The sequence below is a fragment of the Anastrepha ludens genome, chromosome 4 (genome assembly GCF_028408465.1).
Source record: "Anastrepha ludens isolate Willacy chromosome 4, idAnaLude1.1, whole genome shotgun sequence".
Taxonomy (NCBI): domain Eukaryota; kingdom Metazoa; phylum Arthropoda; class Insecta; order Diptera; family Tephritidae; genus Anastrepha; species Anastrepha ludens.
In genome coordinates, this window is record NC_071500.1 from 22,506,292 (window position 1) to 22,578,380 (window position 72,089).

Genomic DNA, 72,089 nt, shown 5'->3' on the forward strand with positions numbered 1-72,089 from the left:
GCTTGACGGTGCTTTTTGCCTTGCCATGTTGAGATCTTTTATTTTCATTTTGGTAAGATGTTTTTTCAAACTTCAGACCGAACTCCATTCCCATGTCGTTCAGATGCTTAAGCGAGAACACAGTTTTACTTAACATGCCTTGTGTGAGTTTGTGTGGGAGCCTGTTGCAATTGTATTTACCTATAAATGGTTTTCCAGATATATTTCATGTGTAGCTCTAAAGGATAAATGTGGCTATCTTCCAAATTAGTTTCTAGTGTTATTACATAATTCGGAGTGAACTCGGGGATTTGAGGATTCTTTTAATGAAGTTACGTTGAAGTTTCTTTACTTCATCGAATAAGACATACCCCCAAACTTGTGCTGCGTAGGTTTGTATCGCTCTGCATACCGCTTGGAATAGCGTCCATTTTCATTTTATATGTAAAGGGTGGTTAAGTTTCAAGGGGCGGTGTTGATTTTGAATAAAATACAATTTTTTTAAGAAACTATTGTCATTTATTTTTATTATGATAATATTGGTATGGTTCAATTGCGTATGGAACAAAATATCGGCCAAATGACCGCCGCGGTCTCGGTGACACACCTCCATCCGATGGTCCAAATTTTCGCTGACGCTGAGGCATAGTTGCGGTTCTATGCGGGATGATGTGCCAAATAATCTCATCCTTTAGATCTTGAATTATTTCTTGCTTATCGACGTACACCTTTTCTTTCAAATAACCCCAAAGAAAGAAGTCCAACGGTGTCAAATCAGATGATCTTGGCTGCCAATGAACATCGTCGCGACGTGATATTATTCGGCCATCGAATTTTTCACGCAAAAGAGCCATTGTTTTGTTAGCTGTGTGATAAGTGGCACCGTCCTGTTGAAACCACATATCGTCCACATCCATATCTTCCAGTTCGGGCCATAAAAAGTTCGTTATCATCTCACGATAGCGAACACTATTCACAGTAACTGCCTGACCGGCCTCATTTTGGAAAAAATACGGCCCAATGATGCCGCCGGCCCATAAACCGCACTAAGTCACTCTTTCTGGGTCCATTGATTTTTCGGAAATCACTCTTGGATTATCATGCCTCATCACTGAAGATGATTTTCTTCGAAAATTGGTCATTCACTGTTGCCATTTCCTGCCACCATTCTGGCCATTGACGACGCTTGAAATGGTCAAGAGGCTTTAGTTCTTGTGTCAAGTGCACCTTGTAAGCGTGTAAATGCAAGACTTTATGCATAATGTTCATCAACGACGAGCGTGAGAGGTGCAATTGTTGGGCACGAGGACGAGTTGAGGTGAACGGCTCTTCAACCACACTATCGCGAACAGGAGCAATATTTTCTGCAGTACGAGGTGTACGAGCATGCACTGGTGTTTTCACATCTCCTACAGACCCGGTTTGCTCAAAATTTTTCACAATTTTTCCGCCTGTACGCACATTTGGACAATTAAATTGACCGAAAAAATCACGAAGTGCGCGATATGCATTTTGATTTGAACGCCCGTTTTCATAATATACCTGAATAACTTTAACGCATTGCTCGATTATATATCTTTCCATGGTTCAAATCGAATTAGTCTGAGATTGAAAAATATCAAATGAAATGCAGAAAAATCCTTGACGTTTAGGTGTGGTTTATATTCAACATCGGCCCTTGAAATATAACCTCCCTTTATATTAAATTCACGCCCAAAGTCCCAAAAGACCCGGGAGTCCAAAATACACTGATTCGAGGGAAAATTCTTTCCAAGGTAAAATGATTTTTTCAATTTCAATAAAATTCAGTTGTATTCAAACGAATAAAAATGAAAAAAATTATTAAGTACGCGCCTACTAGTGCGGAATGCGACATCAGCAGAGAGTGCCTAAGCAAATAGTGGCGCCTCTATGTAATCAGTGGCGGCCAGCAAATTAGTAAAATATGTCCCTCATGCATAGAAAATTAATTATAAAATTAATTGAAAACAAATAAATTGCAATTAAAAAGGTAAATTAAATTACAAACTCAATACAACTGCAAATCAATCAAAAATGTGCAATTTATTTATTGATTTTATGTGCCATGTTATCTTCTTTAATTTCTCAATATATGTTTTCAGTTGCTGTTTTTATTATTTTTTGTTATGTAGTTGTGTTCATTTCATTTATGTGTGTATGTATCTTTACGTGAAGATGTTCGCTGTTAATATCAACAAAATGAAACCACTCCTAGCATACAGCAAAGGCGGCCAACACATACACACAGCAGAAATAGAAATCAGCGAGCACACAAAACATGCAACAATTAAAAACATTTTGAAAACACACAAAAAAATCTAAGCAAAATTGAAAATCGAACGAGTGAAACTTTAAAAATAATATAATAAAACAAAAACAAAAAAAAACATAGGTAATACAAAATGGCACAAGAGGCAAAAAAAAAATAAAAGTTTATTTAAACATGCAAAGGTAGCCAAAGGCCCATACATAAGCGGAAATCCCCCTCGTCCAATCCCCTGTGACCAACATTTACTATTCTGCTATTTACTCGTACACCATAGCCACCTTTGCTGCTGAGTTGCAGATTTTTATGGCTTCGTGCCCCTCAATTTCGGCGGCTGCCCCCAGCTTATGGAGTGAGCAATGGCGGGGCTTTGGTGTATGGTTGACACTGCGCTCGCCATAAAATGCAATTTCCAGTGGCAACGCTGCAGCATAAATCAGCAAACGAACACCATACGACATGGGCGCTTGCGTGGATGAGGTACGGAGGGATGTGGGTGCAATTTTGGTCAGACGCTGGACGGCCATAAGCAGTTGACCAACAGCAATAACATTGTGAACCTAGGCTGAGGCAATGACGGAATGCAATGCTGCATTTCAAGCGCTTCCACACACACACACACACACACACACAACACACTCAACGTTAGCAGTACTCGCTGTTAGCCAGCTACTCGTTAGTGTTGTGCGCTCGATCTGGTGGGCGTTACCATTCGCATGTTCTTTGCTCTGCAATAGAGAGCGCGATGAAGTTGTTGCGCTCTTGCTGCCACACTCGGGTGGCCATATCAACCTCACCACCACCGGAAAATACAAGCGGCTGCTGTTGTTATTGCACATACACTTTGACTGCTGTACTGATTGAAATGCGTGTGTGAAGGTAGGCTATATGGAGAAGGAAAGTATAGATATTTCTTTCGCTCTCTAGCTGGCGCAGCTTATATGTTGTGTTGGCATTCGGTTGTGCTAAAAATAAGAAAAAAAACAACTCATGTCGCATACGTAGTTGTTGTCGTTTATGCGACTGTGTGTGACAGTTGGGCTTGTGAAAATGCGGTATGAACCGTTGAATGCGTGCGACTAGTTTGTGTTCGAACGCGAATTAGTGCGCGTCGAAAAATTTCGTTTGGTTGAATTAGGAATTTGTAGTGAAAAATTTCGAAATGAAGGGGAGTGATAAAAAACTGAGAAATGCGTATGAAAAAAATTGAATTGATTACGCACGAAAAGTGCCAAAAACTAATGGGTAACAAACTAAAGTAATAAAAGGGTGGTAAAAATAATAAGAAGGCGAGATAAGAGGAAAACTTGACAATCAAGAACAAGTTGTGAAACTGGTTTTAATAAATTTGTTTGTTAAAAAGAAAAGGTGGCTTAATACTACACAGCATAATTATTAGAAAAATTAAAAAAATAAACGCGCAAAAAAAAACGTTGATCTTAGATAAGAGGCGTAGTACTTAAAAAGAAAACAAAAAACTAAATCAACTACGCAAATTTGCTTGAAAATGGCCGAATATGCGAAAACATCGCTTAATCAACCGGCGTCAAAAATGTTTAAATCCCAATAAAATCCAAATTCTTTAAAAAAAATTTGGAATATATAAATTAATTCGAGTTTTTAAAGAAATATGTATAATGCAGTGGCCAATGGAAAAAACTGAGTTTGTCGCATGCAAAAAATAACTGAGCACAGCTATTGACGGTGTAAAAGGGGCAAAACATTTTGGGTCATTCTAAGGGAGCTTTTAGAGTAAAAGGACTTGAGAAATATATGTGTACATATGTATGTATAAAAACACATCTTACATATGCGTTACGTACAACACGTACAAAGAAATAGTAAATGAAAGCAAAATAAAAATCCAATGCAACAAAAAAAGTGTCCCATGAAATGTGAATGAAAAAAAATTCATAATTTTTCGTAATTAATAAAGTTCAACAAAAAAATTTACATACTCACAAATGCTCGTTTTCGTCCGGCAGAGAATCCTTTTACATTGTAAAGTTTTGATAACATTACAAGAACAACAATAACGGGAAACATTTTAGTCAGTGTAAAACAAGTCGAAGGTAAATTTACATAAATCGCAGCTAAGCATTTGTTACGCGCATAAAACGTTTATTACCGCTTGTTTTACATTTATGCGACAGCTAAAACAAACTTCACCACAAACAACAAAGGAAAGCTTGGAATGCGCGAGTGCAGCCAACAACGAACAAACGCCAAGTAAATAATGCAGAAAGCAAAACAAAACCGGTAAACAAATAATCATAAAAATGCCAAAAAGGATGTGCAACAACAACACTGAAAACAAACGAATATAACAACAGCAAAAGCAAGAGCGGTGCGCTTATGGCAATAAAGACAACGGCACTGCAAACAAATCCCTTAAAATCTCCCGTCACCCCACCCTAACTTCGAGCCACATCGTACACCCACAATGCGTGTGAACAAAAAATAAAATATGTGGAACAACAACATGAAAAAAGCGACTACAGCGGAAAAGGAAACAAGCAAAGCAGAACAAACACAAAAAATATAAGAAAAGCAAACAAAAAAAAAACTCGCAACGAAAAAAATGCCAAAGAGTGGAGCTTAAAACACTTCCCGCTGACATTAACACAAACGCTTGACAATTTGTTTTACCAATTTCCAACCGCAGCAACAATACAGCAGATCCATACTTGTAAGGCAACAACAACAACAAAAACAATCAGCAATACGAGTTGAAAACCAAATCCTGCGTCGCACAAAAAAGTGCACAGTGCCACAGCAAAGCAGAGACGCCGACGTTACGTACGTGCGAACGCGCGGGCGGGCAAGTGAGTGGGTGGCCGTGGTGTGCTCTTCTAGGCAGCAGCATCCCATAGAAGCGTCTCTGCTCTTGCTACAGCCCATCCTGTCGTTTGTAACCGCGTCTATTCATCTGTTCGAGCGCTTTTGTGTGTGCGTGTGTGTGTGTTCGCCCTGAATGTCCTGTGGCCAGTTGATATTTTGTACTTGGCGTGCGCACATTCGCACTCACTGTTAACGCAGCCAATTGTCACTGCTGTTAATAACAGTCGGAAAAAGTGCCCAATAACTCTCACATCGCCCCAGTTAACAGTGTGCGAAATAAGGAACGTATAAAATCGGTCGTTTATATTAGCAGTGAAAACCACAATAACCGCGTAGCTGCGTGTAGAAGTAAGAAATGGCAGCCTACGCGCAGTTTGGTTACAATTATCCGTCGGCAAATCAGGTGAGCGAAACTTGTAATTGAACGAGAATTCATTTAGATAAATAAGGCGTATATTTCTAAGCGCTTTGAGCTGTCGTATTACGCGAGTATGCACAGAAAATTACAGTCTTGAGCTTAGTCCTTATAACTTTGATGAAAAAGTAGATCTTTTTACTAGTTATTCGTATAGGTTTATACGTATATACATCTGCAAATATATTTGTGTGCATATGTATGGACTTATATGCACTTATATACTTTGCCTTTTACATGTACAAGGTGGCGCAAAATTAATCACCCTATCGGAAGATTTCTAATTTTTGCAAATGGCCTCATGCGTCAATCACATTTGACACTTGCGAACTAGACAGCTGCAATATACAAATGGACAAGCAATGGAATGGTTAAAGGTCAAAATAAATATTAAAATTATTTTTTTAAAGGCCAAAATAAATATTAAAACTATTTTTTTTAAGGTCAAAATGAAGATTAAAATTATTTTTTTAAGGCCAAAATAAAGATTAAAATTATTATTTATTAGTAAAAAAGTTATTGAAAAACGAAATTGGATGATTAATTTTGCGCCACCGTGCGGCATGATATTTCGAAGCTATATAATTAATATGACTAGTAAAATTAACCTTTAAGTGAAAAAAAACTTTTTAGTACAAAATTTCACTTCTCGATTTCAGACGACAATGAGAGATTAAGTAAAATAAAAAAGGGGGAAAAAAACTCATGTCGAAAGTAATGTGGTAATATTTCGAAATATTGTATTTAAAAACGGTTCATTACTCTTTTCATAGCATTTCTAATAAAGGGTTTTCTAATAAGAGGTGTTATTTTGATATTCAAAGAAAAATGTTTTTTTTTTAATATAAATGATCGGATGTTTATTTTATTATAAAAAGGAAGGAAACCGTTAATAGTGGAAAATAACATCAGGCAAATGACCACCACGACACCGTTTCCTTCTCATGAAATTTTCCATAACTGAATTGCAAAGTGGCTGCCCTATGTCCTCGATAGCCTCACGAGTTCCATCTTTGAGGTCTTGAATCGACCCCGGGCTGTTGGCGTAGACCTTCTCTTTCACATGGCCCCAAAGAAAAAAGTCACAAGTTGTTAAATCACAAGATCTCAGTGGCCAATTGTGATCACCTTTTCGAGAAATAACACGATCCGGAAACTTTTCCCGTAAAAGATAAATGGTTTCGTTGCTTGTGTGGCACGTAGCGCCGTCTTGCTGAAAATAAACGTTGTACAGATCAATGCCATCCAATTCCGGCCATAAAAAATCATTAATCATCTCTCGATACCGATAGATAACGCATCTTATTGGAAAACCTTTTATTGTGCGGTATAATTAAGATTTCAACATAAAAACTGACAGAGATTTGATTACCCAAATTAGTACTAAGAAGGAGTGCAGCAAATATCATAACTTACTTTTCTCAGAACAGGAAAAAATTAAGTCTATTTCCATATGTCTCAAAATTTGTTGTACTTTTTTTTATTCCTTCTTAAATTATACATTCATATGACATTCTCAATTAAAAATTAACAAACAATGTGAGAAAAAACATGGTAATGCATATTATATCGCTCCTAGTCGGACTCCAATGATTTCTGTCAACCGTTATGTGCCTGATTTGCTTCCAGGTGGTGGTTGAATGACTTTCGTGGGAGATTGGGCGACTTCCTTGCGGATTCCATTGAAAACTACCTGTTTTACTACCCTTTTAAAACATTCGGATTCCCGGGAATATTTTCCATAAGAAATTTTAGTCAAATGCCACAAATCAAAGTGTATTTATTATCATTATAACTTTCTCTACCAAAATTTGTCTTATTAAAAATAGTTTGGGGTCTCGACGAATACGATTCAGTTGAGAGACTTCTGCTTTTCTTTCTTAACGAAGTAATTTTTTTGTCGTCAAATACTCCGAATTATATGATTCACTGCGAAACAAATTTGCTCTCGCCATATCTTCATACACTCTGAGTACAGCTTGAGGATTTTTACTCTGCCAAGTCATAGGCTTCCGCGCATCACTGCTGAGGATACTGTACGCCTCGGCGCTCATTGGAAGAATATCTCGCTAATATTAAATATGTAGGCGCTTAATGATCTTACTTCTGAATCCTTGTCTTCGTTCATACTATTCTTCGTTTATACTTTTCTGGACTCTGCTTTTAAATTAGAATCACACGATTTGAATGCTAACTTACCACTTAGAGAAATTAAATATTTCAGTGATGATTTTTCTGCCTACGCTATTAGTTTAATTTTTCGCACAAGAGGAAGTCTCCTGCCGAAAACATCCAAGACGTCATAGACGACCTGCCTAAATTATAAAAATTTTCGGTTAGAGCGTTTTTTAAATATTTGTCCTGCTGTCGCTAATTTAGGGAAATCAATCCCATCAATGACAATATAGAAAAGTATGTAAGAAAGATTTTTCCTGTACCAAGCAGAATCCAGTATAATAACCACATAAACGCCAATGTGTATCAGAAAAACGGTTTTAAGAAAGCAATATTTATAGTAAAGGATTTTCTTGTACTAATATAATCGATTCTACATCGATTCTATGTGTAAGAAAGTTTTGATTGCGTAAGTGACTTGGGTATAATTTTTTTATTTGTTTCGGAAAAGTTTTTTCTGACAAAGCTGTGTTGGCAGTTCGCTATGGTAAGCAATAGCCGAGTGAAAGGAAGTCACTGCCTCATTGAAGAAAAAATTCAAATTATTAAAAAATTTAAGTCTGGCGCGAAAAGGAAAGACTTGCTTTGTACCTGTAATATCGTGGAAATCGTCCTTTCAAATATAATATTGTAAAGAGCTCGAATGAATTACTAGAGCAGAAATATTCGACTATGGAAGCAGAAGCGCTACAAGCTGGTTGCACTCGGCGACAAATCAAATTCTTAGCTTTAAATAAATCGAATTTAACTTGTTTATTGATGCCGTTTGTTCCCCCTAGGAACTACGGGAATATATGTATATATATACAATATATTTGTAACAGTACATAGTTCACTTGCAGACTATTGAAAATTCGGTGCTTAAACTATGAGAATTAAAGTAACGCTAAAATCATTCTTCCATAAATGAGAAGCGGAAGTAATTTTACTGAGTAAATCTTAATCTGATTCAAATTAGTTGTAAAATGCGTTCAAGAATATTCTAAAATATAAGCCGATCAATGGCGAAATGGTTTGCTCAAATGATGTAAAAGGTGGCTGTGGTGGACTTTTAAAATTTGTTTCTCTCACTAAAATGGAAAAGAGTTGCATATTTTGTTGCCGGGACATTTTATTAAAATATGGAGGGGTATAAAAGAAAGAATGGGTAGGAAAAGTGTTGTATTATCGGCTTTCTTATATGCAATACGTACTGTACATACATATGAGTATAATTCAGGAACAAAAAATCAAATTCCTTTTGGATTGCATTGTAACTATTTAATGGGAATATTTTGAACTCATGGAGTTCGCAATAAAGTTGACTATTTCTTCTAGAGGATCGATTTTAAAACTATTTTTAAAAATTTAGATAAAACAAGTTAAATTTAAACTTATACTAGGAGCAGTAAGGTAGCGGCAGGCTAATCACCTACCCTGCCAGAAAGCTAAATAGATTAACGAAACCAACGCAAGGCTGAGCCTTGTCGAGGCTCTATGCTCCCGAGTGGAGTGAACAAGGAAAAAAGGCACGAATGTCATACTATACCTGTTAACAATAGATTTGAAACTATGACTAACAGCAGCAAATACCGCCATCAGAATAAAAGAGGGTCGTTGTTGGAATGCTAGGATGTTTGGTCATTGCACAATTTTTGGTAGCTGAAGGCTAAACGGCAATCCCTATGACTACATTACCGCTACCCTAGACTTCAGACTAGAATTTAAGGTAATGTTTCTCACGCGAAAGGAATGGGAGGTAAATTCAGTAATAAAGAAAGATACCTCTGCGCTTTACACCGATGAATCCAAGATGGATAGCGACGTCGGCGTGGGTGTATATTCGAAAAACCTCAAAACTTCCAAGATCTTTCACCTGGCGAATTGCAATAGCATCTTTCAAGCATAAGTTCTCGTGATAAGGGACGCTTGCAGGATAATCAGAAGTCGTCCATAACAACTATCAGAAGCCCGTATTTTTTCAGATAATCAAGCAGCTATCTTAGCTATAAAGCCACTAACAACCAATTCAAAAATCGTCAGCCAATGCAAAGAAGAATGAAATTCCTCAGCACGGACGACAAACATCACTTCTATCTGGGTACCTGGTCATAGGAACATAAAAGGTTAGGTTAGGTTAGGTGGGTATGGTTGCCCAGGGAGTGGGCACACTTGGACGAAGAAAGATTCGTCCTTTGTGATACCATTATGAAGGAGGTGAGGGGAAAGGGAAAGCGCGATGGGATGCAGGGAGAGGGCGGGGAGAGGTGGTGAAGGGATGGTTAGGAGCGTGCGGATTACGAACGATGACTATGTTTGCGTCAACCGCTTTGTGCTGCTGATGAAATTCATCAGATTTTTAATGTCAGCGCCAGCTATATCAGCAGGCGTGGCAAAGTAGTAAGAGCCAAGATGCCTGGATCTTAGCCCCGCCAGGGCAGGGCAGCTAAGGAGAAGGTGTTGAGATGATTCCACCTCATCCTCCATACATCCAGCGCAAAAAGGACTCGAGGCGATTCCAAGTCTCACAGCATGCACTCCTCGCGCATTGTGTCCTGTGAGAGAACCCACTAGATTAGAGAGCTGATATTTTGTCAGCCTCAGAAGCTCGCCCGAGCGCCTCCGGCCCACATGTGGCCAGAAGGATTTCGCGACCTTACACGTTTGTGTACTTGCCCAACAATCGCTGAGTTGGTGCGTTGCCCATCTTTAAAGGAGCAAACCGCAGGTAGTCAGGGGGATCCCAATTCTCTCCCTTCGCGGGGAAATCCCCTCACAGGTCCCTTGTCTGGCCAGCTCTTCCGCCTCACAGTTTCCCGCAATGTCGTTGTGACCAGGAACCAACATAAAAGGAAATGAGAAAGCTGATGAGCTAGCAAGACAGGGACTTCTTCTAAAGTTTCCAAACTCGTAGCAGTGAGCTGCCCCGGTAGTGTATACAAAAGGGAGCATTTCTTGCAATTCCAGAAGCAGGCTATTGACAGATGGGCCAGCACCGATATCTGCAAAATAGCGAAGGAAACGTGGCTAGATTACAACAGCTTCAGAACTGATGAGCTCTTACTCTTAAGAGCTCTCTAGCCAAGAACAGACATCTTCAGAGTTACGTCAACAATACCCCGGCCTAGATTTCTCAGTTTCCAAGAACGAATTTTCTGTACTATTGAATTCTATCTTTTCGTTAGGTAGATGAAAGATTGAAATTCTTTATTATTCTCTAGTTTTATCATTACTCTTTAGTTTTAGTAGGCAGTCCGAAATTATATTTTCTTGACTTCTGGAAATAAATAATTAAGAAAATATTTGTGTGCACGCCTTTGCGAGAAGAAATATGTGCGTAATTTGCCAGTAAAGAAAGTCAGTCTGCGTCACATGGCACATTCCAATCTGCTTCCATTTTCATCATATCGCATCACACTCATCCCATTGCATACTCTTTCAAAGGTTCCCAATAAAATTATTTCATACTAAAAACATGTTGAAACCCATAATTAGCTTAATGTTCTAAGCTGACAAGCCCACAACTTAACTTCTTCGTGCATATTCAACTCCTCTTTCTCCACTCTGTTTTGCTCGACTCTTTTATATGTGTATGTGTGTGTGTATGTGCGCACAGATTAAACGCTTCAACCTAACAGCATTCATGAAACGTGATTAAATTTTAAATCAACGCTAATTTTAGTTGCCGCAAACATTAAAAGTTATTTTATTGTAATTTTAAAATGGCTCGATAATTAGAGCAAAAGCTTATGAAATGGATAGCATAAGAAAATCCCGAATATTTTATGCAAAAGGTAGAGCATTTTGTAGAAAAAGTGGAAGTGGAAATCACAAAATTGCCACGGGCATGAATATTCAAATGAAGAAAACTGCCAGTAGAAGTAGAAGGGTAGTGTAGTAGATCAGACGGAGCAGTCCGCTGCCAGTGGTAGCGTTGGAACTATTGGTCGCAGTCTGGTTGAGCTGACTGGGCTGCCGGTTGGCAGGCACTGGTCGCGCGTTAATGCAGCAAATTATGCAAGGAAATGTTTTCAACAATTTAGGACATCGCCACAACAATAACAACAAGACCCCCACCAGCTCTCATAACGAGTGCGAAAGGGGCGCAAGGAAAGGGGGGGCGCATACTTACGCTAGTAACTTACACAGCGGTAATTATGCCGTGGATGCATAAATGTACGACTATGTGACGCAAATGTTTGTATGTATGGTTGGACATATGTACATATATATCAATAAACATATATTTATAGTTATATGTGTCCATAATGTATATGTAGGCATAGATGTGCGTTGAAGCAGCCATAAATATTTAGGCACCTTACCAGTTGCACGGTAAAGCTCTTTTACGGGGGCACGACAGACTCACTAATGTCTATGTAGCAGGTATATCAAATTAGTGGAACGCTAGTTTATTGCTCTCACTCCTTGAATCGCTGCTGCTTTCTTGGAGATAATTTACACTGCACTCAAAGTGCGACCGCATGTGTATGTGTGTGTGTGTGTGTGCGTACACGTGTTTGCTTAGGCGTATGCGAGTTTGTTTGCAAATATTCTGCCGTGGCAGGGCCTCAGCGATTTGTGCACTTTACATCCTCACGTGTTCCGCTATGTATATTCATAATAAATTAAACGGAATGGCTTCCCATTTATTATAATACGAAAACTTGTCTTAAATTATTATAATTTAAGTAATGAATGTTGAAGATTATCGACAATTATAATTACTGAACGTTGAAGCTAATAAAGCAAATTTAAACTTAACCCATATGTCTTTGTGTGTACATACAAAGTGGCGCAAAATTAATCACCCTTTCGGAAGATTTATAATTTTTGCAAATGACGTCGTACGGCAGTCATATTTGACGTTTGTGAGCGTGTAAGGGGGCCTCTTATCAGTCGGCTTCAAAAAATCGATTTTTTTTTTACTTCAATCGATAGATATATTATATGTATATATTATATGAATAAAAATTTTATAGCGGAACTCAAAGTGATTTCTGAGTTACAGGCCTGTGTACCGTCCCACGTGTGAGTATACTGTCTACCTTCTGAAAACCTTGAAACATGTTTTCTTAAAACCATGTTTTTGAAAATTGACCGATAATCTATATGAAGGTAATTAAAATGCGCAACTAATTTACTAACAAAATACAAAAAAAAAAAATCATTTTTTAATGCTATTTAACACCTTTTTTGAAAAAAAAAATAGCAAAACAAAAAACACTTTTTTTAATAATTAATTGTGTGTTCATTTTTTCATATATTTATACAAGAGATAGTCTATTATATGCGGGAGAGCCTTCTGAATAGGACAATATTTTTCTTTTGTATTTCAGGCGAAAACTACGACCGCAATCTTACACGCCGTTTTACTAGCGCGCAACGAGAAGCTGTGCGAGATCCCTCATATGTCCGCCATTTTGGTTTTTTATTTATGTTAAAAAATTGTTTATTACTCTTCTATCAAGCCTTCAAATAAATGCAAAAGATTATTCCTGTGTGTCGCTTTTTTCGCCACGAAAAAAAAATTGAGAAAAAACACCTTTTTTTGAAGCCACTGATAAGAGGGCCTCCTTAAAGGCCAAAATAAAATCTATTTTTTATTTAGTAAAAAGTGTATTTAAAAACAAAATTAGATGATTAATTTTGCGCCACTTGGTATGTACATGCTTGCTTTATTGAATCTGTAGCAGTCACAAATGAATAATTTCGAGTATCTAGAACTTCTAGTCAAAAAACTCATTACCTTTTTTCATGCTAATTTCGATGAGGAGCGGAATTTCCAGCCTCGCAAAGCAGGAGTTCATGCTTATAAAGTAAGAAAAAAGTGTTTTTAGCAGCGAAAAACATATTTGTTTTAAAATAGCTTGACTGCAGCCTTGACCTCTGCCCAATATGGAATGTATTGGAAATAGTTTCTCAGTCCGCTTTTAACAATGAAAGAGAGTTTGATAGCGCTAAGGGCCTTAGAGGTGCGATATATATGAATAATTATAAACTAATTTCATTTGTTTTTATACGCCATTTTTTCAACCAGGCAGACATTATCGAGGCTTCCTTGTAAAGGGTTTTCCAATAGGAGGTCTCTTCCCGTAAAACATCAATGGTTTCGTTGCTTGTGTGACACGTAGCGCCGTCTTGTTGAAAATAAACCTTGTCCAGATCACTACCATCCAATTCCGGCCATAAAAAATCGTTAATCATTTCTCGATAGCGCAATCCATTCACCGTAACTGTTGCTTTCGAAAAATTAAAGTCCAATGTCTCCGACGGACGATAAACCGCACCAAACAGTCACACCTTTAGGGTAAAGAGGATTTTCAACAATAACTCTTGGATTTTCTGAACCCCAGATCCGAAAATTTTGCTTGTTGATGAAGCCACCGAGGTAGAAATGGGCCTCATCACTCAAGATGATTTTTCGATGGAATTCCGGATCATTTACATGCATTTCATCGACCCAATCAGCAAAGACACGACGTTGTTGAGGATCGCCGGGTTTGAGTTCTTGTGTTAACTGGACTTTATAAGCCTTAAGACCCAAATCTTTATGCAAAATACGGTGTAATGACGTTTGTGAAATGCCTAATTCGAGAGAACGACGAGGAATGGACAAATCTGGGTTTTCTTCAACATTTTCGGCTACAACAGCAATATTTTCGGCTGTCCTTGAGCGACTTGAGCGATTTGCAAGCGTTTTTCGTTTTTAAGGCGATTCATGGTTAAATTATAGACCAAACTGAAGATGTTTGACAGTGAAGCCAAACACGAAATGTGCGCCAGCTGTTTAAACCAACTGTTTAAAAAGATAATAGCTAAAAAAAATCACCCGTTATATAGTAACTATGTGGCAGGCTCGTTTGAAGCTTATATTATAGGCTTTTATGCCAGACCATATCAAAAGCCTGCGTGATACCCAGAAAAACTGCAACTCAATATTCCTTCTTCTCGAGTGCTTCTCATGAATTTAAGCTCGAATTATTGTTTGTTTGTTGATTAATTATTATTTCATCTTCTTCTTCTTACGACCTTTTCTCTTATAATTGGAATAATTGTTTATAAATCTTTGCCACAATCACGATAAAGTTTGCAAAAAAATATATATATACATATATATTAACTTTATAATAAGAATAAGACGAAACGTTGTGAGTCACGTTTTTAATTTTTTTATTTCGATAGGGGCATAATTAACATTTATTTGTTTCAATAAAAAAAAAATTGTGAAACAAATTTAAAATGTGAAGAGTTCAGTTCGGACAGAATTTCGTATACCCGCGCATATTTTAGTAAAATTGATTTAGGGCTGGCTGTTAGTTTTATAATCAAACCAACTCATAAACAATCAGAAAAAATCACAGTTTGATTAATACTGAGAAGTTCATCCTGTGCAAATAACAATTCGCTTCGATGAAATTTATTTTGAGTGCACAAATCTTCTATTAGATCTACCTAAACGTGATATTAAATTAAATGAAAAGTGTGGATGTGACATGAGTATAGTAGATATCATTTGTTGCTGTTAAATAGAAACTGCTGATGTCTGAAAATGGGCTAGCCCCTGTTAGGCTTCAGACAATCCGATTTTCTACTGGATATTTATATAAATGTTTGTATTTGTAGAGTATATTTTCTCAAATATGAACTCACATATGTATATGAACTCATATTTATAGGCATTCGTACGTGCCCGTGTATCATTGCATATGAATTTTTATGAGGTGTCCCTATTATTCGCAACGATGCCGAAGACAATGCGTTGCAAAAATGCACATTGATTGCATGAATGAATGAGCGAATTGGAGTGTGGCGAGCAAAAAACAAAGCAGACATGAACAGAAATAAAATGAAAAAAAAAACAACAGCAGAGAGGCTACATGGCAGCAAAAAGGACAGTCTATGTATGTATTTTTAGTATATAGAGGCTGGCAGGTAGCAGAAAGTATGGCAGAAATTTTTCAGTTCCACATTCCATAATTGATTTATGAATTTTTAATGTGCGTATGCGCGTTGAAAACACAATAGCAACAACAAAAACAACAACAACAACCACAAAAAGCGCGCGCACACACACACTCACTCAAAGATGCTGAGTTGCGTTTGGAACAATGCAAAAACTTTTGTTAAGAAGAGAACGACAACAGCAACAGCAGCAAACAATAAAAACAATTATTGTCATTCAGCAGCAGTCGCCAGTGAGCGAAATCATTGTTGCTACCACTTTTGTGAGGTTTTTGCTTCTTAGCCAGTTCACCAAATTGTGTGAATATTTAAGTGAGAGAAGCTGTGTGTTGGCGAACTTCCAGTTGCAGGACTACTCGCCCCGTAATACGAGCAGCAACAGTAGTAGCCAAAACAGCGCCACTTGGTATTTTTTCCATGCACCCAAATGTGTGGATGTGTATGTATGTATCATACATTCAAGTATGTACGCATGCGAGTGGTAGTTTTTGTTGCTGCACGCTGCTGAAATGAGGTTTTCCGTAGTGCACTAAGAAAAAATCGGATTACCTTCGTATTTTGACCGCAGCTACTGTTGTGCGTTTTGTTCTTATGCCTTATAAATATTTTTGCTTTTGTTTGGCTTAAAAAACCACCACAATAATAAATTCATGAAACTTAGAGAAAGCAACAACTACAACAAAACTACTGCTAGTATTGCCTTAAACTTTATCATATTTTTGAGGCAGCGTTTGCTTATTTTTTCCTCTTCTTCTTCTTAATTTACTGCCAGTATTTGAGGCTTTAGCGCTTGTCCACTCTTTGTAGTTCTGGCGTTGGCGTTGACCAATAAATTTATATGCAATAAAAATTCGCTCAGCGATTTCGCAAGCGCATCGGTATATAAGCACATAAATCATAAAATTATAAACCGTAAATTGACAGCCGCTACTGCAAAAGTGGAGAGCACAAGTTGTTTTTTTTAGCAACATTTGGTGTTTAAAGGTGCTCAAACCATGCCTAAGAATGGAGGCAAACTAAACAAAAAAATGAAAATTATGAAAATAAATTGAAGAAAATAATATGTAAGGGCAGTTCACAATCAAGGGAAAATGAACTGGCACCATGGCTGTTGTAAATTATTATGGCAAATGTATGAATTTAGTTGTTATTTTGCCATGATAACTCTTAAGATTCCATGATACCAGGTTATTTGGACTTAATTGTGAGTTGCTCTATGATAACAAAAAAACAAAAACAACAAATATTTAATGAGCACAAGCAACGCATGGGCTGAAAAGTCCCAGGCCTAACATACAGTCTGTGCCAGAAAAAAGGAACAGCGATTATTCATATAGATATATTATTCAGATATATATTTAAAATTGTTTTTACATGAATATATGTACAAAACTACGAGTCGCAATTACTCAATAATCTATAGAGTCTCCAAAGTTGTCGAATATAGCCTGACATCTGCTCGGCGTGCTTTGAACCAGCTCTTCTGCGTCGCTCTTCGACAAACAGGACTAGATTTTGCATACTTGACGCACGGTTTGCTTTAAATCATGGACTGGCTTTCCGGCAAGATGCGTTTTCATAATTCCCCACACATTTTCAATGGGGTTGTCGTCTGGGGACTGGAGGGCCCGTCCAATACTGTGACGCCATTTTCTTGTTTTGTTGTTTCTCAATGTGTTTTTCTGAGAGTAAGCGTTTTGACGATGTGGGACGGTAGAATATGTTCGCCTGCTTCAGTCGACGTTCGATGGTGTTGATACTCACATCTATTCCCTTTTTAGCAAGAATTGTGTGTACTTGGCATAGTCACAAAGAGGGGTCCCGCTTAAAAAGTTGGACGCTCAGTTTATCTTGCTTGTTTGTCGTCACTCGTTTCAAGCCGCGCTCGGAAAAGTCATCAACATTTTTGTAAACCTTATACCGCTGATTCTACATCACAATAAACTTTTTTGATTTTTTAATCACTTTTTCAGTCGCGGCGTAGGATAATTTCGGCCCTTTCGAATGCGGGCATAAAAGTACCGCCTCGAAAAGTTTCGGGTACTTCTCCACCCAGTTTTGTTTGGTTACGTTTACGGGAAAGTTTCGAACGCCACTAATCTGAGTTAGCACTGCCGTTGTAGCCCTTGAGTGGGACTGTTATGTAGCAGAAAGCAGAGAGATATATCAAAGATACATATATTGAAGTGACAAGAAAAAAGCCGGTTATTTTCTCCTGACACAGACTGTATATGTAGATGGCACGAGGTTTATTGGTTTCACCTCTTTTCGGTTAGTACTAACCTTAAAACCTCCGATGTCGTGAGAATGAGTAATATTCGTTCTAAAACTGGACGATACTTACAGATTTGCCAAAGAATCTGAAAAATTCTCACAGAACTAACTACTTTTATCTCTGTCTCTATTCTTTCCTATCTCTTTCTCTGACACTTTTCTTCTTCCCTCCTTGATTATCTACCCTCTTTCAACAGCTTTAAATATGTACAATGGGCTTTTCAGCCTGAGTGTTTTAGGAGCCACCAAATTTCTTGGTGCTCCTTGGCTCGACCTTTTCAAATTTCCATTTTCAACCTTTAAAAGACATCTGTTAAAATTTCATGATATTGTATTCATTAGTTCGTGAGTTATTGACCGAAGAGCGACGCTACTTTTGTTATTTTCAAAACAATGGATCAAAAAAAAATTTCGTATTTTAATTTTACACTGTTTCTTGATGGGAAAATACCATTTAAGCAAAGCAATGACTTGAAAAGTGTTACTCCGCTCCATCAGAAACAAAAATAAAACGATGATTGCTGACTTCAAACCTAGTCGTAGATGATGCACATCGCAGTGAACGTCCAAATGAGGTGACAACAGAAAACATCAAAAAAACCCACAAAATCGTTTTGAATGATCGAAAAGTGAAGTTGCGTGAGTTAGCCGACATCGCAAAAATATCAAAAAAAAAGTGTTGGCTTTATGTTGCACGTGAATTTGACTACGCGAAAACGATGCTCAAAGTGGGTGCCGCGTTTGCTCACTGTTGACCAAAAACAAGAAAGTATTGATGATTCTAAGCAGTGTTTGGCTATATTTAAAACGTAGTAAACCGGATTTTTTGCAACGATATGTGACAATAGATGAAACATGGACCCATCACTTCGTTCTGGAAACAAAACGATCGCCATCTGAGTCGATAGCAACTGGTGAACCTCGTCCAAAGCGCCCAAAAGCACAGCAATCAGCTGAGAAAGTTATGACCTCAGTATTTTGGGATGAGTGTGGTGTGATATTCATTGACTCCCTTGAGAAGGCAAATACCATCACCAATGAAAATTATATGGCGTTATTGGATCGGTTGAAGGCGAAGAAATTGCAAAGAAACGTCCGCATATGGCAAAGAAACAAATTTTGTTTCATTAAGACAAACAGCGCACCGTGTCGCAAGTCAATCAAAGCTGTGGCAAAACTACATGAATTGAACTTGGAGTTACTTCCACATCCACCCTATTCGCCAGATTTGACTCGCAGCGTTTACTGGCTGTTGAAAAATTTCTCTCCTATGAAGAGCTTTTGGCTGAAACGGAGGCCAAGTTTGTGGCACAAAAGATAAACCGTTCTACAGAAGTGGTATTGAATTGTTAGAGCGGCGCTCGAATGATTACGTTGTTCTTGATAGAAATAACGTTGATGAATAAAGCTAATTTTGAACAAAGAACGCGTTTTCTTTGTTAGGCCCGGGCCTTTTCAGCCCATGTGCTATACCAAAAGTATAGTTTCAAGCTTAACTGTTAACGGAGAGCTGCGTTTCTTTGTTTTTGTCTTTGCTTTAAGGAAGTTTGCAACTTTTTTGTTTTTTTTTTTGTGTTTTTTGCAAATCAACGAAACGTAACGCCAATGCGCTTCCTACAACAAAGTCACCTTGTACTTTTAGTTGTTGCTTCTTAATATTCTCTTGAGCTAGTCGTGTGTATTTTGTTACATTTGTTGTAGTTGTTGTTGTCATAAACTTAACCAGATCCTATAGATATTCACTTTAGTATTCTCGCATTTGCAATTGGCGTGTCCCCCCATTTTGTTTTGGCATGTTTAACGATTGACTCCATTTGGCGCTTTGGTTTCCTTTCCGCATTTCATTTAATTTTTTCTTAATTTTTTCCCTCCATGCCTCGCCTTTTTTTTGCGGGCATCTTCGTTTCAATTGTAATAATTTACTGTTTAATATTTGCACGTTATTTCCTTTTACGGCCGCTGCTTTGATCTTTTTTCGCTTCACATCTTCAACCAGCTGCTCCATGATTTTTCGCTCGAAAGTTCGACACAGCCAGTCATTCGAGTACGAGTACAAACGTTCCGAGTTCGCGTGCGCATATCCGCTTGATTAGCAAATAAATGCGGAATGAATTTGAGGGAGTGACCGGAGGTACATATTTATAGATGTATGTACATATGTAAGCATATAAACGCGGAAAGGCTTGGGATGTTTGTATTGCTTCGTGTTTGCATGGCATGAAGTTACATTTTCCGTTTTACTTCCGCCGCGCGTATTTGTCTGATTTTAGCTATTTCAATATTTTCCAAATATGTATCTTCCCCGAACTCTTCTCCAATTTGTGGGGTGCATCTTGATTTTACTCTACAATAAGAGAGATCTATAGTTTTTGACACCTAGATGGCCTCTTTCATAACAGAAATGCACACGATGGCTTGTCACAGCCTGTCTAAAGGAGGTCACTATTAGAAATAAAGTTGTTCTATCACTTGATGTTCCATATTGTTTAAGCGATTTCCACCTAAGCTGTTCAAGAAGCACTGGAAAATAGGTGGAGAGGCAGATCTGTATGTGTCTGCAGCGACATCAAAGCTATCCTCATGACCTTAGACAACCAAATGGGTTACTTCAATCCACATACGAGCTTGGGACGCTGAGAAAGAGGTGAAGATTAGGATAGGCACCAAGGGCTACACCAGGGCCTTTGGCCATATCGAAATGGCGGCGGATGAGCTCCTTGTGAGTCAACGATAGCATTTCAAGCCCTAGAAGAGGGTTATTTGCAAAACAAGACTATCTGGAGTCTATAAGGAGAACAAGTTCTACCACCAAAATAGAGGTAAATAGGCTGGCGTTCTGGTTTCCTCACATTTTTTGCGCGAACGAAACATTTTGATGCCCTATGTTCCACGAGGTATTGAGAACCGGAAAATATAGAAAAGCAATTCACAATTTTGTAAGCTCTCTGGTAGCAGATGAAAAGCTTCAGTTGCGAGTAGCACTTGCAGCGCAATTGCATTTTGGATGGTGTAGTAGATTAAATTTCTTTTTGTCCAGCATAGACTTTGAGATATCAATTTTATGCGAAAAATGAGAAGAAGACCAGGCCTGTTACTATCCTGTGATTTGTTTTGGGCCGTGTATTTATAATTTGGCCAACCGAAACACGAGAAATACACTGTGATTCTGACTAACTGCGGACATTTGTTAATCTTCCGCAGTTGATTCCAGAGCAACCCATTGCGTTTGACAGAATTATGCGTGCAATCACAGAACAAAGCGGTGGACTGTTTTTCATAGATGCGCCCGGTGGTACAGGCAAGACGTTTCTTCTTTCATTAATTTTGGCAACCATACGATCACAAAATAATATTGCATTGGCTATTGCATCATCTGGAATTGCGGCAACTCTTTTGGATGGTGGCCGAACAGTGCATTCAGCATTGAAACTGCCGTTGAATTTGCAAAACACTGAGGCCCCAACATGCAACATCAGCAAAAACTCTGGAATGGGAAAAGTATTCCAAACGTGTCAAATTATCATATGGGATGAATGTGCAATGTTTCACAAGAAAGCATTGGAAGCGCTTGATCGTACACTGCGAGATCTGAGAGGAAACAGACCGATCTTCGGTGGCGGACTCATTTTATTTTCGACAAACACTGCCCATTATACCACGTTCAATACCCGCTGATGAACTTAATGCGTGTCTTAAATCATCAGTTTTATGGCGTCATTTACAGAAATTGACTTTGCAAACTAACATGCGTGTACAACTACAACGGGATGCATGGGCTGGAAATTTTGCAAAACAATTACTGGATATTGGAAATGGGCGTATGGAAATTAATGAACCTACACAATATATCACCTGCCAGCAAACTTCTGTAAGATCACAGAAAGCATCGACAAATTGGTGTAAAAAGTTTTCCCAAACATTCCACAAAACTATAAAAACCATCAGTGGCTCAGTACGCGTGCTATATTAGCAGTCAAAAACATCGATGTCAACACCATCAACTTCACCATTTAGCATGGAATACTCAGTGAAACGACAACACATAACTCCATCGATACTGTGGAGAATCAAGACGAGGTTGTCAACTATCCAACTGAATTCTTGAATTCGCTTGATTTGCCAGGCATGTCGCCGCACGTTCTTACATTGAAAATTGGCGTACCCATCATTCTTCTTCGAAACATAATTCCACCACGACTTTGCAACGGAACCAGACTCTCAGTCAAGAAAATGGTGAACAGTGTTTTCGAGGCAACAATTTTGACTGGAAAATTCAAAGGTGAAGACGTTCTGTTGCCACGTATCCCAATGATCCCGACAGATATGCCATTCGAATTCAAACGGTCACAGTTCCCGGTGCGACCGCTTTCGCAATGACTATTAACAAAGCACAAGCACAATCGTTACAAGTGTAGAGACTAAATTTGGAAAATCCGTGCTTCTCACATGGACAGCTCTATGTGGCTAGCTCACGTATCGGAAAACCTTCTGATTCATTCCTCTGTGCACCAGCTGGAAAAACAAGAAATATTGTGTATCCCACAGCACTTGAATAAACATCGACTTGAAACTAAACTTTGTAAAGTCACAATTTTTTCGAAATAAACCAAATCAATAAAATGGTTTAGAATCAATTGAATATTTGTGTACTGATTTTTCTTTAGTATAAAATAAAATACACTTACACCACTTTGAAAGAAAACGGCGCATAAATGTCCTATCAAAGCCAACGCGAAAATCTTAAAACGACAAAAGTTTCTGCAAGTGACATTAAACTGTATTCCGTCTAGCCGAGCCGTGCAGTCAATTCCGCCATGAATGAGATCTTTATTAAAACTAAATTTCCGCACGTGCGCCCGCGTGATGCTCCACGCAATGACTCTTATTGTCTCTCAGTTTGTTTGGTTCCATAAATTAGCAGCAGACAGCCAAAATTAGATTTTAATAAAATATGCGTGGGTGCATGAAGTTCGATCAGCAACAAATTCAGCACTTTCTTACGTGTTGTTGCTACAATTATTGCCACATACTAAAACTCTTTAATCGTTTTAACTACATAAAGTTTTACCAAGTCGCCAAGGGATTTCCCTTGCGCCTGTAAACGATGCAATCAATGCCAGTTTGGCTTGACACAACCCACCTACTTATTCAATGTGCTTTTGTTGTTGGTTGCTTGCGCTGCAATCAAAATCATTGCAATAAAAATTAAATGCTCCTAAAATCTGCAAAACACTGCCAACACCTCGAGACGAGCATTCTGACAATAATTTATAAATCAATGCAATGATTGTGGAGTGGCCGTGCCACAAGAATCGCAGAGCTGGCAGTAGACAAAAGATAGCCAGCCTTTTACCAACTGCACAACCAAACATAGCAGACCTTTACACCGCTTAAATTCTTGTATACGAGTACTACCTGCTCTATACTCTACGCGCATAACTATCTCTAAGTGTCTGCTCATATCCTATCTACTGTAATTTTTTCGATAAATTCCGGAAAAATTTGAAACCGGAATAAAAGCAACAGCAATAACACCACACCTTGCAGCACAGCTCTGTTAGTATATATTTTGTGGATGTGCAGCGCGTACAGCAATGCGATATGTGGAGCATTTGGTAGCATTTTTGGTGCAAGGTTGGAAATGTGCGGAGGCAGAATAGGGTCTTTGTGTTGAGTTGGTTGCAACGTCGTTAAAATTCGAGCGTTCATTGCGAACAAACTGTGGAGGATCATTAAAAATAAACTGTCTTGCGTGTTGATAATAAGCGTGCAACAACCCAGTCAAGCCAAGTAAAGACAGCCGCTCAAGCGGACAGACCGCAATGAAGACAAGGCAATGTGAAGAAGATGAGCTGTGTGCTGAATGCCGGGTGTCCAAAGTCAGACCTCCAACTCATACATTTGCAGCTGTGGACCCTTTCGACGTGCAGCTTTTATGCATTTTTTATCTGTCCAGCAGCGAGCAACAAAAGTACTATAACACTTGATATGGCGAGGCAAGCGCAAACCCACTCACACATACATACATACATACGAGTATGTTTGGCAGCAGTGGACATTCATTCAGAATTCATTAGATTTCATTCATGAAAATGTTTTTATTATGCGAACGTTTTTGACTGAAATTTACGCTGCTATTCCGCAATCTGCATGCGTGCGGGTGTGTATGCATTTGTGCTTAATGGCCTCCACTAACTGCGAATTATGAAAGTGATTAGATAGTGGCCGTCCAATTGAGTGTCCGTTTCGTTCGATGCGATGGAGTCATCTGGAGGTGTTGAGTGCAGTTTCGACACAGCGCCAAATTACCATTATTATAGATTTTGCATGTTATCCCCTTCTCTCTTCTCTCTTCTCCCTGTTACCGGAATGCGCCATCATTATTGCCACCCGCTCCACGCACCATAGAGTTCTTTCACTTGACTTTTTTCAATCTCAAATTGAGTTTCGAACATAAACGTAAATAACGCATTATGTTCGTATGCAGTTAAGCACATACATACACCTTATACGCGTGTACGTGTGTGTGTGCATTTGGAGTTGAAGTGAGGAGTACTCATGGCAAAGTCGAGTTAATTTTACTGCATTGTGCGTTGTGTTGTGAGGTAGCAATGCGCCTCCAGGCAATTTCGTCGCTCAATTTCTTGTGCTGGCCATGTCCGGTGGCGCGTTTGCATATGCAGATTATGTGGCACGGCTTGTGGGGCGTTTGCATTGACTGGAATTGCATGCAGATTTGCTACTAGATGATTATGGTTATTGTACTTAATGTTTGTTTAGTGCAACGTTTACTTATCGTGTTGCAAATTTGCGATTCTTCGAAGCATAATTTTTGTATGTGACACACGGAAATTATTAAAATACAGCAGTGGCATGTAACATGACATGTAGAGGTTATCGAGAGGTTCTAATAGAAGTATTTAAAGGGGTTTTAAAAATACTCTGTCAGGACGGCCAGGCTAATAACAGACGTCACTGCATGGTACAGCAGGAACTTCAGTGAAGACACAGCTGAAATGGTTTTCAGGGCACAAGCACAGACCTTGTAATGAGGAAGATGGAACGCCAGTCTGAAGGAATGCGAAAGCGCTGCTTAGGTGGACGAGGGTTCTAAACGAAGGGGAGTTTTTTAGTTTTCCATAACATTGCTGCAACGGTAGCGTTGTGGAAGCATTAGGCATTTTAAACCTCCTCCACTGCAGAAAAAAGAAAGAAAATTGTACCCTATTGCCTGTATGGTTTTAACGCTGCGAGAATGGAGATTAGAAAAGTTGTCATAAAATTACGATGAGCTACTGTGATTATGCCTTGAAAAGTGGACGAATGTGTTTAGGTGACGCTGGGGTCCACAAACTCATATTTATTGTCCGATTTGATACATATTCCGAATATCTATTCCGGCCGCCGTAGCCGAATGGATTGGTGCTTGACTACCATTCGGGAGTGCGTAAATTCAAATATCTGCGCATGAAACAGCAAAATGATAGAAAACGTTGATTCTATCAGCAGTTGCACCTCGGCAGACAATGGCAAACCTCCGAATGTAGTCTGCCATGAAAAAGCCCCTCATAAAGCCATTTGCCGTTCGGAGTTGGCTTAAAACAGTAAAACGTCTAAACTTCCAAGAAACCAAAACATTCTGCAGATTAAAGTCAAACGTGGTCATGATATGTGTTTCGAGAAGGTAAGGGTTAAACCTAAGGCGTTTGAATAAGGCGGCATTTGCAAGTAACCACTTTATAAAATTACTTTTGGCACAAAAATGATATTCAGCACTGTTTAAGCATTTAAATGAACATCAAATATTAAATGTTCAACTTAAAGGCGCAGCAATATACCGCCTTGATCAAAGAGTTCCCGGAACAACCGACAGGTGATGCTCTAAGCCAACTGATTTTTCTTTTGTTTTTGTTAGGTTACGACATCTGTGATTAAGATTCTTACCAAAATTGTATCACAATACCGTCTTGAATAAATCTAACTCTACACGATTCGATTTTTTACAGTTTTAAAAATGGATTTGAATTTGCAAAAACAAGTTTGTATTAAATTTTGCGTTAAGAATATATTCAATGGTGCGAACCTAAAAACCTTAGAAATGTTCGGAAACTGTTTCGGTAATGATATTTTAAAGAAAACAGCCGTTTGCAAGTGGCATGAACGCTTCAGAGGAGATCGGAGTCCATTGAGGATGACGAATGTAGGGGCATAAAGTCGAAATCAAAAACTGATGAAAACATGAATGAAGTAAAGAAAAAGTTCATTACTGACCGCAAATTAACCATCAGAGAGCTGACAAAAGACTTGAACATTGCTTATGAATCCGTTCAGGACACAGTAGTTATGATTTGGCGGCGCATGTTGCTGCAAAATTGATCCCAAAGAACTTGAATTTCATGCAAGGGTACGATTTCCAAGGCCGAATCCAACCAAACATTCATCAAATGACGAAACGAGGGAGGGGAGAGCGACAAATGATCTTATACCAAAAAAAAAAAAACACGCCGTTTTCAGTCAAAAAAGAAAGCAATGCTCACAGTATTGTAGACCACGAATTTTTGCCAGAAGGTCTGACAGTTAATAAAGACTATTATGTGGGCGTTATGAGACGTTTGCGTTTCGTCAAAAAAGGAACAGTAGGCGGAAACACAACTCGTGGATTTTGCAACATGATAACGAACAGTGCCTTCATTATCCCTGAATTTTTGACCAAGAATGAAACGAATACTATCTAACTTGATCGAGTCAAAAAACCACTACGGGGAACTACTTCGGCGTTTTAACAGCCGAAAGGAAGTACTGGAAAATCGAAGGCGGCTCTGATGGAAATATCGCATGATCGAAAATAGAGTTTCAGAAATGTTTTAAGAGCTGGATCAAACGCTGAACTTTGAAGGCGGTAATATCACTATTGAGGAATACCAAACTTCTGTGTTGAATTTTCTGAATATATTCCGAGAACTTTTTGTTCAAGGTGGTATTAAACAAGAAGGGGGTTTCATAGACCTTCAGAAAAGGCCAAGCAAACGAAGTAGATTCATTTCAGCTGTTTAAGAAAGCAAAGAAATTCTGTGTATTATGCGAGATAAACTTAATTTCGTAGGCGAAAAAAGTTTTCCAATAAATTGGTTTCAGTACCTGGAATAAAAGCGTCTCGGAAGATATGTAGGAAACAATCTCGCCAGAAATAATGTGCTTAAATAGGTACGTCCGGTCAGTGAAATGATTTGGCTGAATGAACAAAAAGTGCTCATGCTGGCGGCTATTAAGTAAATACTTTTAGAAATCCTTGGAAGTGCCCCTCAGAAAAAGAGTAAGGGCCAATCGATCTGTCTGGTGTAAACATCATATTGGTTGGTTGGTTGAAGTGGTGATCCATCCAGATCAACATCTCGTTTAATGGTTATTTATAGCATTACTATATCCAGTCTGTGCAGTGCAAGAGCCTTATTAGGTTGTTGACATCTAAGCCAGTCGGTTGATCGAGACTCTCGTTTTTAATAAATATTTTTCTCTAACTCTTGTTCGATCTTCATCATCACCATCGTTTCCTTTATCACCCATTGGAGCATAGGGCCTCATAAGTCCGGATCGCGGAATTAGGATATCTCGCAAATGCCGAGCAGGCAACAGGCCGAGTCAAAGGTTACGAATAGTGAAAGGCTTTTAGATATGAAAGTTAGCTGCGAATAACCAATAAGCAGCCCCGGACAGCGTTCAGCGGCTGGGAGGACAATGCCCCAAAGTGAAGTTTTTGGATTGCATCGAACTCCTTATAAATCCTGAGAGTGGATGATTTTTTTCGCGTCGTGGCGTGCGTTTTGGCGTCATTCAATAAATAATGGGGCTATTAATCTATGCTTTGATGCATAGCTAGGCTGTACATGAGTGGGTAGGTTCATGCCGCAGGCACGGTAACGGAGGAGCTTCTAGTGAGCCACCGATAGCGTTCACAGACTTTCAGGAAGTTTATTACCAAATGTTTAGTCATTAAGAGGCGGGAGTTCTTACTGAGCCCCCGCTTTCTGATATCTCGGTAAATCTATCAATTTGGATAAGAGTTAATTAGAACAAGCATCAAAAGGTCAAGATTGGAAAGTCTCCTAGGAGTAATCGTCTGTAGAGAAATCACTCTGCTTCTGCAGCCTGGTGCCTGAAGTGCGAAATTCGTGTAATAGTTCTTCTACGATGGAGTCAATTTAAGAATTGTTATTAAAATTTTGTGTGACTGCCTAGCCTTTATCAGTTGTGGCCCCCTGGCCAGTTCAGTTCATCACTAGACCTCTGACTTTGCTACTCTATCTGATCTTTGCTCATTCATCTGACGTCTCCTGGACCTATTAGTTTTCACCAACAAAATGTTTTTCAGAGAATTATTGATCTGCCCTCGATTTGAGCTTTTAGTTTTCGTTTATTCCTCACCTTATCTTACAAATAGTCATTTTATTTATTACATTACATTGCATGCTAAATACCGTTAACACCCTACTGGTATTTAACATTCGTTACAGGAGTAGTCAGTAAATATTCTGTGATCAGCAGCTCCGTTGTTTACGAACCGAGCGAGTGTGAATTCATAATCTACAGCAGCAATCCATAAAGAAATTTGATATACCTACTACTTAAATGCGTGAAAAACATACAGTTAAATTACAATAACAAATAAACAACAGGCTATCAGATGCATGAAACAAAGGGATGCTGGACGGACAGTGCAAGTGACTAAAGAACGGCAACACTTGTCATTGGACAATTTGCATATTTTGCCACATTTTCCATATTCGACAATAATTTGCAATCAGTTGGTAACGATCACGCATCGAGAACATTTACTGAGTCTTATAGTTAGTTGAAGAGGTTAAGGACAGGGATGTGGAAGTTGCATGAATCTAAAGCTTGGTGCTTAACGCAATAAAACTGTGCTTTGGCAAGCTTTGCCTTGTGATTTACTTTTTGCTATACAGAGACTGAGGCGACATAGTAACTGTGGAAGTGAACCTTCGTACCATCTGCTGCTATTCATTTGCATGGCTGGCGCTCTTGACGGCTAACGCCGCCGTTTAATGGCTCCGACCAGTCAAAGCGGCGGCAGCAGCGTACCAAATGGCGTACGAAATTTGTCATCAACTATCAGCTGCCATTTAGCCATTCCTTGCCATCTCCACTTTAGATGTCTCTACTTTGCAGCAGCTCTTCACCATCTGATAAAAAGGCACTGGATGTTTGGGATCGTTGGTGTGTCGCCCGTAAAAGCCAGCAAGCACAAAACAAATAAATAAATAAACAATGTTCCGAGGTAGTTTTCTTCTAAAAATGGTTCAAAATAAAATACTTAACATCGAATTCATTTCTTGCTGCCGCCAGTGACATGTCCACGGTTTTCGTGTCAGACGTTCGCCTCCTTACTTTCTCGATTTTTTACTAAACAAACTACATATTTTTTATAGACTCATGGCTCTACTAGCTTGCGTCCGATTTTTTTTATTGCCAGCAAGTTTGACGTTTTTTTTCCTCTGCTTTTAAGATACCTTCTTGCTTGCAACCAAATTTGTACGCCGCTTGCTTTGTTGCCTAATTCCCTTTTCTTCTGGTATGTTTTCGGAGCACTTTTGTTTTTATACTCGTACCTGCTGTTTGGTTCTTTTTCCTCGTTTGTATGTAGAGGCCTTCAAAATGCTGGCTAATAAAATGTGACAGCCACAGCTAATGAATCGGCGAAGTGACAGTGCGGCGTGAAGCAGGGCGAACCGTGGTGTATTGGAGCAGTCGCTCGGAAGGCATCGATATTTGAATTTCGCTTTTTTGTTTATAATTTTCCTTCTTCTTTCGCTTTTGTTTTGCTTGGCGTAATTTAAAATTGTTTCTTTGTTTTACTTTGTGTGTGTTTCACTTCGCCTGCGCTCATTGCGATTCGTTGCGGTTATCGAGTGCGGGCAGCCGCGACATACCTGCGCGCATGCGCCCCCAGCCACTTCAACGGTCATATTTGTTATTTGCATGTGCGCTTGTATGTGTATCTGATTGTTCCCCAAACGTTTTCTGGCGCTGCCTTGCTTTGTTTTGTTGCTTTGCTCATTCCATATTAGCGTTCTTTATTTCATTGCTTTATTGACTGTTGCTCTGCACTCCGCGCACATTGCTAAAGCGAAGAGTGTTTCTTAGACAGACGCCGTTCTTCGCTTCGGGCGTCGTTGTTATGACTGCGCCTCCTTCACTCAACCAACTCACGATCGTACACGACAATCCAAGTAGATTGAGGGTGTTTAGCCAAGTGTCTGCGTCGCCATGCTGCTCCCATGATCACTGTTGGCTGCGCGCTGCCGTATCTGAAATCTGACTGCGATAAATTGAAAATTAATGAAGTGAAAATAGATGGAACGGATCGCAAATTGCGCCGAGCCAATAAAATATTTTGACATTTGGAGTTATCGTCTTAATCTGCTTGGCTGACTTTAGTTGACCGCGCGGCGGTAGTGGCGTGGCATGATGAGTATGGTATGCCGCATTTTACCTGTGCCTTGCGGCGCATGCGTTTCGCAGCTATTCGTGAAGCGTGAATTTGCCTTTGGCAATTTGTTGGCCACTTGCCACAACAGTTATTTCTGCTGGGCTATTGTTTAGATAGGTGTCAGATTTCAGCAAACAAATCACCTGTTTGCAACATTTTTGCCAAACGTTCATATATTTTTATTACTCTTTGCCTCATTTACTTTTGCCTAACAAAACCAATAATTTAATTTTATTATCTTTTTCCTACTTTCAGCTACTCAACGGCGTTGCTCAGCCTTCCTCCGTTGCTGCAGCTGCCGCAGCCGTCGCCATCTCCGGCGGCATGACAGCGAATAGTATTGGCATTATTGGCGGCAATTCGCCCTCGCCACTATCTGGCGGTAACGATGCGTCGCTCAGCCCATCTGGCGGCTCGACGGCGACTACAACGGGTGGTGGCACAGCCGCGGGTCCGCTCAGTCCAGGTGCAATTTCGCAAACGTCCAACAATGCAAACAACAATAACATTCCCAACTCCGCCGGCTTAAGTATACTGCATAGCACCACCGCAAACGCAATCGGCTTGAGTCTCAGCCTAAATGCAGATGTCAGCGGCATAGGCGGCAGTGGAAGCGAGGGTGATGTTGGCATGGGTATTGATGCTGCCGGCGCCGCTGCTGCCACCACCGCTGTCATGGACGGCACTACGCCCTGCTGTGAAAATGGTCGTCCCATCATGACAGATCCCGTTTCCGGACAGACAGTATGCTCGTGCCAATACGATTCGGCGCGCTTGGCACTCTCTAGCTACTCACGCATGCCCGGCGCTGGCGCGGCGGCTGGCGTTGGTGTTTATGGCACGCCCTATCCATCAACCGAACAAAATCCCTATCCCAGCATTGGCGTGGACAGTTCGGCGTTCTATTCACCGTTGGTAAGTATGTAGCCGCTAGTACTTTATTGCTACAGTTTATAGTATTTAGAGCGCGTATGTGTGTGTATGAAAGTTTTTATCTGCATGCGTGAATGATATTCAAATCGCTGGCGTTTAATTGGATTATCGTTTGTTTGCTTTTGTGGTTTGTGGCACGCCGCATGGACGGCAAAAGCTCGATCCGCTCGTTATGCAAATCGACATCGGCCAGCAGTTAGTGCGCGTGCGCTTGTGTTGTTTAAGTTGCAGCTTTGGCTGTATTGACGAGATAATTGGATTGAGTGCGATGGCATTGAAGAGTGGATTATAAAAGTTAGCGGATTTTAAGAAATGTTCGCCCCAAATTCACTTATTGTTTGCCAAAACATTTATCACATTTATAGAGAAATACCTTATTTCAGATCGTATCACTGAAAATAATATCACAAGCTTTTTCACATTAATAAAATTATATTTCGCCTACCCAAATTCTATACGGGCGGCCTGATATTACGTATTCTATATACGTAGTGCAACTTTCCCCTCAAGCAAAAAACCCTTTACATGGTGAACGAAATTCAGAAGGTGTGTCCAACAGCAGACCGTTAACCGGCTCTCCACCAATTTAAAAGAAGGAGCTAATTGGCTGACGTCACCGGGGCCACGACAGTGGTTTGTTTATGAAAAAACTGAGATTGTATTGGCGATAAAAAAAAAATTAATACTATCTGAACAACCACTGATTGGACAAGTGTGTGGATATACTCGTACGTGTGTGGGATAATTCTGCAGCCAAGTACTCGGTGACGTGACAGCCAAAGTTACTCGCTCGATTCCGTTTTCCACCATAGGTGAAAGCCAAACTTAATAAACTATTTTCCTAGAGAAATTAGATAACAGCACGGAGGGAAAAATGCAGAAATTGGTGAGACCCGCGAATTGTTCTCAGTGAATTTGACAGAATCAGCTGTTTTCTGACGTAATAATTGAGTATTTGTTTTCTTGTTATTATTTTATTGTTTTTAATGTTCATTGTGACTATTGAGCGAATTTATCGTAGTACGCCTTTCTACTACTTGTTTGTCACAGCCAGTAATACTCTTATTTGATTTCTGAAGGCGATTTCATTTCTAAAAAAAGTTTTTGTAACAAATAAACAAAATTCTAATAAAAAAAATTCTTTTATAACTTCTTTTCCATAATTTTTGAAGACGATTTCACTTCTAAACAAACGTGTTTGTAACAAACAAAAACAAATAAATGAATTAAAACAAAATTTGTATAAAAGATATTTTTTGAAATTAAAAATTATGAGGTTAGAAAATTTTGATAAAAGATTATACCATTTTATTAAATAATTTTTTTTTGGTAATAGAAATTCTGACATAAAAAAATTCAATAAAATATTTTTATTTAATTTCTGAAGGCGGTTTCATTTCTAAAAAAAGTTTTTGTAACAAGCAAAAAAAAAAATTTAATAAAAAAACATTCTTTTATACAAATTCAGAATTTAAAATTTTCAGCAAATAATTTGTTTGCTATTCATAATTTCTGAAGACGATTTTACATGTCACCAGAAAATGTGTTTGCAACAAACAAAAACAAATAAATTAATTAAGACAAAAATTATAAAATTTTATAAAAGATTTTTTTTGGAAATGGGAATTATGCTATTAGAAAATTTTTATAAACGATTTTTTTTTTTTATTTCTGAAGACGATTTCATTTCTGAAAAAAGGTTTTTGTATCAAACTAAAAAAAATTATTAAAGAATTTTTTTTTAGAATTTTTTTTTTAATATAAATAAAGTCGTCCTCACAAAGTATAAAAAAAATTATAATTTTTAATTTTTAAATTTAAAAAAAAAAATATAATTTCTAAATTTTAATTAAAAAAAATTATAATTTCTAAATTTTAATTAAAAAAAAATTATAATTTTTAAGTTTTAAATTAAAAAAAATTATAATTTCTAAATTTTAATTAAAAAAAATTATAATTTCTAAATTTTAATTAAAAAAAAATTATAATTTTTAAGTTTTAAATTAAAAAAAAATTATAATTTCCAAATTTTAATTAAAAAAAATAATAATTTTTAAGTTTTAAATTAAAAAAAAATTATAATTTCTAAATTTTAATTAAAAAAAATTATAATTTTTAAGTTTTAAATTAAAAAAATTATATTATAATTTTTAAATTTTAAATTAAAAAAAAACTATAATTTGTAAAGTTTTATAATTTTCGTTTTGTATAATTTCTAAAGACGATTTCATTTCTATTAAAAATTAAAATAATTTTCAATTTAAAAAAAAAAAAAGTAATAAAAGAAATTTTTACGATTTTTAAATTAATATATGAGCCACCGCCCCTTATGTTTTGTTAGAAGGTGCCCAATTTAGTTCACATTGGAGGTGACTATGGCTCTCCCTTAGTCGTTTAAAGACGGGATGATGGATAGTTGAAAACCATTCGTTGTCTTATTTTGTGTTTCACAAAAACACAATCATTAGCATATTCCTGAAGCCAGTATTAGTAGTGGAATGGAGATAACAAAATCAAATAGCTTGAGATGCTAACCGATAGGAAAAACTCCCGAAATTTTTACCACTTCGACTTGAAGTTGCAAGGGTGGAGCGATTTCCTGCAATACAATCGCTAAGGTGCAATTTTCAATAAGAGCGTATGGCGTATGCTGACTGTATTGATATTTTGGGTTTCAAGTTTCGTCTTTTCTTAAATGCTTCTAAGCGTTTGGGCATTGAAATGAGCAGAAACGAGAGCAAAACGAGATAACACATGGTCTGAAAAGTCCCTGGCCTAACAGAGAAAACATTTTTTTTTCTGTTCAAAATTAGTTTTGTTCATGAACTTAATTTCCACCAAGAACAGTGCAATCATTCCAGCGTTACCCTAAGATTTCAGTACCACTTTTATAGAACGATTTATCAGTTGTCTCAGAATAGACCTCAGTTTCAGTGGTGAAGAGGTTCATTCGGGCGAGATTTCTTATCGGCGAGTATTTTTTCTAGATCAGCGAACAGCCAGTAGTCACTGAAAGCTAGATCTGGCAAATATGGTGGATGTGGGAGCAATTCGAAGTTCAATTCATGTAGTTTACCATTGCTGTGGTTGAGTTGTGACACGTTGCGTTGCTGTGATGAAACAAAGCAGTGAGCAAACGTGGCACCAACTTTGAATAGAGCTTTCTCGTGGTCAAATGATCATGCAATATAAAGTCGACACGCTCTTTTGATATCTTTGGGATGCCGGCTAACTCACGCAACTTCACTTTTTGATCTTTCAAAACGTTTTTGTGTATTTTGATTTTTTTTATGTTTTCTGGTGTTACCGCCTCATTTGGAGGTCCACTGCCTTGTGCATCATCGCTGCCTCTACGACCAGAATTGAAGTCAGCAAACCATCGTTTTATTATTGTTTCTGATGGAGCGGAGTCCCCATAACACTTTTCAAGCAATAAAACTAGTGCCATCTATTTGTTAGACCCGGGACTTTTCATCCATGTATTAATTGACGCTTACATCCTCTTTGGGTGTTTGGCCGCATTTCTCTTCCAATTTGTGTTGTGGTTCTTGATGATTTCCCACAAATGGAGGGACCTACAGTTTTAAGCCGACTCCGAACGGCAGACATTATTAATGAGGATCCTGCCAAAGGGGCAACCGCGATTGCAAAAAAAAAACTTTTTCTAACATTTTGGTGTTGCGTGCACGTGTGATAAGTTGGATTGGAAATTTAAAATCTATGAGTTTGATTATCAACCCATTGTGCCAAACGGAGTCAAAGGCTTTTTCAACGTCCAAGAGGACTTTTTAATAATGAAATTAGATTTTATGTGTAAAGGATAAAATACAAAGGATGTATACTAGGCCGGGTCGATTTGTGGGGAGGCAAAAAAATCGCCCATTGCTCTATGAAAATCATATTCTAGGGATCAAAATAAGAAACTTTGCCAATGGAACCATACCTCTAAAACGAATTCTGATGTCCCCCAATTTGGGTCGAACTTTTTAGTTTCTTTTCTCATGTTGAGGCCAAAAATGGTGATATTTTGAAATGATTGTATGGGGAACCCCCCAGGGGAGTTCCAGGGGGTGTGCCACTGGCATGGGTGGATCGGCCGTCCAAAGTTAGTGAGGGTCGGTCATACATTTGGACTCGATTGGAGCACTCTAAATGGGTCAAAGTGGGATTTTTCGTTCGTCCCGAATTGGGGGACATTAGAATTCGTTTTAGAGGTATGGTTCCTTGGGCAAAGTTTCTTATTTTGATCCCTAGAATACGATGTTCACAGAGCAATGGGCGATTTTTAAATCGACCCGCCCTAACTCGTATGCTGCACACACTTAACAGAATCTGGAACATAATATGGAATATTCAGTTCCTGCCCATAAGTTTCAATTTTTTTAAATTTCAGTTCCAAGAAAATTTAAAATATTGTCAGAAAGGAATTTAATTAGAGGTGCTTGTTGCAGAATTTAATATTTCATAAATGCAAAAATATCCCAGGTACTTGCAAATATATCCACTTACACATACATACACACATATGCACATGTGGCTGTGAAGGAGTATACAAAAATGTATTTTAGTCACTTCCGTTCTGACCTGACATTCGCTTGCTGATTTTTGTACAATATAAATATATATGTGAGCACACACATAACACACACACACACACTCTTTTACATACATAAGTAAATTTAGTTGACATTACAAATGTTCCTGTTAGTACTCGTATTTATGTTGTTTTCATTGTTGTCGCTGCTTTTGCATTGCTTGTTGCTCGTGTTTTACACTTGCATTTATGTTAACTAAACTAAAACATGACAACAACAGGAATTGCAATGTATTATTTTGGCGGCGAGACACCTTTATTTTGAGTAAACATATATACTTACAAATATTATTTCTGTGTATTATCTCCGCTGTGCCGCCATTCTCTTTCGAACTATTTGGACTAAGTTTAATTTTGTTTCTTTTTTTGTTGTTGTTGTTGTTGACCACAATATAAATAAATGCATTCATTCATTGAGTAGTGTTGCCGCCATCATAGCGCGGGATCGCTCTGACGTCTGCTTGTTTGTCTGCCTGCCTGTTTGTGGTTGCCTCTCATGTCAGCACTGCCATTGTCAGTTAACTTTTGCTTTGGATTTTTTGATTTTTTGTTTATACAATTTAAGCTTTTGTTGCTTCTATTCTTTATAGAAATTACTATTGTTGTATAGTTTTCAAATTGTTATTATTCAATTGCGATTCTCTTTTATTCTTAGTATTGATTTTTAGTTGCATTGCTGGTTGTGTTGCCTCACTCATGGATTGAGTTGAGTTTACTGATTGCTTTTGAGAAATTAATCGAAAAAGTGTATGAAATAGGAAAATCAAAGAAACAAGTGGAAATGCATTGACTAGTAGTATTTTAGTAAAAAAAAACGCGCTTTCTGCTAAAGCTGATTTAATTAAAATTTAATTAGAGTATATTTTAAGTTTTGAAACTTTTCCTAATCTATGCATTTCACATTGCTTGTTCTTGTAGAGTAATCCCTATACGCTGAAAGAAGGCAATGCGGGCTCTGATATGTCTGCTTGGACATCGGCAAGTCTGCAGCCCACCACTGGTTACTATTCTTACGATCCGATTGCTGCATATGGGTAAGTACTTCAACATAGACATTCATTTCCCACAGTTACAGTGATTTATTGATAAAAGAAATAAATCTCGAGCACTCGAAACTGAAAGCGATGAGTTAAGACGTGTTGACAATATGTTGCTTGATATGAGTTTGAGCAGCTTATCAGTGAATATATGACGCTTTTTGTTTCATCTCATGATCTCAATGGCCTGGCGTGCCAACTAGCCGCTGGCGTAAGTAGCGCATGCAATGTACGTGATTTATTACTTTCTCCAAAATCGAAAGTTTTTCTTTTCTTTTATGGTTAACATTTTAAATTGATTCCGTTCAATGCAAGATTTGAAACTTTAGCCCCACAAAATGAACTTCACAGATTGCCGCAAAGATTTTTAGTTTAAAGACTTCTTCTACTTGCCTTTAAAGTCATTTTAGCTACTGCGTGAGAATTTCTCAAATATTAATGCAAGTAACGGACAAAATAAGTAAAAACATTCCTGCAGGGAAAATACGAAGTGTGAACTAGACTACTACCAGTTCACTTTTCAGCTCAACCAGTTCGTGCTCTTACTTTTTTCCATATTAGTAAGCAGTATTTTCGACACTTTGCACTCGATCGGTGAGTCTCGCTCACCATTTTGTTTGCTGTGGAAATTCGATGTGATGTGCCACTACCAAACAAAGGAAAATTACAAAGGCTAAAGTTTAAGAAATCCTCTTCGTAAAGATTTAAAAATACATTAAATATTAAAATTTAAAAGTTTTATGTGTTAAGAAATTCACTAAAACCGGTACGAAACGCTTCGAGTTGCTGGTTAGTTTGCGCAGAAACGGCCACGAGTGCAAACGGTTAATAATTTTCCTGTCATGCATCACCAAAATACCAGTTAAAATATGAGTTTTTAATAGCCAAGGAAGTTCTAGTACAAATTGTTTCTAAAATAAACAGTTTCAGACTAATTAAAGTATTGGGTTGGGGAATAAATTAGTAGAGTTTTTCCTGAAGATTTTTATTTAAACAGAAAACAACAATTACATATATCAAAAAGTTAATCAATTAAATATTCGCCTTTGCTGTTTACAACCTCTTCCCTCACCTCGACCAATTTGTTGATGCCGTTCCTTCAAAAATCGGCTAGCCTGGTGTCAAAGAAGTTGTTGAGCCAGTTTTTAAGGACCTCTTTGTTATCGAAAGTAATGCCCTTCATATGGTTTGACAGGGAGCGAAAAAGATGGTTATCAGTCGGTGCAAGGTTCGGAGAATGCGCTGGATGCTGAAGGACCTCCCATTCGAGCACTTGGAGTGCAGCTTTGCTGACTTGTGCAAAATGGGACGTGGCATTGTCGTGAAGAAGTATGGTTTGACTATGTCAATCAGGTCTTTTCAGTCGAATAGTCTAATTCCCGCGGTGTAGCTGGGCAATGCAGAGATCCTTGTTGACCGTGGCCTTCTTTTCGAGCATTTCTCAGTGCACCATACCCTCCCAATCCCACCAAACACATATCAAGATATTCTTTGAATGAAGATCCGGCTTGACTCTCGGCTTTGGCATATCTCCTTGAGCTACCCACTCCTTTCTTTGCTTCATATTGATGTATAGGTACCATTTCCCATCTCCCGGTACAAAAGCGCTGTTTATGATCACGTGTTGCTCGATGGCGGGCGAGATGCTGCGGTGCTATTGGAAGGCGACTTTCTTTGTTTTTTTCATTGAATTCGCGAGGTACCTAGGCTTTCAATTTTACGGCAAATCCCATTGAATTAAGGCGATTGAGAATCGTTTTATGATAGCAGTTCATTTTTAATCACGACTGGTTTGGCGACCGTTCTCCTTCAAAAGTGATTTGAGACGTTGTTCTTCGAATTCTGAAGGGCTCCACCTCCACATTAAAATAAACTCATTTAAGGCAGTGGCTAGTACGCTCAATCTGGCGTTTAATCTAAAAAAAATGTAGCATCATGCACATAACTCATAGCCCCAATGTTATGGCGTTTTTAATTTTCTTCGCCTTCATAGATGAGTCTTAAACTTTTTTTATGAAAAAGTCAACAAATTTGCAGACAATCATTGATCATTTTACTACCGGTATTATTCGGGTCAATGACGAACTAGTGTGATTTCTTCTATTAACTTCCTGCATCTGAACCATTTCTATGTTTCCTGTGCTTCCACACGAGCTTGGGTTTTCCCTGCAGGGATACAACTCAGCCCAACACTCCGCCAGAGATTTTCTATTTGCCCGCCAGCCGCAATCGTCGAGTTCGTCCACACATCCACATAGTCTGCGGTTGCAGGCAGCAAACAACAAAAACATGGCAGCATGAAAAAACAACAATTTTAACAACATACTATAAACCCAGCTAAATCCCTACTGTATACTTATTGTCTGTGGCAGCAGTTCAACAAGTGGAAAACAGCGTAAGTCTATCGCCCACTTCTTTTGCCTTCTCTGATTGGCACGGGCAATATGCTTTCATTTTCCGTACTGGTGACCGTAACTGCCTTTTTTCCTCAATGTTGTTCAATGAGATTTTTCTTTTTGTTTTTATTGTTGTCGAATGCGGCACTTAAAATTATTGAAAGATTTAAATTCGATGTGCGTTCAGGCGTAGTGGAAAAGCTTTTAAATAAGTATCTACGAGATGGCCAGCTGTCATTTTCAAGGTTTTTCGCTATGAATTTCCACGCTGGAAAAGCAACATAACTAAAGCAGAAACGATTGGGAAACTTTTTTGTGTTGTAGTTTCTGTAGAATAAAACTTGGTGGTTTAAAGATTTAAAGGATATGTTTTAGAAATCCCCAAAAATATGTTGCAGATTACATTGGCAATGAAATTTTATTAAGTGAAATTCTAAATGTAAAAAGTGCTAAAACACTTTGATTGGGATTATATACTCGTATATTTGGAAAGCCAATAGGAGTGTAAATTTAGATTTTTACTTAGCAATGGGGGCAGAGTAGCGAACATCTGAAAAGTAAGGCTTTTAAGTCGGATTTTGATTGGATAACAACTTTTCTTAAGTCCACTTCAGAAATTTTAATTATTTTGTCACTCAAATATTTTGCCTTTTTAAGCTATTTCCACAAATGAAAGAAAAAAATATTAAAATAAAATTATGTGTGGTGAATTATTTAGTTATCAGAATATAATGGATTCGGCAATGAATTTTTGGCTTAAGTGGCTTTGGCTGCGGTGTAGTATACGATTTTGTGTGAACTCGTGGAGTTAACTACGAGTATAAGTATAGTTTTGGGTATATTTGACATATGTGCCCATTGACTGATTTGCTGACGAACTAAGGCATAGTCTAGAAAGTCTGAAATTATCAAAGTTATAAATTGGGCTGGAATTTCTGTATATTTGTAGGCCATAGAGTTTGCAATACAATTCAATACAAAAAGTTAATTCAGAAAGTCCATTTGAATTGGAAGTGCACATAATGGCATTGTAATACAGGTAGCCCTCCTTCGACACGGCATCTTATAACACAGTAACACGATAAGAAAATTGTAAAAAACTTTGTAAAGTAATGTACTTCAACAGCCGCGGTGAGGCTTGCCGTCTTAAGGAAACAGTGCTGCCACTGGGACATTTCTGTCGCACATTTCTGCCACATTTCCATCTCAGTGAGTGCTGGAAAATTTATTTCTTTTCATCTTCGTGGCCTGAAAGCAAAAGTGTCTCACGCTGCTGGTCAGCAGTCTCCGTCAAGCAGCGATGTTTTAAAGAATAACTGCTTAACATTAAATTTCAGTCCCAAGCCATGTCCAAAAAAGAAAAAAAAGACCACGTTCAAGAGGGAATTTATTTCTCTAGAAGTAAGGAAACAAATCTTGAATCGTCTTTTAAAGGGAGAAAAAGCATCTCACATTGGAAAAAGTCATAATTTCAATGGAGCAACAGTTCGGAATATCAAGAAAAATGAAAAAGAAAGAAGAAGTGCAGTTGCCGCAGAATCATTGACATCCGCAAAACGTGCAGCTCGCCCCCGGGCGTCAATAGAAAAGGCACTCAGCATTTGGATTGATGATTGCTGTCCAAAAAAAATTCTTTTAGATGGCAATATCATCAAACAAAAAGCACTAAACATTTACAAACCAAATAAAAAACAAGAAGTATTCTTTGTCACTTTGTGGCAAGTAAAGGTTGGTTTGAAAAATTCAAAAAGCGTTTTGCAATTCATAGGAGAATCCAAGGAGAATCGGCATCGGCTGATCATGAAGCCATTAAGAGGCATCCAGAAAAAACTAAAAACATTATAAAAGAGCAAAGATACACAGCCGATCAAGTTTTCAATCCTGACGAAACTGGATTTTGGTGAAGAAAAATGCCCAGTAGAACCTTTATATCGAAAAAGGAAAAAACAAAACCCGAATTTAATGTGCCTAAAGAACGTCTAATGCTCCTTCTGTGCAGTAATGTCTTTTGTTTTTTGTTGAATATACATTTTTATTTAATAAATATTATTTTTATTTTTATATTTTTATTAATAAATATTTAAATAAAAATTAAGTTGTTTATGTAGAATAAAAAAAAGTAATAATAATAAAAAATTTAGTAAGTTTTCGGAACGTATCCCCGTTTTTATACTGGCTCTGGGTCTCGTACAACACGGCATTTTCTAGGAACCTATCTACCGTGTTATAAGAGGGTTACCTGTATATTCAATATAGATTTCCACTAATGAGTACAAAAACCAACATTTTTACTCTATTACATAGATAATAATCTATTGAGCAAAAATGATTGCGTATCGACTTGAAGCATTTACTTAAAATACTCAACAGATATGGCATCAAAGCGCTTAGATAATACCGCCAACAACTCTAATAATTAGTGCTGATTTGGTTAGCTGAAGTAAAACTCCATTCCAGAGCCATTCAAGTCAAACCAATTACTGTACGAAGGTGTCTCAGGCGCAGATAACAAAATTACTTAACTGAATGTAAAATCCCACTAAAAGAGTTTGTTAGCGGCATTGGTGGTGGTGGTGGCGCACAGTGTCGCGAGTAGTAACAAAAATTAAAAATCAAAATTTTTTCAATTTTGTTTATATTATAAAGGTTAACATCTTAAAGTAATAAATAAAAAGGTAACAAACGTTTTTCTTGTGAATTAATTTTTGCACTTATCACAAGATAATTATTTACTTATTTATTGTTTACCAATTACTCGTATAGACTAAATATGAGTTAAAAAATTTAACTTAAGGGGGTATTCTATTGTAGAGGCATGAATTTGAGGTGTTTTTGCGGGTGCTATAAATAAATAACGAAAAATACTTTTACTCTACATTTTTTTACCAGACATTTTTTAATCTTTTAACAATACATAAAAAAAGTCAAAAACCAAAAACTGAAAATGTTATAAGCCGTTGAAGTGATGGGTTCAAAAAAAAAAAATGGCGCGCTAAACTTGTCATGATTGCAAGCTTGCTAATGATCTAAAAAAAAAAACTGGAAAAGGTTATTAATTTAGATCAATGCCACTATCACTTTAACAAAGAAAAAGTATAAAAATGTGATTTTTTTTTGCTAAATTACGGCTCTCCGTAAAAATAGTACATTTTTTTCTACTTTTTTTGACATTTCTGAATTTTTTAAAAATAGTAAAAAAAAATTTATTTTGTTAAAATAATAGTTTGTACGATAGAGATATATATTGGGAAAACTCACACCAAATTTCAGGTATCATGTAGTTTCGAGAAAAACGCGTTCCAAGATTTCAGACAAGAGCGATGGGAAATGATGTTATGTCACCAAAAAGGCCATAACTCATGAAATAAAAGGAGTAGTACCTAGTACCACTAGAGTACCCCCTTAAAGCTACTTATTTCAAAGCTAAAATTTAGATCTTTAGTATAATTATTGCATATGCGAATACATTATGTGAGTGGGTCATTAAATCCATAATTAGTAGCGTGTACATTTTCAACGAAAAAACGACTCCTTCTTGTTTAGTGGTATGGGTTTTGAAATTTAATCAGATCAGAATTTAAACAGAATTGAAAAACATGCTCTTCTATCTTCCAAACTCTGCAAGCCAAGTAATTTACACCTGCCAACATATGATAGTTTGGAAGACCATTCGGTCATGATAAAGTACGCAAATCATTTCTTTTCTTCTTTGAACTTTTGCAATTTTACTAGTAGATAGTTGATAGTATGGATTCCAGATAATGCAACTGTGGTCCAAATTACTACACACTAAGCATAGATACAGCGTTTTGAGAGTTAACGGATCAATAAAATTAACAGTATTCCTACGTTGGAAACCGATCATAGTAAAGGCTTTCGACGCAACACTATCGATGAAATTGGAAGATGAAATTTTTAAATGAAAAACTAAGTTCAGGTCCTTGATTGTGTTATTACGACAAAACGTAGGACTATTTAGTGCATAATTCAAAATTTCTTTCTTCATATTCTTTGGCAAACGTCGCGACACAGCACTTATTCACATTCAAGTGCACATTATTTGAATACGAAATTGGGTATAGTACACTAAATAATTAGTCCAATAAGCGGATTTAGTGATTTAAATATTTAGTGATACTTACAGCCTTATTTTAACTACCACTAAAATATTAATTGTAGTGTACTTAGTGCTAGTGCAAAATGCCCCAACCTGTTTGAGGAACACTAATCAATGTAATTGTTGGTGGTATTGTGAATCTCAAAAAATATAATAGATTCCCTTCATCTGCATACATAAAACAATCTGCTATTCTGTTATAAAATAATAAATAACGGGTGATTTTTTAGCTATTATCTTTTTAAGCAGTTGGTTTAAACAGCTGACGCACGTTTCGTGTTTTGTTTCACTGTCAAACATCTTCAGTTTGGTCTATAATTTAACAATGAATCGTCTTACAAACGAACAACGCTTGCAAATGCAGAATTTTTGGTTAATGGGATCTTGGAAAGTTGGCCGAAGATCCACTTTTTTATCGAAAAATTGTGTTCAGCGCCGAAGCTCATTTTTGGCTCAATGGGTACGTAAATAAGCAGAATTGTCGATTTTGGAGTGAAGATCAGCCAGAAGAATTGCAAGAGCTACCAATGTATCCAGAAAAGGTCACAGTTTGGTGCGGTTTATGGGCTGGAGGTATCATTGGATCGTACTTCTTCAAGGATGCTGCGAATCGTAACGTAACTGTGAATGGTGAGCGCTACCGTGAAATGATATCCAACTTTTTTTTGCCCAAAATGCGAGAGCTTGACTTGCATGACATGTGGTTTCAGCAAGACGATGCCACATGCCACATGCCACACAGCACGCGTAACAATGGACTTGTTGAGAGGCGAGTTCGGTGAACATTTTATTTCACGTTCGGGACCTGTCAATTGGCCACCCAGATCGTGCGACATAACGCCTTTAGATTACTTTTTGTGGGGCTATGTTAAAGTTCGTCTCTATTTAGACAAGCCTGCTTCAATTAACGCATTGGAAGACAACATTAAAGCATTTATATGTGAGATACCGGCCGAAACATTGGAAAGAGTATGCCAAAATTGGACTAATTGGTCCATCCCATTTGAAGCGCAGTCGCGGTCAACATTTGCATGAAATAATTTTCAAACATTAAATTATATGGACTGTACTATCGATTTAAATAAAAATTTAGCTCTATAGCTCTCAAAAAATCAACCTTTAATTACTTGTGGTACCCCGACCAAGCATTTATTGATATTTGTGATGTCAGTGCAAGCTTGGAAAAAATCCGAGCAGGTTACTTGTTATACCAAAGGAACGAAGTTTTTTCAGAAGAATAACATGATCCACTTTATCACGCGCTTTGGAGAAATTAGTATAGATGACAGCCAATTGCGCTTGATTTTCAAACGCGCTTATTATTTTATTGGCGATTAAATCCAAATTTGTGCAAGTTGATCTTAGGGGAACCAAACCATGTTGATGAATGGATATGAGTGACTGAACATGACTATGAATGAACAGTAATTGCGGAATTTTTTTTAGAAAATCAAAGGAAACTAAATCATGGAACTAAATAACATTGTACTGTAATGTATTACCCATTTTGATCAATGACTTCTGATTTTTATTAGAAAAAACTAAATCAGGCACGATTTGACGTCATCATAATTATCGAAATTTTTACCATTCAAGGAGTTTTGTAAAGATCGAAACAAAAAGTAATCAGATGGTGCAAGGTCAGGACTATATTGTGGATGTGGCAAAACATTGCAACCAAGCTCGAATAATTTTTGCCGAGTGGCCAAAGATGTGTGTGGCCTTGCATTGTCATGAAGGAATACAATACTTTTTCGATTTCGGGCCGCTTTTCTTCAACTGCATTGTTTAATTTCGTTATTTGTTCAATGTGGACATGAGAATTCATCGTTCGGTTGGGTGACAATTCCTTTGTAATCTCACCAAACTGATAACGAATTGATGAATATCAGCTTTTGCTGTTGTTTGAGTTGGCTTACCTGGCCTGCTCCACGATCTCTTCCGTTTGATATTGTTGTAAACAACCCATTTTTCATCGCCTGTTATAAGTCGTTTTAAAAATGGATAATTTTCTTTCAAATGCGTTCATTTCATCTGCAAATGCGTTGCGTTAAATGCGTTTCTTTGAGTTTGTGAGGAACCCATGTATCGAGTTTTTGAACATAGTGTTTTAAGTGATTTTCAATGCGTATATGCGCTACAAGAAGCTTCTCTGCAATCTCACGTGTTGTACTGTGACGATCCGAATCGATTATTGCTTTGATTAGGGCGCCATCAACTTAAACTGACGACCACAGCGTATTTCATCTTTGAGTGAAAAATCAGCAGAACGAAATTCGGCAAACCAATTTAAACACTGCCGTTCTTTTAAGGATTCGTCACCATAAACAGCACAAAACTTTTTATCAGCTTGCGATGCGGTTTTCCCTTTGCGGAAATAAAAAAAGCAAAATATGACGAAAATGTTCTTTTTGATTTTCCATTTTTCAACGAACGCCAAACGAAAACTACACAACCGATCAACAAACTTTTTTTACCGATTGACAGCTGAATTGCCAACTATCAAATAACAAAATGTGTATTACATTTGTACTACGTTTGCAAACCTAAAAATTCAACTGAAGTCATCTATGAGTGAAATCCGCAATTTCTTATGTAGTTCACAACCCAATAGATTGTAGATAGTATATTTATGGGGGCTTGGACAGATCCAAGAAATTAGTCAGGATGACCACTTTGCTGCACCCGGATGGATTACAGTGAAAAGATAGATACAGTATGGACTGTAAGCCTGCTAAATTTGGTTTGAGGTCACTCTTCCGCAAATCTTTTGGATTGATTGATGAATCTTAAGAGATCCGGAAGAGGAACTTAATACAAACTCAGTATCCCAAGTCTGATTATATTATGGAAAACGCCTGAAAGCTACAAAGAAAATGATCTGCAGGTCCTCGTTTTCCTGACAGAATGGGCATATTGGGTCTACACACTACGTTGTGCACTGTGATTACACCCACCAGTACTCTGATTCCCTTCCTACTTAATTTCAGGAGAAAGGTCGCTAGTTTGATTTCTTCACAAAGCACTTACCTACTCTGAAGGAGCCCAATTCAGAGAAAAAGATCTTCTATGGGTAGACCTCATTGGATCGATGCAGAATTGTCACCTAGAAAGGGTGCAGGGCCTAGTGGTATGCTCATTAGCCAGTTTATCAGCCAACTCGTTCCTTGTGACACGGCAGAGTTCAGGCAACCAAATAAGACAAATTTTGTTGTGTTTTGCAACACTGCTCAGTTTTGTCTTACATTCACCGACTAATTTCGAGGAGCCGCGTGGGTTAGCATTGGACATTGAATAAACTTTGTACCTTTGTCACTTGATGAGGTAGGAAATGATACTGGTGTTTGCCTTTCAAAGATCTTTTAATGAAAACTTTTCGAAATATGGTCTTCCCACGTGTGTATACGTACTTTTCTGAGGCCCTCACCTCATTTGAAATCGTGTTTTATTGGGTGCTTCTTTAAAAGCGCGTAAATCAGAAACAAAGCAAGATTTATTATCTTTGTTTCGAGTATTTTGTTTTTTAATCCATTATTAAAAAATAAAAATTTGTTTTCGGCCATACGAAGTTCTTTCAAAAAGTTGTCAGCGTTCCAAAATGGTCAAAAAAGGTATGTCGCTGGCGACACGTTTTCCGGGACTCCAGGTGCCTGAAATCAAAAAAACAAAAAGGTTTTTGCTTAGTATGAATGTCGTTTTCATGTGAGGTACGATCTTTAAATACAAAAAATAATAAATTGAAAAAATGGCGGATTTTCAAAGATGAAAAACCGTTTTTCGACCTGTTTTTGATTAAATACTAAACAAATTTTTTGCGAAAGATCGTAGTTTACAGGATAACGACATGAATTCTACGTCATTTAAATTTTATTTCGTCAAAATCGGTTAGTAGAACCGGCTATATCTGTGTCCATTGCCTATGTGAAGAAGAAGAACGATTCTTTGAAGGCGGATAACTTTTTGAACGATCCTCCTTTGGCTAAGAACAACTTTTTTATTTTTTAATAATGGATCAGAAAATAAAATACTGAAAACAAAAATAAAAAGCCATTTTTCGTTTCCGTTTTACACGCTTTTAAAGAAACACAAAAAAAAAATGAGGCGAGAGCCCTCATAAATTTTAAATAAAATCGAAAATCGTTTACCACCTTTGTCCACTGTGCGTCGGCGATAGCACTGCTACCTCAATCAACATTCCAACTGACAATTAGTTGTTTTTTGTTTTTGCTTTTCTTCTTAATTTCTAACTGAATATTGCACGCTTGTATATCGGAGCGTTTATTACGCTGTTGACATTGGCGCGGCTTGTTGCTGGTTTGTTAGTTGATTGCTGTTGTTTGATTGTGCGGTTGACGCTTTGGCAATATTTACAAATTGCATATTCGATGGCCGCAACTCGACTTAAGTAAACCGAGCGCACGTACATACAAACCCGCATTCACACACAGTTAGATACTTATAAATAACGCCCGATCCATCATTGTCAACATTGGCTGATGTTTGTGAAATTGGTTAGAAAATTGCATTGCAGGCGGCGACAAGTGGGTGGGAATGCCGCTGAGTATCTGTCAATTAGTAAACACTTGTGTACAAATATTTGCAAAATAATTAAAAAAGTAACGATGCATTTTTATTTTCTTTACAGTTACGGTTCAAGTTATGATTTGGCTGCGCGCCGCAAGAATGCCACACGTGAATCCACAGCCACCCTCAAAGCGTGGCTCAGTGAGCATAAAAAGAATCCCTACCCCACCAAAGGTGAGAAAATAATGTTGGCCATCATTACGAAAATGACGCTGACGCAGGTCTCAACATGGTTTGCAAATGCACGCCGACGGCTGAAGAAGGAGAATAAAATGACATGGGAGCCAAAGAACAAAACCGACGATGATGATGAAGCAATCATGTCCGACGATGAGAAGGAGAAAGATGCTGATGAGGCTGAGAAATTGAATGGTGGAAGCGGAGTTGTTGATGGTGTTAATGGAGTTTATGGTGGTGGTGCAGCTATAGGCGGTGAATTGCGAAAAGGTGAGTTTGAGAAAACTTTAGCGAAAAAATTATCAGAGAAAATAGGCTATTTATCAATGGTTACACTTTCAGTAAAAAAACGGAATACTTTTTTATATTAAAAAAAAAAAACAGACTGTTATTAAAGCTGTGAACTTTTAACAGCAACTTTAAAAACTTACATTTTAACTTCAGTGCTGAGTACCTGGTGTTTTTTAGCTGCAAGAAAATTATCGATACTGATGACCATGGTTTGACAGCTGATAATGACCAACTGAGTTGACATTTTTTTCTTATTTTATCCACCTGATTATAATAAAAAAATTAAATTCAACAAAATTTCTATTTTGTTTTATCATTTTAAGTTCTTACCTCTTAAAAAAACATCCGACACTTACATTGCACCATAAGTCGTTTTTGACCCTTTTGGCAAATGATTCACAGAAATGGTTATGGTGATATTAACTACTCATTTCTCTTACAACTCATATCTTAGCGCCACTGTAAACGTAAGTCATCCCATTGTGCTTCTTGAGCAAATTGTCTGTGCCATTTCTATTTTCCATTTAAGTGGCTTATTGCTTCGCGTACACTTCAGACACGCTTTTGTTTTTTGGCAAAGCATTCACCCGTTGCCTTTGCACTTTGACGTTGCTGCTCATGGCCATTTGAACTTGCGCTTGTTTTCTTAGACTAAGGCCACGCGCACACGTAGAGCTTATAACGGAACTTACAGCTTATCTGTTCTTTGAACTCATGGCTGAGCAAAGATTTTTTCAAAAAAGGCACCTGAGGACATATTGTAATGGTATGCCAAAATTTGGTCCGTAATAATCCGGCTTGAATAATTTTAAACTTTTTTATCCCCCAAGGTCAAATAAGCGTAATTTCACTATCAATTGTTGCTCATCCATTCTGTTTACAAACTAACTACAATCTTTGTAATGGAGGCGTGACCGCCGTGACTTGGAAACTATTTGACCAAGTCGATTTTAACAAACTGCGTTGTAGGTTAGGTTAGTTAGGTTGCTTGTTTAACTCAAGACACTCGGCCGCCCTAAGGCCCCATTTGTTTTCCTTGCTGCGTTGTAGGAACTTATAACTTTTATTATTCGCAATGTATTCAATAAAATGTGTAGTCGCTACTATTGGCTATAATGGCTTCCAATTTTCGAGTCATACTTTGTGTTAATTCCTGCGCATGGTGAGGAAGTAATCGGCTCCAAATCAACTAAATTTGACTTGAGTTTTTGCTTAACTCTGGCCAAAACACCAAAGAGGCGACTTTGCAAGGCAATCCAACATTTCAACCTTATTTTGCTATTTTAACTCTATACTCCTTCGGTTTCGACTCTGGGGATCGTTGCTTTCCTGTAAACTCCTGTAATGGTTGGCTGGTTCTTTCATTCATCTTCGCTGCTGACGGTAATGCTCTTGATATATTTTATTCATCAAAACTGCACTCAAATTGGCGGTAAACAAAAATAAACGACCAAATACTTTTTCGGAGAAGCAGCCGCAAACAAGAACTTTAACTCGTTCCCACGACAGTCGGTTCTACGTTTCCGGAACGACCCGGCTTTATATCCGGCCAAGGACTGTTCCTTCAGCAGCATTGTCCATATATGTATGGAGAATGTTTATGCTGCTACTACAACAAAAACATCAAGAACTTTAACTGGATGCTTCTCGTTGAAGTTGCCGATTATCAGCAGAACACCTAGGCTGCGGCAATTCGCCCAAGTGTAAAATTCATCGGTGAGTATTATGTTCACCCAATTCCGTTCTGAATACTTGCGTGGGTATTTTTTCAATATGTGATAATGAGAGCTGAGGCCTTTTCAATATGCTTCGAAATTTCAGATCTGCTGCACGTACGCATCCTCGAATCGAATCTTTGGATGCATTAACACCCCTTTTCCATAAAACTACTTCAGCTTCATCCAACGATAAATGCGGCCTTGTCACGAACAAATTTAATGATGTTTTATCCCGCTTTCGAGAGATATATTTCTTGTATCCCGTCGGACGAAGTCGTCAACGTTTTTAACTTATAACGACTTCGACTTCTCATTTGCAGTCAGCACTTATGTTTTTCTATAACGGAACTTTAAGTTTGAATTTTGGCGGTCACACTTCCATTAGACAGACTGTATGCGCATATGCTTGTATGTACATATATACAGTATTTTTCAGTTAAACACGGGTTAAGACGAACTTCCGTCTAAGACGAACCACATCAAAAAGTACCGATCGAATTTTGAGGAAATACACGTACTTTTCTTCGCTTAAAACCATCTCTCTTAAGGTGGACCTACAAACACATTTGGCTACGGTGACCTACTCTCTATAACACGCACTTTAGGGCGCTGAAAAGTCAAGCATTCTAAACCACGAACGAACCCAACTGGGTTTATGCCTGAAAGTAGGTGCTGATCTAACACTCTCTTTTATGATTGCCGTTCACTGTGTTTGCTCTCTCAACGTTGAAAAGTTCGTCTATCAGTTAAAATATAAGCTCCGCTATAAACTCGCCGTGTGCACGGGATCTTAGTGTAAAGGCAGCTCAAAGTGGTGAGCGAACTATATAATGAGTTTGTTGCTTCTCTTGGCAGGGTGAATCGAAAAATAGCACGAGCTCAAGCAGAATGACAATTTTTCAAGGAAACTTATGCTTTTGCAAGGAATTATGTGAATAGAAGTTGCGGCTTATATTAACTTAAAAACGTTTGTGATTTTTGTAATTTTTAGAATTTATTATTTATTCCAAATTTTATAAATAGCTAAACACAAATTTTATCTTCAAGTATACGTCAATTAGTACTCGGAAAAGTGAAGAATTCTTTTTCTATCACTGATTCCTAAACTCTTTTTGGAATTAGTTGTCCTGCAAAATTTGTTGGAACCCCTTCACTGGAACCACGTATTTCCACAAGTCAAGCTCCTCGACTAGTTGAGCCTGAGCAAAGCGTAAATTGAATGCCATTTCTTTAGAAATTAATTGGAAATTTAGTCAGCTTATGATTCTCTTCGTTGATTCACCCTTAAAGTACCGTTCGCAACCCTCAATAGTACGAACTTGCCAAAATCACTGTCGCACAACAAAACGGCGCTTGTGGCGGTTCGTTCCCTTTAAGTGATATTTATGTGGCGCGACGTTTCAAGTAGCCGTTTTGCTCGTTCCGCTTACTTTACGCCAGCTCCCCACTTGTCATTCGCTTTTGTAATTTTGGTTGCTACATATTTCTGTTACTTGTTTATTGTTATTGTTGTGTTTTATCTATGCCGCTGACGATTTGTCTAAGCTATCCGGTCTGCTACTCGACTAGTTGGTAGCCGGAAGTTGCTGGCATCTGGCTGCCGTTGACTTAAGGGCTGTACGATAACGCCTTTAAGTGGCCTTGATGAAGTTTGTGACTTTACCAAATTAAGTTAACTTCAAGACAAGACAGCTGTAAACACATTGAATACTAGAATACTTGTCGATTCACAGTCACAATAAGGGGAGGCTGCGCGAGATGGGTTGGAGGTGGCGGAAGCTGAAACATTTTGTTATGGAAAGCTACCACAAAACGGGGTTGCACGCTTCAACGCCTACTAAAATTGTATTCGGGTTGGGCACGGGTTAGCTGCATCTTATTCAAATATAGAGGGCTGCTTTAGCACTAGAGTATGATGAAACTGTATTGTAAATCATTTGTAGAGAGGCCAAATTGTGGAGGTCAAACTTCTGTACTGATTCTGCAAATAAATCAAAATTAATTTAATTAAATTTTTTTTGTTTATCTCTTTTTTGCAGATGATCCTATTATAAAATCTGAAATGCTTCAGAAAGAGGATAAGGTGGACGGCTGTTCCTTGGAGGAGCCGAAATTCGGCGATATGCCTAGTCTCCGGAGTATGGGTGGTGTTTACAACTCACCTTACGGGCCGCATCCCAGCTACCATCCTTACCAGCAGCAACATACTTCGGCCTACTACCAGCAACACCAACAGCAACAGCAACACCACGTAGCCGGCATGACATATGGTCCGCCCAGCCGCATCAATGTTGCCGACGATTATAGCGCATCAAAAAACCTGTTGCGTGCGGCGGACTGTGGTATACCGCTCCCAGCGAGCAAACCCAAGATCTGGAGTTTGGCAGACACGGTCGGTTGCAAGACACCGCCACCACCACCACCGCCGCCACCCACACTACCGCCGCCAATACAAATGAATACATATCAACAGCAGCAACAACAACAGCATCAACAGCAGCAACACCAATCACTGCTGCAGAGTCGGCAACAGTATTATCAACAAATGCCGCCGCACTTGCAACAAGTAGCTCAACTCAATCCTCACAACAATCACAGCAACAGCAACAACATGCAACCAGCGCACAACAGCAACAACAATTCGACATCGCTGAGTATGATGAGCGGTTGCGTCGGCGCATTGCCCTATTCGCGCATACCTACGGCGTACGCGGCGGTTGGCAGCAGCAGCAGCAACAACAACAACAACACCAGCGGCAATTTTCTCAATCTCAGCTCCAACAGCAGTGGCAGCATCAGCAATCACAACGGCAGTATTGGCAGTGGCAGCAGCAACAGTAGCGCCTCCAGCCCACCCTCCATGGCGCAGGGACCACCACTTTTGACAGCGCAGCAATATCACCAGCTGCAACAGCAACACCAGCAGCAACAGCGACTGGGTTTCGCCGAAATACAGCCCGATACACCACCACAGACGCCACCGAATATGAAGTTGGCGCACAATAGCAGCGGTGGGGGCGTTGGCAGTGTTGCACTGAATCAGCTGGCGCGTAGCGGACTAATGGGAACGTCTGTGAGCAGCGGGGCAAGCATGTGTTATAGCAGTGGAGGCGGCAATGCGGTCGGTGACAGTCAAGCGGCATATGGGGGCAATGGAACGAGCGTGGGCGTTAACTATGCCTTGGCAGCGGCGCGTGCGGAAGGCTGAGTTGTGGTAAAGGAAGAAATTCGATCGATTCGAGAACTAAATATTTAATACCAAGTTTTCGCTTCATCTATTCAACGGGACATGTGCAACGGCAAAGCAGGCAATTAATCGTAGCAAAAAAAAAAAAACAAAAAAAAAGCAAAACAAAACATTGAAAATTTAAAAAAAATATGCTCAATGCTTATTTCGAGGAAGTAAGCTACGCTAGTTTTCAATTAAATTTTTATACCCATACACACCTAAATACTCCGCTAAACCGCAAGCGGCTGCCGTCGCAATTTAATCGCGCTAATTATTTGGCAATAAAAACGTAATTTGAGTTAGCGGCAGTAAAAGTTTTTATTGCATTTTGTAAGTGTGGGAAAAGGTCGCACGCGCGTAATGAAAAAAAAAAAACTTTTAAAACAAACACTAAAGACTAAAGGCACGAACGCGTTGCAAATGCTAAGAGGATAGTCATCGCGAATTACTATACCTGGTGCTATTATTGGTGTTGTTGTTGTGTAATTATTAAAGTGTTTAATAAAAACGGCTAGCTAAAGCGTACGCATACGCCATCAGTCATGCTACGGGTTTAATGACTCTACACACAACAGCGGCAGAAAAAACTACGCCGACCAAAACGATAACTCTTTCAGAGTAACAACTGCGAAGGCGTTGTAAAAAGAACTATATACCTTGATAAAATTGCTTGTAAAAATTATTAATTAAAATTAAAAGCATGTTATAGAAATAGCAATTAAAAAGAGCTAATAATAAATATTTGAACATTTCGAGTGTGAAATGCAGGAGCTCTCTTACTGTGCTGCGTATCTACATGCTGTCGAAAAAGTACAGGGAATAGACCAACAAAATACAACATTTTTTTAACGGATTTATGAGTTTTGAAGCGAATTTGCGTGAAAATTGTGGACATTGGTATTATGAGGGGCAAATGAAAGAAGCAAGGAAAGGTTCATCTAACAAATGCGATCATCCAAGCTTGGCAGCTTTGACAATCCAGAGCAAAATTCGTATAAATTTGAAGTGCCAGTATTAATAAATCGCACATAGTGAGGATACCTAAAATTTACCGTCATTCCTTCGCCACATTTTGACGAATGCAGAATTTCAAATGCAGCTCTGGAACAGAAAACAAAAGTTACCAAAGCAATCAAAAGAGTTACCGAGGCAAAAGCGTGACGCGCCAGCCTATGTGGCGCGAGTAACGGTTAACAGATGGACAAAGAGAATCAAGGAACGCAGATCACGAGCAGCCAGAAGACAAGAAAAAAATTCGAACAATTAAATTAAACAAATTAGGTAAAAACAGCGGCCTCGGTAGTCTATCGTAAGTCCACTAATCTGCCATCCCAGAGGTTACGGATTCGAATTCCACGTAGAGGACGATCCTCGCTCTTTTCCAAATTTACTTACTTTCCCTGTTTCTAAAAACAAAACAAAAAATCCTTCAACCCCAAAACCTCGACCCCAAAAATCTGATCCTTTCCATCCTTACTCCTGCACAATAGTCTGCGCGTTATTTGCATTGTGGCTGCTAAAATAAGAAAAAAAAAACACAGTTACACATTGCAACAGTGGCGCCAACAAGAGGAAGCGGGCAATCGCGCAGACACACCAAATTTAGCGAAGTCCTCAACCACCTGTGTGATCCTTCTGCCAGAAAAATGTGAAACGCAGATGGCGCTCCAAGCAGTAAGAAGGCGCTGTTTCTAAGCAACGGCAGGTGGGCATTCCCACGACTTACGGCTGGTAGCGGCAGGCTAATCACCTACCCTGTCAGCAATCAAAACAGATTAACGAAACCAACGCAAGACTGAGTCTTGTCGAGGCCGTGAATCAGGAAAAAAAGATAAAAACAGCACAAAATATAGACAACTGGAATTCAATAAAGACGGCCTGAGTTCAACCGGCGACGCAAAAGCTCGGATTTGATAATGTTCGCTAGCTGCTCATAAAATAAAACAGATAAATTCATGTAGAGAATCATTGATTTTCGCGATTTTGCCAGATCAAAAAGGAATGTGCCGGTATGATTATTTAAGTTTCGAAAAGCGAAAAAGTCAGCTAAACCTTTTCACGTGGAAATAGTAATTGGTGAATTGAATTTCAATTTAATTAAATAATTCGTTTAGAGTGAGATTTCGAACTCTACTTATGACCCGCTAAGCTAAAAAGCTTGTCTGCAGGTTTTTAAATATTTGAAGCTTCCATAAAAATGTATTCATACATCTCATGAGTGAAGTGAAAAGATGGTTCAATTTTTTTATCCTCATTTCAATTGTTTAAATAACTTCATTTTACGTAATTTCGATGATATTTGTTAGGGTTTTGGTCAGAAACTCGTTGAATACTATAGCGTCTGAGAAGATGCATTATAGCGGTGAAAAATTCATAATTTTTTTCTACAAATCTGAGAAATCTGCGCTCTCAAATGCCGCATACTTCTTGAATAATATTCTTTATTTCCCTGACATTTTTTGTTCGAATTCAGGTGGGTTTTCCAAACAACCATTCCCAGGTACTTTTTTGACAGTATATTGACAATGTTAACATATGTACGTGTAAATAAAACATTAAACAACTAAATTAGTAGCAAAATTACAGCCATGAATATTCGCACCAACAAACAAAAACAAATTAAATTAAAACTAATTAATTAAATATTTATTGCTCATAACATAAAAATAACGGCAATAAAAATATTGCAGAAAAAATATATTGTAATAAAAACTGTAGAGCCACAACCAACTTGTAGGAAATACTACTAAATACTAATACGCTCACTTACTTCAGTAGTGTCAAAATATTATATAAGAAACATTTTTTTTTATAGATAGGTGTACAGAAATTACCAGATGCACTTCTTTTCTGCTGTGTAAAAAATTTGTGGCGATATCAAATTAACAGTAGCCGTGTTCGATTTGCCATATGTTGACGAGTGTCACTGCAAAAGAGCTGCCGAAAATTACATTTATTAGGAAGCGCTTAATGCGACTTAGTAAAACCGCGTTCACATAGGGAAACATTTGTTGCTCCAACTGTTTTCAGTGTTGTTGTTGATTGTATACTAAATACTCAACAATTGCATGCAACGGAGCTGACACGTGTGAACGTGACGAGCAACACCAAAAGAGAATTTGCAAAATTAAAGCAACATAATTTGCTCTGTATGAACGTGGTCTAATGCAATTTACTTCATATTAGAACAGAGATTTGGCAGCATTGAAAATAGTGAGTTGTATCAGTTTTATGAGCTGTAACTATACTCGCTAGCGGCGAATCTGGCTCGATAACTTTGTTGTTTCTTTCACATGCAATGTTTTCATGAAGCGAGTAGAGAAGTGATGAATCGAAAGTGCCTCGACTAGTACTAACTGGAAATCGCTAACCGTGAAATTGCGCCAGAAACATGGATTTGGCTTGTAATGAAGTGTTTCTAGCAACATTGAATGCCAAATGAAAAGAAAGGTTAAATTTATGAGCATATCCCCAGAAGCAATTGGCAAATTTCGTTAAGAAAAGCTTTTTTTAAACAAACTAACACACATATACTAGGTTGTTCAATAAGTTTTGCGGTTCAATAAGAAATACACAATTTTATGATTCGAATTGCGGAAATACAATATTTAGTATAGTCTCCCTAAGCATCAATACACTTGTGTCAACCAGCTCCCATTTGATGAATTCTATCCCTGATGTGAGAATTTGGAAGGGCTGCAAAATACGTTTCCATAGCTGTTATGATCTCATCATTTGATGAAAAACGCTTTTTGTGTATACATTTTTTGGAAACATATGAAAGTCGTTAGGGGGCAAATCTGGTGAAATCCGTGGCTGCTACCACAATTCGAAATTGTTATTGCTAGCCATTGTCAAAATGCTCTTGTACATAGTTTTTTCTTCTGCAAACTGGGTCTTTTTCACAATTTTTTTTAATAATATAATATTAATATGGTAATTCAAAATGTATTGTTTTACCAGTTGGCAAAAAAATCCACAAAAAAAAATTCCTCGCGCATCCCAGTGAACTGATATTGACAGCTTCTTGGCCGATTGATGGACACGAACTCTGTCCGGAGTCCAAGAACCAGGCTTACACCACTCTTTAGCCTCCATACGTCACAGTATTTTCTAGAATGGAAAAAATCAGGTATCGTGCAGTGATTGAACTTACATTTTCGGAAGGTCTAAAAGCCGAGGAAATTTATGAAGGAATGTTGAAATTGTATAAGGATTTTTCGCCATCAATTAGTACAGTAGAAATATGGATTGCTGAACTTAAAAGTGGTCGTACAAGCCTCTATAACGATCGACGTCACGGGCGTCCAAAAACAGCAACAACATCAGAAAACGTTGAAAAAATAGAGAATATCGTATTGGAAAATCATCGAGTGACTGAAAGAGATTTAGTACAAACCCTAGGTATCTCATTGGACCGCGTAAGCAATATTTTGACTGAAGTATTGGGACCAGAAAGCTGTGTGCGCAATGGGTGTCGCAATCGCGAGCAATGGAACAAAAACACAATCGAATGCGACTTTCTCAGCAACATTTAGAATATTTTCGAAAGGATAAAGTGGATCTTGTGCCTCGATGCATCACTATGGATGAGACTAGAGTCTATCACCATGATTCTAAATCAAAACAGGAGGCTAAAGAGTGGTGTAAGCCTGGTTCTGATACTGCTCGTAAGCAAAGAATGAATTGGCAGATTGAAATGAAACTCCACATACGTTTATATAAAAGTGTACTAACACAAGAAAAAAATTTTAGTGGCAATGCCCTCTCTTATCATATCACAAAACTTATTGAACAACCTAGTATATTGACACAAAAAATATAAAGAAGATTGACTTACGTATCGTCTGAAAATGCCACATCTTCGGAGTATTCGAACTCAAGCACTTCACTAGTAAACGAACTGTCAGTTTGCGCTCAATTCTATATTAAATGAGCTGTGCACTTCAAATAGTTGTGAAAAAATGTTGCTGGCATCATGTTGCTGACATGTTGCGTGGAGTTTTCACGACGTGAAAAGTGTACGACTTTGCCATGCGTTACACGAAATTTCACGCATATTTCACGGCAATGCAATTTGTTTGGATTTCGACAGCCCATTCACGTGAAACGTGTACTTAAAACTTTGCGTTAGATGAAAGTAAATTTTACCAGTTGCTTAGGGAGTCATAGGAAATTGAAAACTTCCAAGCCGTTTTGCTCAACATTTTGATTTTCGATTTATGACACTCTTGAAGTGAATGAGCGTTAGTTACTTTGAAATTTCATATGCCCATTCAACGTTGAGTTTATAGCGAGTAACTTTGTGTACGAATGCGGATGTGTATGTACATAGTTACAATTTGTTTTCGCAACTCTAATTGCAATGTCGAGCATAACACGCACCGCTTCATACATGCATACATGCATACATACGTACATACATACATACATACATTCATAGATGCACTTATTTACAAGTCAGCAAAAATGAAATTATTAATTAAGACATTTACCAATTAATTTGGTATGTAACCTGTGTAATAGTAACATGTAACAGCACAGCACAGCAACAACAAATAACAAGTAACATAATTATAATAAACATTATTATTGCACGCGTATGTATATATGTATTTCACTTTAGTATTCAACAAATTAATTAATTCAATTATTTAAAGACAAAGGCGAAACAATACACACACACGCACACATGTACATGAATATATGCACTTGTAGTCGTTCGTCATTTTGGATTAAAAGACAAACACATACATACATACATTTACACGTAAGAAATATAAAAAATACATTGTACGATTTCATAATTTAGTAGAAAACATGCATATTAAATGCCATACTTACTAAGCAAAAATTGTAATCTGTGATAAAAATAACTATTGAAATGTAAAACAAAGGAAACTCCTACGCACTGAGGTTGCAAGCGAATGTAAATAAAAATAAGAAACAGAAAACTAAGTATGTATATGGTAAAATAAAAGGGTAAATATAAATCTTGTTGATTCGCATAATTGATTAAAACTAATTAGTTTCTAAGAACACTTACAATTCAAATTTCAATAAAGAAATCATATACCACATTAAAGAAAAAAAGCAATGCGTATTTTATTTTATTTTATGAAGATGAGTTGGTGTTTTCTGTTAAGCGATATGCAGTTGGTATTCGGCTTGTGTTTGTTTGGACTACCATTCTGCTGCCACCAATTAGACACCTACGGTAGACAACCGACCAATTTTTTTAATACAAACATATTGGGTTGTCAACTAAGTAAATGCGGATTTTTTTTAGAAAATCAAAGGCAATTTCTTCATGGAACTAAATAACTTTATTCTGTAATGTATTACCCATTTTGATCAATGACCTTTTGCCATCTTTCAGGAAGCATCACAATTCCACATTCATAAAACTTCCGGCCTTTATTAGCAAAAAACTGAATCAGGTACGATTTGACATCATCATCATTATTGAAATTTTTAGCATTCAAGGATTTTTGTAAAGATCGAAACAAAAAGTAATGAGATGGTGTAAGGTCAGGACTATATGGTGGGTGTGGCGAAACATCCCAACCGAGCTCCAATAATTTTTGCGGAGGGGCCATAGATGTGTGTGGCCTTGCATTGCCATGATGGAATACAATACTTTTTCGATTTGTCAATTCGGGCCGCTTTTCTTGAGCTGCATTGCTTAATTTCATTAGTTGTTCAATGTAGACATTAGAATTGATCGTCCATTTGGGTGGTAAGAGTTCAAAGTAGACAATTCCTTTGTAATCCCACCAAACTGATAACAAAACCTTCTTTTGATGAATATCAGCTTTCGATGTTGTTTGAGTTGGTTCACCTGGCCTGCTCTACAATTTTTTCCGCTTAATATTGTTGTAAACAACCCAGTTTTCATCGCCAGTTATCAGTCGTTTTAAAAATGGATCATTTTCACTACGTTTCTTTAGCAAATCGCAGCTGTTAATGCGTTGCGTGAAATGCGTTTCTTTCAGCTCGTGAGGAACCCATGTATCGAGTTCTTGAACATAGCCAAGTTGTTCGCCAAACGAAAACTACTCAACCGATCAAACAACTTTTTTTACTGATTGACAGTTGAATTGCCAACTATCAAATAACCAATTGTGTTTGACATTTGTACTACGGTTGCAAACCTAAAAATTCAACTGAAGTCGTCTATGAGTGAAATCCGCAATTACTTAGTTGCCAACCCAATAGATACAACATAAAATACTTAACAAGGTTTGTTGATACTGCAAGTCATCATCATCATCATTTTTCTTCTAACTCCTGGGAGAGCATAGAACCGAGGCGAAACAGCTGAACCGAGTTCGATTTTTTGCTAACTCTTTTCTCTCCAGCCATGATTTTCTAGCATTCTCTGTCTCCCTTTTCCGGCTGCCCTGGGGATTCCAGTCAATTGCGTAGCGACAAATTTTCCTGGGAGGTTTCCGTAAAGTGCCTTTTTATTATTGTAGCGACTGGCTCGATGTTATAGCCTTGGTATTTATAATGATGAGTAGCTTACAGTGTTGAGAATGCGACGCAGTCCTCTATTTATAAAGGCTGTTGCTAAGTAGCCATGTCGCACAACCATATAAAATAACTGTGAGAACATTGGATTTGTACAAGTTCATTTTTGTCTTCGTAAGCTGGCGAAAACTCCAGCGCTTTTTGCTAATCTGGATTATATGTCTGTCTTTGCACACCCATCCATCGCAATCTCACTTCCAAGGTATTGAAAGGAGTCGACAAGTTCAATTTGTTCTCTTTCTATAATAAAATATGAGGATATATTGGTATATAAAGCGTATGGGCCTCATCACTCAAGATGATTTTTCGTTGGAATTCCGGATCATTTTCATGCATTTCATCGACCCAAACAGTAAAGGCACGCCGTTGTTGATGATCGGCCGGCTTGAGTTCTTGTGTTAACTGGACTTTATAAGCCTTAAGACACAAATCTTTATGCAAAATACGGTGTAATAACGTTTCTGGAATGCCTAATTCCAAAGAACGACGAGGAATGGACAAACCTGTGTTTTTTAACACTTTCGGCTACAAACAGCAATATTTTCGGCTGTTCTTGAGCGACGTGCACTGGTTTTATTCTTAAAATCTCCAAAAATCCAAAAATGTTCGAATTTTATGAACCTTCTCTGAAAAATTTTCACCATTTTTATAATGAATCTTCTATAGTATTATTTTAAAACATGGCGCTTATTCTGACTAAACTACAACACGTACAGATATGAAATATATATCAAAAGAAAGGTTTTGATGAGCATATTTCCGGAAAATTATAAAAATTAAAATTGGTTAATTTGTTCATGAAATATTTGCGTGTAAAGTTATCAAAATTTTCATATTGATAAAAGCGATGTCTATGCAAAGCGGGTTAACACACAAATATACGCATATATGTATATGAGTACGTTTGCTTTGTTTAGCTCCCTTTCTAATGAGCACAGCATTGTATACATTTGGATTCTCAATAATTGTTTTGTTTTGTTCTCTTTACTAATAAATATGTATTCATGAACATAGTCCCAACGGGTGCAGCGAATTTTTTTCAAAATTTTGTTGTGATGGCAATAATTGGTATGAATTGACAATTGACTTGAAATTTGTCAATTCACTTAAAACAACGGTAACAGTGTAAATTAGAAAGAGTTTTGGACAGACGCAAAATAGAATTTATTTTAAGAAAAAAGTACATCCATATGGGCATTTTCACGGTAACGGACGCGACATTTGTACGCTTTTAAGTGCGTCCAAAACAATGAAGACAAAGTAAAAGTTTATATATATTGATATTGTTTTAAAGGGCTGACGGAGTGCTAGATTTTAATATATACGGGAAAGATCTTTTACAAATAAGTACGTAGTTATAAGCAATTATAAAGTGATACGGACGCGACAAAAAATAGAAGTTTTTTTGAGGCGCATTCAGAAATATACAAAATTCAGCAAATTAAGGATTTTTATATATATACAATATATATGTTAATAAATGCGAACAGATGACTGTTATTCGTAGGTTTATGAAATATGATAATTTTCTCTTCTCTTTTAGTGTCGTCGGCAAAAGGGGCGATCAAGCTAGCTATTCGGGGGTGTTGGCAAGTCTCTGGTATATAGAAGGTATAGGAGCAGATCAAGAATGCTTCCTTGCGGCACACCAGCAGTTATTTCTTCAAGCTTCGAGTATTCGTTTCCTTGTTTTGCGAGAAAGTTGCGTTCGCTCAGATAATACGTTCGTTCAGATACGAAACAGGCAACGTCGTCCGCATATGCTAGTGCGTAGACTCCATTATGGTGGTGAGTAGAGGACTGATCAGCATGCACCGGAGCAATGGAGACAGCATACCGCCTTGGGGACAAGCTCTATTAACCCCGGATGACACCAGCAGAGGGAGTTCTGATCGCACCGTGACAATTCTTTGGGCCAACATCGAACGTATCCAATTCACTGGCATCCGGTCTAAGCCGTGCCTACTAGCACAGCTGCACTTACTATCAAAAGTGGCATTATCAAATGCCCTTTTTATATCCAAAAAGATGCCCATAGCGTAGTCCTCTTGCCGATGGCTAGCTCTATCCTATCAACAAGGTTTTGCAGTGCCGACTCGCAGGATTTTCCACTTTGCTAAGCATGCTGAAATGAAAGAAGAGGATGACATACTCGAATTTTGTACGAACTAAAGAGTTTTGGAGAATCTTCCTGGTATAGGAATGGTATGTGGCATGTAGGCTTCACTGTGGAACGGACGGATAAATATACATATCACCAAAGACCAATGCAGCCAGTGTGTTAAAATTATTAGTGCAATATTTAATATTTCTCTAAAAAAGAATAATAATGATAATATTTTTTTTTTGAATTTCCGTTTATCCCCGGCGGTTTTAATGGCACGCACAGCACTCACTTAGGACCGAACTCTCCTTTATTGTTTTAATACCTATGCCGCTCTGAGTTGAGTAATCATAATTTTTTTCTGCTTCTTGTCATTTGCCTAGTTATAACATACTTCAGGATCTACATCTAAAGTTTAGAGACACTTAGTTTCAACAGAATTAATGTGAAACAGTAAAACGCTCAACGCAAATTTATTGAGTGAGTCCTTATAGGTATATATTATATATATAATTGGCACGTACACCCTTTTTGGGTGTTTGGCCGAGCTCCTCCTCCTATTTGAGGTGTGCGTCTTGATGTTGTTCCACAAATGAAGGGGCCTACAGTTTCAAGCCGACTCCGAACGGCAGATATTTTTATGAGGAGCTTTTTCATGGCAGAAATACACTCGGAGGTTTGCCATTGCCTGCCGAGGGGCGACCGCTATTAGAAAAATGTTTTTCTTAATTTTGGTGTTTCACCGAGATTCGAACCAACGTTCGTTATAAATAGACATACAGATCTTTAAAATCCATTGAGTACTGGTGAATAAACGCTAGATTACCGTGAACCTTGTGGTTTTTGAATGTAAAACGATTATCGAAGACAACTCAAAGATTAAAAAAATCATTTACTGAATGAAGATAATTTATTCCTGCGGCTCTGACCTCGCAAATATTCACAGCCGAAATATTCACGGCCGAAAAAAGCGAAATTTCCATAATTTTTTCTGAGAAAAATTTTACATTTATTGATCTAAAAATTTGTACACAAATTATTTTATCTTTTAACTGTATTTTAAGACTAAGTATTAGTAAAATATTTATTTGGAAAGGAGCTACAGCTGATCTCCGGGAGCTCAGCTCAAAAAAGACGTTTTGCGGTGCTCACTATATCTCTGAACTGGATCCTCTGAAATTAAAAAACCAAACAAATTTCGTTAAAGTAATGTTAAAGCTAGTAATTAATGGAAGGAATAAGCAAAAACAATTTTTGACAAAATGACGGTTTCTCAAAAAAAAAAAGGAAAAATCGATTTTTGACCAAAATTTCAGCGTTAAATTGTTTATATAAAAATATTTATCGGTGAGAAAAAATCTTCGATTAGTTACTAAAAAATATATTTAAGAAGCTTGTGTTAAAATTGGAGACTAATCGGTTTAGCCGTTTTCGACTAATGTTGGTCAAATCATTTTGAGAAAAACGTGTTTAAAGTTTGAAAAGCACTGAGTCTAAGTCTGAAATGCCTTTCCGAATTTGCGTGTAAGTTGGAAAATATTCACCGGAATGATATTTAATTTTCTGTGAGTGTTCTTAAATATATGTATATTAAATGATCAAAAAATTAAAACAGCATTTGGCATTCCGGCTTAGCGATAAGCTTCCAATTCCAATAGGCACAACATAATTTAGAGAATAACTTTCAAATCAACGAACAGCTTCATTTTGTCCAGTTAAAAGTGTTTCTGAATTTAAAGCCTCCTTCCTCGACTTTCATTTGGAATCGAAAATACTTTTCTTTCATGTAATAAATAGCCACTACAACCACACTTTCCAGCATTATTAAGTGACTACATATTTGAATTATGATAATTACCATAGAGTTAACAAAACTCACGGCTATTTATTATCAAAAATAAAAATAAAAAAACGTACAGATTCAAAGAAAAACAGCACAAAGAATTCCTAAAATTAGAAACCTCACAAAAATACCAGGAAGGCTAAAGATCATTTGTTGGCGCATACCAAAAGTTTAAGCGCAATTTAAATACGGTTTTGTAGCACAGCAGTCAGTAGTCAGATTAGAGAGTTTTATATCAAATTATTATGCTATTATATAAACACTCAAAAAAAAAAAATGTAAAACTGAAAAATTAATCACTTCGATTTTTCTGCTCGTTTCATTGGTATTGGTGGGCGCACGGCAGTAGGGTTAACACCATCAGCACAGCAGGCGTGTGAGAGATTCATCGGAGTTACACGCAGATCAAATTTTAACAACGCTGAGAAGTTGAGTTAAATAGCTGAAGATAGATGCTTAAAATGACGTATGTACGTGCAAGTTGAGCACACAGATAGCGATACGAGTACGCACGTTTGCTGGGAATCTACGCATCTCCGAACTAAATACCATTAATAGATGTGACCAAAGCCATTGACGAAGTAATATAGAGAAGACGAAATAGACTGGATCTTTGTGCTATGAATGTGTGCGATATTAATAGTAGCCATTGCGGTTAATCATTGCCGAGGGACAGACGAACGTACAGGCAGATGGGCAGCCAAAGCATTGTTTGAAAGGGAAGCGTCCAACAGCGCAAATAACCCATTAAACGCCACAAAAGCAAACAATAAAAATTAAAAACGCATTCATTTAAGTGGCAAATGACCACCGAAAGCCACTGGGGCAGACCAAAGCAGAGCCACAGAATCCATCAAGGCATTTACGCATAGTATAAGAAGCTGGGAGATTCTCTGGAAAACCAGTAGCCGTTGCTTATGACAGATGAAAAATGACAACTAATCAGTTTTAGCCTTTTTTATGAGTGCCTCGAGACCGGAGGTAAAAAAAGTATTTTTTACTTGGCAGATCATGTAGGTAACCAGACTCATATATAAGCATACATATGCATTTGTGCAAACATACAAAAAATACAAACCGAATTTTTATTCCTGAGAAAACTCCATCAACAGCCAGTGAGTTGCACAGGGACGTACCGTAGAGTTAGCGAACGGACACTTGAGGTGGCCAAGGATGGACGGTTGGTCACGTGAGTGTAAGTAACTGTGTGTGCGGATAAGCTGGTGGAAAAAAATGACGACACAACTTATCACATTGTCGGAATCTTAACTCAATGGGCTTATATGGGCTCAAAGCAATCATAATCATCATCGCGAGAAAATCAGACAAACAGACAGGTAGAAAGGCAGCAGGATGGTATGGCAGAGCAGAAGGTACGAGCATAGAAGCGATCGTTAGCAGTTGCTTCAATGCACACATAACCGAACTGGTACTCAGGCAGTCAGCAGTAGGCTGGACCGACAGGAGTCACACAGTGGTCATAAGTATTCACCTCATATCACACATTTCGGTGACTATTGTGTAACGTGGACGGCGGCGGCGACGGCGGCGCTGATGTTGGTGGTAGTTGTGGCAAGTTGTTCGTTGATTGTCGAGATCTTCGCTACTTCTTTAAGTGTTTTTTATATGCTCACAATCCTCGCTCGCTCTTCACCGACCGACCGCAGCACGCTCGCACACAATCGCTATCATTCATCAACTCAAGCGGTGGCTCTTTTGCATCAATATGACTTCACCTGATGATCATTGAAAAAATTACCGTCATTAATAACAAAAACAAAAAAAGGAAAGCGATACATTTGCGCTGCCGCACAACTGTTCATTTTTTGTTTTTTATTGTCGAATTCAAGCCTTTTTCGTTGACTTTTTTGCTTTATCGCTTATTTCGTCTGAAGTGTTTTTCATGTTCAACTCAGAGCTTCACTGTTTGACTTTTTCGCTTTTTACCTCATTTCTTTTTTTATTAATGTGTTTCAATTAATTATATGCCGCAGTGAGTGCGGCTACATACATACATAAATGTTGTACTTGCATACATACATACGTGCATTGCCAGCTAAGTCATCGGGTATATTAAAAAATTTTGTGACATTAGAAGAAAAGGATTAGAAGCAGTCATTCGCCTGATATTTGTCACAATTGATTAAGGAACCACAACAACCACTTAAGAATTGTTAATGGATTGGAAATTCTTTTTCGCTTTTCTCTTTCAAGACAATTAGTATGAAGTGCACTGACATTTTTCCAGAAAATATTATTTCAAAGACATGACAAATTGTGTGTCATAAATAGTTAGACAGCTGCCACAATTACTGCTTGTGGTAAGGATAGCATGGCTGAGATATTTGTGTATGTTATCAGCTGTCTAAGCTATCGGGACGGTCCCGAGTTTGGCAGCGTGTGCCGTGCCCCATGGAAGGGTCTATGTATGTGACTGAGAAACTCCATCGTCCGGAAATTTGTCTCGGGTATAAAATGCAAGAAGAAGCTTCATTTGCAGTTGTTGTTTAATACTTATTTATACTCGTATTCTAATGATATATAAATATATGGGTAAGCTTTGAGTTTGAAGGCGTAATTTCTTTAATTGCTTCAGTCCAACCTGAGCCACTTGAAGAAAGCCCTGCGAAAAATAAGTGATATTAAAATATAGATGACAATGATAGGTCCCGTGCCTTTTCTTCTGTGAAAAGATTATGGAGAATAGAGTTGGCAACAGAACTGTTAACAGTATTGCCAGATTTTTCCGATAAAAATTTAAATATACGAAAGTGCAAAACTGCATTTTCGGCCAAAAAACTGTAACCTCCAAAACGAAAAGATGTTTTATAAAATAGCGTTTTTTTTTATTTCTATTTTTTAATAAACAGTTTCAATTAGACTTAATTAGAAAAATAAAAACCTTTATAAATTGGAACATTTTCATTAAATCACAATTTATTTTATTTATATTCAGCGTTTAAATTTTTCGTAAATTGCTTTTTTAATCAAAATTTGTAAAACCCGAAGAAAATATGTTTGTAACAAATTTGCAAATTTTGCAATTTTTTCACTTACTCTTAAGGGGGAACGCCACTATGAAAATTAAAAAAAATCTATTTTTTTTTTGCATAAATTGTTAGTATAACTATTCAAGAAAATGTGGTAAAAATTTTAAAGCGAAATTCGCTTTATTCCCGATTCTATGTGCACTTAAGTGAGCGCCAGTCGATTCGGACCCGTAGCGCTTACGATACGATGCTTTATTTCAAACGCGTTTTTCTCGAATCGACTTTTTTTGAAACGGTGGCAACGATTTCTCGAAGACTAATGAACGGATTTTAATTTTCTTTTTTTCAAAATTTTTGTTATCGCATTGGCAATCGTTGTAAGTAGCCGATTTTCCAAATTTTGAAAATAACTATTTTTTTGGGCCTGTTGAAAATCAAAAAAATGGTGACATAAAATTCAAATCACCACCAAAAAAGGCTACATACAACGATAGCCCCTATTGTGTAGATTATTAAATGTTTTGGGTTTTTGATTTCAGATGATTATGCATTGCTGTATCGCTGCCACCAGATGACGTCATTTTTTTTTAACTCGTTACGTTTATTTACATACATTTACTAATTTTTAATATTTTTCAATAAAAATTTACATCAATATAGTTTAATACATACATAATAAATGGCTTTTTGTCCGCTCCTCGAATAATCATTCCTACTTTCGAAAAGAAATTCCCAAAAATCGACTATTTTTTGACCACCCACAGTGCCGTCCCCCCTTAAAATGCCGGATAATATAAGATTTCTACTGTTTTCCATTCAAATTGATATCGGATTTTTTATTTTGGTTCAGAAAAAATAAATCATAATTAAATATAAAATTTCAGATAAGCTAAAATTAGTATTTTCACATATTTCAAAAAGAAACAAATTGTAAGCCTCTCTAAAAAGCTCTAATTTGCAGTTAAAATTGTGTGTCTGGAAGTACTGACGGTTACTCCCGCGGAACCTCATTTTATGACGATCACTTTGCTAATCTTGGAAGTTTTTTGTGAAAGAAGCATTAAAATTGGGTATAGTTCGTTCATAATTTCATAACAACGGCAAAAATTTTTCGTGCGTAATTTTTTTTCACGCTCAATATAGTAATTTGTGGCATTCCTAAAATTCAGATGCACTAAAGCCACTAAATGCAAGCTACTGATTTACTCTACGCATCTTTTTAAAACAGTCGACATATTTCCATGCGGTGAGTTTAACATTGCGTCCTGAAAGATACCTATATTGTGCGCGCCTTTTGGATTGAGAGTATTTCTCTGAGCCCAACTTCCTCATTAAATTGTATTATTCCTCTTTTATTGAGCTTTATTTTCTCCTCTAGTAAAATATGCACACCCAGGTTATTGTGCCGCCTAAGTTTCAATGCTGGGCACGATGCCAGCACATGTTCGGAAGTTTCATCTCACGAGTTGCCTTTACGCCTCGATCTCGCTGTCAACCGAGTCCTTCACTTCCGTGAGGTAGCAGTGAGACATGTATAGGGACCTAGCTTTTGGCAACTTCTTCAGCTATTCTTTGCTGCTACGTCATCTGGTATCGGCTTGAGTGCTCCCTGCTTCTTTAGTCACGCCGAAACTTCTACTTTTACTCATTAATATCGCTTCAGCCATATTTTCACAACTACCGGGTCCTTTATGTCTTGTAAATGGACGAGAATCGTGCTGAAACTGTAGGATATCACTCAGTTTTGCTCTTTGATTGTTTTTATTGACTAGGCATGGATAATAATTTGTTGTAGTATCCCAGTTTTTGATTGCTTACTGCTGAATACTGCCCACAGGTGTGTATCTGTACATCGTTTTTGCAATTCCAACTGCTCGTAGTAGGTACACCGTCATTTAATTGTTTTTTTTTTTGCTCTGGAATGACGCCCGTAGAGAAGAAACGCTCATGAGTACTGCGGTAGCCTCACAGCTACACCTACATACTAAAAAACTCTCCACTATCTAGCACTCTCCCCGCGGAACTGTCGAAAAGGTATTACCTCTCGGCTGGTTAGCTCATAGGTTGCTAGTTATTGTTGACGTCTACGAAGCTTCGTGCGCTTTAATTCATTATGAATATGTTTTACATGCACGCAGATTTCCTTCCAGTTATCAGCAGTCTACAATATTTTCTCCGTTTACGATGTTAAAGGATTCGGAAGCACAGCATGAGCATTGGAATAAGACGTGATTAACATCTTCTCTCATCTGAGGATAGTTATCAGCTCATGCGTCCATCTACCCTTGGGTGACCAGTTCGACCGGCCTTCCCTCTGCTTCAATTTCTTCACGCCTTCCTCTATTTGGATAGCCTTATATATATTGACTTCACTTCTTTTGCCAAAATTTCAACTGTGATTTGTCCTGCATGGCCAAAGGAAGCAGCATATCTAAGTAGTCCGCAAAGTGCTTAGCCGATAGGTGGCTATTAGTTTTCTTGCATAGCTCTTTATATTCAATGCATCAGTCCAAATCAGCGCCGAGAACCGAACTGACAGCCCTACTATGTAATATTCTTTTGCTATGGCTAGAGGCTCCGTTGTTTGGTATTATTTGGCTGCACAATCGACTAGTATTTCGAATTTGCAAACCTTATTTTTCTTCACTGCGAAGAGTTCCTCACTTTTTCCTTGCTCCTAGAGAGTACTTCCATAGGGAAAGATTTGGGTAGAATAGCCAGTCTTAAATTCGTAACGACAGTAGCGTGGCTAACATCAGGCTTTTTTTTACCACATACAACGCTGAGATATACCTGTAGTGCGATTCATTAACTTTTAACGATTAGAAAAATTTTATTTTTGTCTACAGTATTTGCCGTATGCACTAACGATATTGCTATTCACAAACTTATGTTAACTAACATTCAACATCTGTCTTTCTCTCTTTATTCAAAGTTATAGAGAGTGGCATCATTGTCAAATTAAATATCAAAATGAGCAAATATTTGCATGTTTGAGTGTTTCTTCGATTATATTTCCACAAAGTAAGTAAAAGTAAATAATTTATTTTTATTAATTAGTGCACCTACAGCCTTGTAATATAAGGGCAGAATTTAGAATTAAATTACCTTGAAGATTGCAAAATTTACCTGTTTTTCAGTCGAAATCGGTGTTATCCTCGAACCTCTAAGATTACTGTGAACCTGAGAAATTATGTCCTCAGTTAAGTCTGAAATTAACCGGAATAGTTATTGGAACTTCTCTGAAGGCAAGTGGAAAGGAATGTCCACATCCTGGAGCAAATGTCGATCTCCACGCGACAAGTCATAGGCCGAGTACTCAAAATACATATTCGCGATGAGTTTTTGTTAAAATAATTTCTTTGTTCTATTTCAAACTACTAATTCTAATTCTTGTTTTCCCGTTTAATTTAACCAATCCAAATTGTTGACGTTACTTTGTGATAATTGACAGATTAACCAAACAGCTGATTTTGATATCGTTAAAATGGCAGTGAATCGCACTACTGCCCACATTCGATTCTGGTTCTGAGAAGTATTACTGTACGTACGCATTCAACTGAGTGACTAGAATTTTGCATAAATTCTTCATCAAAGTCTGTGTTTTTCGGTATGAGTGATATAATATTTCATGTCCATCGACACACACTATTGACATATTGGACAATGATACCATCTGAGATATTCTTCTTTTAATACTTAAATGTATTAAAAATTAGCTTCAGCCTAATATCTTTTCCCATACACTTACATACATACGTAGTAGCTGTACTATCAAAATTGTTGTCTCCAGCATTAAATAAGGGGCATGTCTACATATACGTCTGTCAACTTATTCCATCAAACTCGTCGCTCGCAGTTGCTTATCGCCTAAAAGCCTCATTTATTTCAAACTATTTGACATTTGATGTGACATATTGAAGACATTACTGTAAGAACAACTTGATTACCAATCGATGGAATGAGCAGATGAAAAAATATGCATATACACCCTGAATAGAAACACATACATATGCATATATGCGTGCATTTCACTTTCTCTTATAAACCCCAAAACGCGTGAAAATGCATCAACCCTTAGCCAGCCGTATGTACTATAAGTCACACACTTGGCCAGTGA

At 37.7% G+C, this 72,089-nt stretch overlaps 1 protein-coding gene across 1 annotated transcript; it reads left to right on the plus strand.

Annotated features, from left to right (window-relative positions):
* The first annotated feature begins 3,367 nt into the window (after nt 1–3,367).
* On the plus strand, nt 3,368–57,019 carry LOC128861293 (homeobox protein caupolican). Its single transcript, XM_054099327.1, has 5 exons — nt 3,368–5,510; nt 30,679–31,338; nt 36,869–36,984; nt 48,146–48,531; nt 52,310–57,019. The coding sequence occupies exons 1-5, from the start codon at nt 5,463–5,465 to the stop codon at nt 53,476–53,478; spliced, it is 2,379 nt and encodes a 792-aa protein (XP_053955302.1). The 5' UTR covers nt 3,368–5,462; the 3' UTR covers nt 53,479–57,019.
* Nucleotides 57,020–72,089: the final 15,070 nt, after the last annotated feature.

What these genes read in the sequence shown, in the direction of transcription:
- LOC128861293 (XM_054099327.1), top strand. Translation starts at nt 5,463, where the DNA reads ATGGCAGCCTACGCGCAGTTTGGTTACAATTATCCGTCGGCAAATCAG. An exon ending in ATTATCCGTCGGCAAATCAG is followed by an intron (nt 5,511 to 30,678) that starts GTGAGCGAAACT and finishes TCCTACTTTCAG; the next exon opens with CTACTCAACGGCGTTGCTCA. An exon ending in AGGCGGTGAATTGCGAAAAG is followed by an intron (nt 48,532 to 52,309) that starts GTGAGTTTGAGA and finishes TCTTTTTTGCAG; the next exon opens with ATGATCCTATTATAAAATCT.